Source organism: Acanthopagrus latus, chromosome 10 (assembly GCF_904848185.1).
Source record: "Acanthopagrus latus isolate v.2019 chromosome 10, fAcaLat1.1, whole genome shotgun sequence".
Taxonomy (NCBI): domain Eukaryota; kingdom Metazoa; phylum Chordata; class Actinopteri; order Spariformes; family Sparidae; genus Acanthopagrus; species Acanthopagrus latus.
This window is the reverse complement of record NC_051048.1, coordinates 2,888,183-2,950,611: the sequence shown is the minus strand read 5'-3', so window position 1 is coordinate 2,950,611 and position 62,429 is coordinate 2,888,183. Positions and strand designations below refer to the sequence as shown.

The 62,429-nt window shown below is 41.8% G+C and overlaps 6 protein-coding genes across 12 annotated transcripts in view; 2 read left to right on the top strand and 4 right to left on the bottom strand.

Annotated features, from left to right (window-relative positions):
• LOC119027007 (high affinity immunoglobulin gamma Fc receptor I-like) overlaps positions 1-200 on the bottom strand; it is a 10,628-nt gene extending 10,428 nt beyond the window's left edge. The window contains exon 1 of the mRNA XM_037111789.1: positions 1-200. This exon is cut by the window's left edge and continues 16 nt beyond it. Within this exon, the coding sequence (XP_036967684.1) occupies positions 1-21 (21 nt within the window). The 5' untranslated portion in view covers positions 22-200.
• A 1,695-nt stretch (positions 201-1,895) lies between these two features.
• LOC119027033 (butyrophilin subfamily 1 member A1-like) lies at positions 1,896-9,525 on the top strand. Of its 5 annotated transcripts, none has more exons than XM_037111848.1 (4): positions 1,896-3,814; positions 3,909-4,268; positions 5,544-5,618; positions 7,520-9,525. In XM_037111848.1, exons 1-4 carry the CDS (start codon positions 3,763-3,765, stop codon positions 7,525-7,527), a joined length of 495 nt encoding a protein of 164 aa, XP_036967743.1. In that variant the 5' UTR covers positions 1,896-3,762; the 3' UTR covers positions 7,528-9,525. The 5 variants fall into 5 exon arrangements, with proteins under 5 accessions (XP_036967743.1, XP_036967742.1, XP_036967741.1 ...); XM_037111847.1 differs by lacking the exon at positions 7,520-9,525 and having other exon boundaries at positions 1,899-2,072; positions 3,044-3,814; positions 5,544-7,382; XM_037111846.1 differs by lacking the exon at positions 7,520-9,525 and having other exon boundaries at positions 1,899-2,072; positions 2,273-3,814; positions 5,544-7,382.
• A 247-nt stretch (positions 9,526-9,772) lies between these two features.
• LOC119027739 (high affinity immunoglobulin gamma Fc receptor I-like) lies at positions 9,773-21,028 on the bottom strand. Its single transcript, XM_037113170.1, has 10 exons — positions 20,992-21,028; positions 19,039-19,317; positions 18,615-18,914; positions 16,206-16,475; positions 15,492-15,734; positions 15,284-15,406; positions 15,146-15,161; positions 14,961-15,052; positions 10,697-10,747; positions 9,773-10,445 (listed from the first exon to the last, which is right to left on the bottom strand). The coding sequence occupies exons 1-10, from the start codon at positions 21,026-21,028 to the stop codon at positions 10,438-10,440; spliced, it is 1,419 nt and encodes a 472-aa protein (XP_036969065.1). The 3' UTR covers positions 9,773-10,437.
• A 3,793-nt stretch (positions 21,029-24,821) lies between these two features.
• Positions 24,822-34,436, bottom strand: LOC119026995 (Fc receptor-like protein 4). The gene is made up of 18 exons (XM_037111775.1): positions 34,211-34,436; positions 33,497-33,739; positions 32,668-32,934; positions 32,251-32,529; positions 31,788-32,084; positions 31,158-31,430; positions 30,444-30,686; positions 30,236-30,349; positions 30,098-30,113; positions 29,952-30,004; positions 29,782-29,832; positions 29,599-29,614; positions 29,432-29,505; positions 29,263-29,310; positions 29,080-29,095; positions 28,913-28,986; positions 25,631-25,681; positions 24,822-25,367 (listed from the first exon to the last, which is right to left on the bottom strand). Exons 1-18 carry the CDS (start codon positions 34,317-34,319, stop codon positions 25,360-25,362), a joined length of 2,232 nt encoding a protein of 743 aa, XP_036967670.1. The 5' UTR covers positions 34,320-34,436; the 3' UTR covers positions 24,822-25,359.
• Positions 34,437-38,434: 3,998 nt separating this feature from the next.
• Positions 38,435-49,906, top strand: LOC119027003 (putative killer cell immunoglobulin-like receptor-like protein KIR3DX1). Of its 3 annotated transcripts, none has more exons than XM_037111784.1 (11): positions 38,435-39,030; positions 40,067-40,140; positions 44,600-44,866; positions 45,002-45,283; positions 45,452-45,751; positions 46,256-46,528; positions 46,636-46,749; positions 46,872-46,887; positions 46,981-47,054; positions 48,297-48,347; positions 48,633-49,906. In XM_037111784.1, exons 1-11 carry the CDS (start codon positions 39,026-39,028, stop codon positions 48,638-48,640), a joined length of 1,464 nt encoding a protein of 487 aa, XP_036967679.1. In that variant the 5' UTR covers positions 38,435-39,025; the 3' UTR covers positions 48,641-49,906. The 3 variants fall into 3 exon arrangements, with proteins under 3 accessions (XP_036967679.1, XP_036967678.1, XP_036967680.1); XM_037111783.1 differs by lacking the exon at positions 38,435-39,030 and adding an exon at positions 39,283-39,407; XM_037111785.1 differs by lacking the exon at positions 38,435-39,030 and adding an exon at positions 39,288-39,407 and having other exon boundaries at positions 45,005-45,283.
• Positions 49,907-51,690: 1,784 nt separating this feature from the next.
• On the bottom strand, positions 51,691-59,118 carry LOC119027040 (GTPase IMAP family member 4-like). Its single transcript, XM_037111856.1, has 5 exons — positions 58,904-59,118; positions 56,667-56,740; positions 56,421-56,476; positions 53,832-53,876; positions 51,691-53,200 (listed from the first exon to the last, which is right to left on the bottom strand). The coding sequence occupies exons 3-5, from the start codon at positions 56,437-56,439 to the stop codon at positions 52,122-52,124; spliced, it is 1,143 nt and encodes a 380-aa protein (XP_036967751.1). The 5' UTR covers positions 56,440-56,476; positions 56,667-56,740; positions 58,904-59,118; the 3' UTR covers positions 51,691-52,121.
• Between the last annotated feature and the right edge of the window lie 3,311 nt (positions 59,119-62,429).

The window sequence follows — 62,429 nt, the reverse complement described above, 5'->3', positions numbered from 1 at the left end:
ACCGAGCAGAGCGTGACCCATCTTCACATCCAGCACCGACACTGTCACTCTGGTTCTGATCAAACTTCTTATTTTGTATTGATCAATATTCAGCAGAGAGAAAAGAGAAGTTACATTTCTCAGAAATGTGAGAGCAGATTTTTTTTTATCAGCTTCTTCTTCAGAGTGTCTGTCTGACTCTGTTCTTACTTCCCCTTCACACAAAGCTCAAACTACTGCAGTGGTTCTGACCGCAGCACATCTTGACAAGATTACATTTCCTGTCAACTGTGAATAAATTATAAGCTTATCTCCCTGATAAAGTTTTGTTCCTCATCTTTATCTCATATACAACGAACATAAGATCATTGGATTCAATCAATTACATCACGATAACATTTTGTCAGCTAATCTGTACATGTTATGCTGTCCAACAGTTTTTCTAGTGAATGATGAGAGACAAAGAAACAGAGGGGAGCTGTGAGAGACGGTTTTCTGCTCTCTTCATGCTCACTTCTGTTCACAGGAACTGCTTTTCTCTCACCTCAGCAATTTCCTGTGGGTTAAGTTGTGACAAAACTACCTGAAGGTGAAGACATGAAAGGTTTCTAGCTGGTTGCTAAAATGTGAAATGCAAAAGTGGCATGAACAGTAATTATTGCATGTACATGAAACATGATATTAATTATATCAGACCATATACTAACATTGTATTACAGATATGTTCTTGCATCCACGCTGCCTGTGTTTTGTTGTGGGCCTGTGTTATGTGTATGCTATGTCACCCATACAATCTTCATTAAAATACCCACCAGAGTAAAACAGCTGTTTTGTGTTTGGCTTTAGAAAATCAAGAATTTCTTAAGTTTTCAAAATGGTGTTTTATTCACGTAAATAATTAAATTTGACAGACCAGAAAAGATTGTCAGTCGGGTGTCTTCAGATATTTATCTAAAAAGGCAGAGTTTTATATTAGCTATCAATATTTCACAACTTTTAATCTGTAAGACGTGACCTGTCCTGTGAGCTGCAGACTGATGAGATGGATATCTGTAAACTGAGATGCCTTCGTTTTTGCCTCACGTTACTACAATGACTCCAGATATCAAATAGAATCATCATGAGGGAAAATAAAATATCATGAACAAAATGCTAAAATAAACTGCAGTGTGTCTTAGGGTGAGAACAACATGTGAAGCCAGTTCTCATCAGCATGACTGAAATATGTTTCCCGTTAAGTTTCACACATAATGAAGTGATGCTGTGATAGACAGAATTAGACAGTGTCACTATTCACACTGAGAAGTGGTTGGGTTTTTTTCCTCTTGTGGAAGAAGTTAATCAAGTAAAGCAGGGTGACATTTTCAGCTGTAAAATAATCAAAGAACATGAAAAGTTTAAAATCAGATCACTACTACTTAGAGAGTACTACAACTTTATGAGAATGAGGCTCTCAGGTAACCTTGACCTGGCCAAGTGTTTCTTCCGGGTTCTGGGTATTTTCAGCAAGTCACATCAAGGATTTACATTTTATGACCTCATACGTATTATTATTCATATTCTGATATATGAGCATGTTGTTGTTACACAATAGTTAATGTTCATACTGTTCACTGTCAGTTGCAGCAGTTAGAGTACAGTGTGTTTGTGTTTTCTCATGTTTTATGATCAAAATACCAGTTTAACATCAACAGTAGTAGTTACCAGCGGGCTCCAGCAGGGGGAGCATACAGCTGTTATAATAAGGTCCTCAGCCAACATCTGTCTTCATCTGAGGCTCTGCACAACATTTAACTGTTTCTGTAAAAGCAAAGAAGAAATAATTCTAACCGTGTAAAAGCAGCCCAGGTTCACGTTAACATGTGTAACATCTGCCCACAGTGCATGTTATGGAACTGTGTACATTTTTACTTGCAGTTGCATTTTACGACCAGTAGACGGCGCAGTAGTTTCATTCATGTGTTTTTTTGCGTACATGGGTTTTACAGGAAGTGATACAGGCGAACCGGAGGTTGTTGTTTTTTTTACCGGCTCCGTAGCAAGAGATTCCTCCGTCCTCACGTTTGTTTTACCCCTTTGTAGTGGCAATATGAGTAAGTAAACATTATTTTCCATTAGTAGATTGCAAACGCTTCTGTAGTTTATCATAATTTGTTAATTAACGAGCGAGATGTGATCGCGGACTCTGCCCGTAGATCTGTGTGTGTTAGCTCCGCTACCTCCGTTAGCAGGCTACATGTAAACTTGTATTATTTACCTTGTGGTAATTGAACCTTTTGTGTATTTGTTTCAGTTTCACAATTTCGATCCTGTCACAACTCCAGCCTGTTCCTTGGATAAAATGTCAGAAAGAGTTTAGCTGGCTGTGAATCTCAGTCCAGGACACTAGTCAACGCTGGGTGTTTGCCGAATTAACAACTTGGCCTAGATAGTTAAGAGCGTGTTATAGACAGCGTTTCATGGCATGTTTACAATTACTTCTAACGCAACAAGTCTTAAATTGGGTTTTTTTTTCATGGAGTCTGGTGAGTCTTTTTTTCTCCAAAATCAGCCTGTTCGTGTTCACTGGATATGTTCAATGATCAGTGTTACATTCTTTAATGCATTTGTTGTAAATGTTTAAATCAGCTGAAACAGCTGCTGGGAGGTATGAACCACTTCAGACACAGAAGCAGAAAAGATGCACTTCAACCACAAACTGACACTTTTTGCAAAGAAAGAAACATCTGAATGGTTCCTATTTAATGCCGAATATACAGGAAGGCACCATTTATGTATAATTTGTTGTAGCCATTTCACAAAGTTTGAAAAGTTTCTCCTCAGGATGCGACAACTCTTAAAATGACGTGATTGTTAAGGGAGTCTGGTGACATTGCCGTTCCTAATAAATTTACTTCATTGCGTGGAACAAGTCCGTGAGTTTCACGCACGCACACACACGCAGCCGCTCACTTCCTGCAACAATTTGATAAAGTTTGTCAAAACAAGTTGAAAAGTTCAAGTTGGAGTCATATTGTTTGTATTGTTTGTCACGTGATCCTCTGTCTCCTCCACACATGTTCAGTCTTCCTGCCAAAGAGTGCGCAGTTACTGAGGAGTTCCATGTGAAGGAATGAAAGAGGACGTGTTGGTGTGTAAAGTTTAGTCTTTTGGACAAGAGATGAGGCGTAAAGAGGCTCCGCTTCATGTTTACAGTCCGATCACTGAGGAGCGACACTTAAAGTGAAACTAACAAGTTGGTGATGAGGTGAGTTTACCCTCGACTGACTCAGAGGAGATTTGCGGCCTCCAGATCAGTTCCAGCAGTGGTTTTAACCTGAAACGTGACCTCCACCTCCTCAGTGATGTTCCTCACACTGTCACGACTGGAAGCGTTTCAGTGACAGAGGACGTCCTGCAGGTGAACTTTACTGTGTAACACGTTTCTGCAAATAGAGGAATGAGGAACACAAAGAAGTGGAAGAGTCAGCTCATAAACACAGTGCTGTTGTCACTTTGAGGACTTTGGAGAGAATGTGTGCTGTTCAGAAGTTAAGCATGAAGAGGTGTTTAATAATTAAGGTTTTTCTCTCTCTCTCTCTCTCGACACTCTCCCTTCTGCATATTGAAAAACTAAAAAACTGAGTTCCTGTGTGAGGCCCTGGCCCTGATACCCTTTTAGTGATTGCTGTAAAAGCATTGTGGGTAATGTCTGAGGGGTCCTGTGACAGAGGCCTGCTGTGAATAACTTCAGTAATGACGCATTCATGTTCTGTTTTCCACTTCAGGTTGGCCTGATGAAAGATGTCAGTCAGGACGGCTCCCCTCTTGATGACCCTCTTCGGTCTCACAGTGGGTGAGTAGCTGGGGACAGAGAACGTGACTGCAGCTTTACTTGTTGTGTAAGTTTCTTTGCTCAGTGTTTGTGTCTCGTCCATTGACCCCTGCAGGTCAGAGGCCGTTCACTGTGAATGTGACCAGGGAGAACCACCAGGCAGTGGAGCACAGTAACACCACGCTGACATGGCTCTTCCCTGTCAGTACTGACACGCCTTCTGCCTCACTGCATATACATATTCGGAGCGTGAACCCACTAAGGACGGTTTTCCTCTATGACAGTCCATCTGAGGCTGAGCCATATCAAGATGAAGACTACAGAGGTCGGGCCTGGTGTGATCCAGAGCTCGCCAGGAAAGGACGGATCGAGTGTCTCCTGACTGATCTGAGGCTCAGCGACACAGGCTCCTATCAGTGCGTTGTTGCCGTTAATAGAGATTCCAGCCACAAGGCATGTCACCTCAGTGTTACAGGTAGGACAACATCATGAACATTGATATTCAACCTGTTAAACCAGGGCCACTGTTTTATTAGTGACACAAATTAGCGAGGCCCCACTGTTTTCCCATCATGCCAGGATCAGACCACACAACTTCAGGCAGATTTGAACACAGTGTGGTCGAGGGCCTGATTGTGGACGTTGGGAACAACAGACAGACTTGCAGTGTTACATAACTGAAGAACAGTGAAGTTACATCTGGGACGCTTCCCAACACCTTGATGACAAGTCCTCCTGCCTAGTCTGACACCTCCTACAGTGAGTTCGTTGATGTTGACCAATAGGATGACAGAGTGCTATGACAGAGGGACGCTGCTGTCAGTAATGTAAGGATTCTTGTCCCTCCACCAAGATGACCAATGAACTCACGTTGCCCGTCTTCCAACCAAGACATGTATGTCTCTGTGACTGCTTAATCTGACATGGTGACCATTGAGAACGACATCAGTATTGTGTGGTCTGATCCCGGCACTACCCACAGTACAACAGTGTTGATTTAACTGAACACCTGCGTCGTGTGTCAAGTTATCTCTTCACTCCACACTGATGGAAGGTCAGGTGAAGTTTCCACAAAACATTTCTGGAGCTTCACAGCAAAAAAAAAAAGTGTTGCAGCTTTCTGCTCAACAACTGAAGCAGCTGGAGACTTGTTTTAAATGTCAGAAGAGAAAAAGAAGAAACGGTTGGTTTCTAATCAGCTTTGTCGGCCACTCGTATAGTATTCCATCAGTATCACGTGGTGTCTGTGTGTCGTCAGTATCAGCAGTCTTGGTAGCTGCCAGTTTGTGGAGTGATGATTTTCCAAGTTAATAAAGTTTCAGTTTGTTGTAATTGTTGTGAAGTCAAACCTCATCTACATCATCTCATCAACACCAACATGGAGCCAACTGGGCTCAGAAAAGGTCGTGAACAAGATGAACATCACAAATCTGCTCATAGTAACAACTGAAGTTCAGGTTCTGGCTCAGTTCTGATATACATGGGCAGCTCTATAATGTTTGTCAGGAAACGACGTTACTACTGACACTGTGACTATATAATCAATTACCAAGTTATGATATATTATTCTTGATTAAACAACTCAGAAGTATATAAAGTTATTATTTATGTATTACCATCTTTATCAGCCACAACATTAAAGTCATGCTCACATATTAATGCTATAATAATATGTATTATTATAATCCTTCATTTCCTGTTAACAGAAATCTGTAGATGGTGGTTAATATTTTGTTGAATCTCGTCACAGCTGCCAGCATTCAAGCAGTGACTGAGCCATCGAAGCCAGCCGGCCAGGGAAGGATCGGACTCTACGCAGCTTTTGGTTTGTTCACAGCAGTAAATGCAGCACTTGCACTTTACTTGACTTACAAACACGTTATAATGAGAAGTACTCTAACACCGGCAAACACCGTGAAGTAATGTGATTCATATTTTGGTCAGGGATGCACAATATGAATTGCTTATACTGATAAAATAACCTATAATTTCACTTCTTCTCTGTTAATTGGCTGATCACAAAAACATTTCCAATTATTGCCTATATTTTCACAGATACGATTAATAGCTGATACATTGACACTATCAGGCCAGTATTTTATCAAGCATTCTTAATTTTGGTTTGTTAAATACCTCATGCATAGAAGATCCTGGTGCTATTGTTATACCTCACTCACTCTACTCAGTAGAGAAGAGGCCACAGCAGTTGGTCTGTGTTTTCGTTCAAGCCATCCTTTATTTTCATTATTATTAACAGGTTGTTTGCAGTCACGTGATTCCGATGGCATGAACTTCAGGTGTGGAGTGGAAGTGAAAAGTGAAACGTAAAGAAAAAATCTACAGTTCTTATGTGTTGTTGTTCATTTACAGCAAATAACTTTAACATTACAATGTAATGAAACAGTTAGCTCCTCAGTATTTGAGACATTGAAGGCAATGGATGGTAAAAATCCAGAGAGACATCAGGCAGTATTTCAACATAAAACAGCATATTTGATCAACATCAGCTTCTGTTAGACAACAGCTAATGATAGCACTTCAACTGCCAACATAATCTGTCTTCTAACGGAAGCTAATGTTCAATCAATCAATCAATTCAATCAAATATGCTGTTTTACCCATGAAATATGGCCCGACGTCCCACTAGATCTTCAGTCTCCATCACCTCATCAGTTGCTGGTCAGTTGCAAAGTGGTGAAATGGAAACTTTTTACAAGTTGCAAACTAGAGAACAGCAACACTCCAGCAGTCAAGCACCCTGAACCTGATGTCAGGGTGAAATGTGTGAAAATGGTCTGCTGAGTATTTGAAGAGGAACCGTGTGCATCACTTCACGTATTACTACGAATCATCAATCACTTCCTGCCCTCCATCTGCAGTTTGTGCCACTAGCTACAGAATGACTTGACATCCTATGCAAAGTATTTGGCCTTGCTGACTCCGTCTTACCTCTTCTTCTTAGGCCGCTGTTGTTGTTTTGTGTAATGTGTTTATAAGGAATACTTTAGATATTAGTATTTGGATAGTGAAGGGTAAAACAGATGTGCAACACAGCTACAAAGGTACAATGACTGCTTGTATGTTTGACTTTCTGACCATCTGTTTAATCAAAAGTCGGCAGCACTGTCGAAACAGTTTCACTGCCAATCAAGAGTGATCACTGGCGTGTCAGTAGATGCCAAAGTTGAACCTGTTTTGAATATTTTGTACCTCAGTTGTTTTCTGTCACTTCAGTGACAAGCATTTCTTCCCTTACCTCTCGCCAGACATGTGACTCAAGTCATGTGCTGCACTTTAATGTGAAATCTATGCACACACTGAGATAGTCGACAGAGACCTTTTAACTGACATTAAACTAACCTGATGAATCTCTGCCTCGACATCAAGTTCAAATCATGGATGTATTGTGTATGAATTTTTAATCCCAGTGTTGCACTATTATTCTTCTGTGCCCCCTCTCAGAGTAATAATGCTTCGGTGTGATGATTGATTGAAAGTGAATGAATGATCTTTGATTCTTTTATCCTGCTCTGTACTTCGAAGTACTGTACTGCTTTTTTGTAAGATAAAGTTTCATATACTGAATGTAGAGTGTGGTCTTTGGTTTCTAGTGTTTCTTTGTATCTTTGTATCAATCTTCTTATGCTGTCATACATAATAACTTGTGCAGATTAAAATCTTGAATCAGCTGTACAACTGACTGATTAATCTGTTTTCAATAAACAGATTACTGACACAGATGAACGCGTGGGTCATTTGCAGCTGACGCCACGTTGAGAGGACAGGAAACAGTGATCTGCAATACAGGTGTGTTCTGTCAGAGGAAGGTTCACCTGAGCTGACAGTGGAGACAGTCCTGACTGTTGGGTTTGGAACATGTCTAAGCCCTGAGAGCTTGTAAGATATAACCATCAACAAGAGAGAAATGATTTCAAGTACTGACAGTACAAACATTCCCACCTGCCGCTCTCAGTAATTTCGTTTAGATGACTCCTTTCTGTTGCACACCTCCTCATCAACGAGTCTTCAGCTTATCTTATTACACCGATGAGAGAAACATCCAGCTTGGAAATGTTCCACAAATGTCATCAGTGGTGACTTTGCACCCACACTGGTCCTGAGTTTGTTGTCGTGTAAAGTTTCCAGCGCAGGTTCAGAGTGAAACTACAGTTGCATTATAACAATATTCATCAGAAGACAAAGATTAACATTAAATACATGATGACATCACTTCCTGTGTGTCTGTAACATCATACAACACATGAGAACAAGCAGATCAGTTCAGCTGAAGCTTCATGACATCCTGCAGGAGTCCAGTACAGGAGAGATGAATCATGATGTCAGATTATGGATTAATACATCATGTAGAGAAATTTAAAGTATGAATGTAACTTGTATAACATACACCTGGTGTACAAGGTCGACATGTGACAGTAAGTCCTGACAGTGCAGCACTGAGCTGTACAGGGAGTCGTCTTCCTCTTAAAGGATGGTAACACAGTGTACCAGTGTGAGGTTACCAGGTAGCAATGATAAGGACGTGTGATTGAAGTTAATACAGAGACAGGTTAATGAAACGTCTTAAGCTTTATTATAAATTATCACTATCAGGCGGATGAGTCAGTCAGTCAGTGGACTTGATAGACCCCAGTCACTGTGCAGGTGAAGTAAAAGCTTCTTCCACAGATCACCACAGGGGGCGCCAACCCACACTACCTGATACGACACAGTGCATGTGCTCCTTCTGACCTCTGAGACGAGGGCGGCTGTAGTTGAGTCCCAGGACGCCAAGTCAAGTTACCTGAGAGCCTCATTCTCATAAAGTTGTAGTACTCTCTAAGTAGTAGTGATCTGATTTTAAACTGAAATGTGTTCTTAGGCTCTTTTGCAGCTGAAAATGTCACCCTGCTCTACTCGACTCAACTTCCAGCACAAGAGGAAAAAAACCCTTCTGAGGTGTGAATAGTGACACTGTCTAATTGTTGCTGTCACAGCATCACATCTATATTTGTGAAATTCAACTGGAAACATTTTTCAGTCATACTGATGAGAACTGGCTTCACGTGTTCTTCTCACTCTAAGACACGCCGCAGTTTATTTTAGCATTTGATATCTGGAGTCACTGTAGTAACATGAGGCAGAACAAAGTCATCTCAGTTTACAGATATCTTTACTGCATCTCATCAGGCTGCAGCTCACAGGACAGGTCACGTCTTACAGATTAAACGTTGTTTAATTATTTAACTGAATAAAAAATCAATGTTGTAATATGGTTGAATCCAATGATTTTATGTTTGTTGGATGTGAGATAATGACGAGGAACAAACATTTGGAAATGTAAACATGTCTAAGTGTGATGTGGTCAACACCTCCAGTGGTTGAAGTAAGAACAGAGTCACACAGACACTCTGAAGAAGAAGCTGATGAAAAACTTAAAAGAAAGTTTTAATCATTATTTTAGTGCTGAATACACTCCTGTACGGACATGCTGAAGGTGACTACTTATCTTTTCTATATTTACTGATCATGTTTGTCCTGTATGTCACCTGCTGTATCACTCTTGATCACTTGTTTTGTCGTAAATCGTTCATTAAATCATTTATTAAGAGTATTTTTGTAGTCCAAACATATCCGAGGTTGCACACCCTTCAACCACGCAGCAGCATGTTGAAAGTCTCACATCAGTCTGATCCTGTTCTGCAGAGATATTTGAGGCACACACACAGACAGACAGAGCTTTCTTGTTTTAATAGAATAATAGAATAGTTTTACTGTGTATTTTATGCAGAGAAAAAGTATTTACAGAAATTTAGTCTCCTGACTTTTATTTTGAAACTACCTCTGGCACCAGTTTAGTAAAACACATAAAGAAATGTAAATGAGATATAAAACAGTTCCACAGTATGAAGCATCATGTTGAGACATGAAGATATCTGACATGCAGGACATCATTTGTCTGAACGGGCTCGACCATAAACCACATGATGAAGAGTGAGTAGTGACACAAACAGGAAGAGACTTTTCAAACTAAAGTAACTCCAGTTATATTACCTTTGTTCCCTCTAAATCTATGAGGAACACTGCCGACAGCTTATTGATGGAACAAGTTTATTGATGCATAAAATGGTCAACCACCTTTTAAAAATACATTTATATTTATAAAAACATGGAATATAGAGAATATCAAGCATTTATAAAATGACAGAAGAAGCTTGTATGTTAACAGGATGTGTTTTTCACATAAAATACATTACATGTTCCAAATAGTTAACTCTTTTTATTCAGATGCTACAAAAGAAGCTGACTTTAAAGTGGCACTATCACCTCGTACCGAGTGTCCACACACAATATTTGTTCTCTGCAACAACAAACAACAACAAAGGTGTCAGAACGTACCGAATGTAAACATCCAAACATTTCAGTGGTTACATGTGATGTTCTAAACTCTTTATACCAAATACAACAGAAGATTAAAACCATATGATAGTTATTTTAAATGAGCTGCTGTTAAATTAACTTTACAAAATGCTGTGTGTTGTTTGTTCAGCACAGCTGCACACAGTGATCACAGAGAAGCTGTCAAAGTACAGATGGAGTTTTTCATGTTGTCGTCTGTTCTGTTGGTTTAGTTGCTACAGATTTCTTTATTGAGCTGAAAAAAGTAAAAGTCGACAAAAAAGATTCAGGATGACGTCACGATCAACATGTTTTATCATATTTTACTGTCGAATCTCTTTCATTCTCTCCCCTCCTTTCTCCCCCTCCCCAACAACCCAAGTTCCCAATAAAGAAGTCACTGTCAGTATTTTTACGGCCAATGAAAGAATATGAGAGATTATTGGATTGATCTTAAAGGATTGATCAGTGAATCATCGAAAGTTAATTGTCTTATATAAAACATACCATGTTCAGCTTCTTGAGGGCCTCTGATTGTGTCATAGAGACAAACATCACCTACAAAGAAATGAAAATAAAGACAAGGTGGGTTTAATCACTTTAACTGGAACAAATGATGAATCATGTGAGACTTCAGATTCTCTGGATCATTTCATGTGTTTATAGGCTCAAAAAGAGTGAGACAACCCAACAATTCTGTTCTGCAAATAATAAAATCAGCTTAACAGTTTGTGTTAAAAGCTGATTCTTTGAAGAATTCTGGGACACGGTCGAATGCCTTCTCCAAGTCCACAAAACACATGTGGACTGGTTGGGCAAACTCCCATGAACCCTCGAGCACCCTGCGGAGGGTATGAAGCTGGTCCAGTGTTCCGCAGCCCGGAGGAAAACCACATTGTTCCTCCTGGATCCGAGGTTCGACTATCAGCCGAATTCTCCTCTCCAGTACCCTGGAATAGACTTTCCCAGGGAGGCTGAGGAGTGTGATCCCCGATAGTTGGAGCACACCCTCCGGTCCCCCTTTTTAAACAGGGGGACCACCACCCCGGTCTGCCAGTCCAGAGGCACTGTCCCCGACTGCCATGTTGCAGAGATGTCCCAACCAAGGCAGCCCCACAACATCCAGAGACTTGAGGTACTCAGGGCGGATCTCATCCACCCCCAGTGCTTTGCCACCGAGGAGCTTCCAGACTACCTCAGTGACTTCGGCTTGGGTGATGAATGAGTCAACCTCTGAGTCCCCAGCCTCTGCTTCCTCTATGGAAGACATGTCAGTGGGATTGAGGAGATCCTTGAAGTATTCATTCCACCACCTGACAATTTTCCCAGTCGAGGTCAACAGCTCCCCACCTCCACTGTAAACAGTGTTGGTGGAGGACTGCTTCCCCCTCCTGAGGCACCAGATGGTTTGCCAGAATTTCCTCGAGGCCGACTGATATTCCTCCATAGCCTTCCCGAACTTTTCCCAGACCCAAGTTTTTGCTTCCACGACTGCGCGTGCTGCCGCTCGCTTGGCCTGCCGGTACCCCTCAGCTGCTTCAGGAGTCCCCCGGGCCAACCAGGCTTGATAGGACTCCTTCCTCAGCTTGACAGCATCCCTTACTTCCAGAGTCCACCACCGGGTTCAGGGATTGCCGCCACAGCAGGCACCGGAGACCTTACGGCCACAGCTCCAGACAGCCGCGTCAACAATAGAAGTGGAGAACATAGTCCATGGCCCAGACTGTGCATGGAGGTGAGCCCGAGTATCTCTAGCCGGTACCACTGAACCTCTCGCACCAGCTCAGGCTCTTTCCCCCCAGTGAGGTGACATTCCATGTCCCCATGGCTAGAGTCACCGTCCGGGGATTGAGTCGCCGGGGCCCCCACCCACGACCACCACCCAAATCACACTGCACCTGCCCCTTCTGGACCCTCCTGCAAGTGGTGAGCTCACTGGAGGGCGGGCCCACATCGCTCCTTCGGGCTGCGCCTGGCCGGGTCCTGGGGGCAAAAACCCGGCCATCAGGCGCTCACCTGCGAGCCCCAACCCCAGGCCTGGCTCCAGGGTGGGGCCCCGGAAACACCAATCCAGGCGACTTACGCGTCCTTGATTATTATCTCTGTCATTAGGGGTTTTTGAACCGATCTTAGTCTGACCTGTCACCTAGGACCTGTTTGCCTCGGGAGACCCTACCAGGGGCATTAAGCCCCGGACAACATAGCTCCTAGGATCATTAAGGTTCTCAAACCCCTCCACCATGATAAGGTGCCGGTTCAAGAAGGAGGCCACTTTCAGACATTTGATATATTCCCACTATCAATTCAAGTTGAAATTGCTCCGGAGAAATACTGAGAATTTCAGTTGAGCATTTGAATATCCCATATTCAATGCATTGTAGTCAAGCTGCCATACTGTGATGACAATTAAAGTGTTACTCGTGTTAATCACAGCATGCCACCGGCCCTGTTATACATAAAAGTTTATGTCTGGCTGTTGCTGCCTTGCATTTCAGCCTGAGTAAAAAGCAGAGCCGGAGATAGAGCCACAGCATGCTACCAGCCCTGTGACACAGAAGTTTAGTACTTTAGCTGTTACTAACACGTGTTTCAAGCAAGTCAACTTTAAGAGACAATCCTCTGATTGTTACTGCCCTGCATTCAGTTAGTGCATGTTTAAGGTTTGGTAAACAAAGTTACGCTTGTAAACTGTGTTCATGTTTATAGGCCCCAATCTATATGCCCAGAGCCACTAGATTGTGCCATAGCAACCCATTCTCCACAGGAAGCTACCCTCTATAGTGTAGGCCATGACATAGTTTGGTTAGGCCAGTGTGCTCCCCCCAAGTTACACCACAGAGTGTCTGCCAACGCAATGCCATAGCCAGAACTCCTTAGAGTGCATAGTTCTAGTCTCCTCCATGAATTTCAGATGGCTAATAAGAAAGCCATTTGCTAACTAGATGACCTGCATTCAGCAGAGTTAGGTCTTTGTTCACACAAGGAGGATTTGTTAAAGCTTAGGTCAGGACGTCTCTCCCCACCACTGTCCTTCAGCCAATGTGATTCTCGTTACTCTGATTCACAGTCCTCCCTTGATGGAAGGTTAACTCCCTCTCCATTCAGAAGATGTGAACAATTCTTAACTGACCCTAAGTCCTTGGAAATAAGTCAGTTCCTCAACCTCCACTGAGAGACAGAGATAACAGTAACAAGACTTCCCATTTTCTGAAAGAGACAGGGAGGTCACAGGTAGTTTATCCCCCAGAAGATATTCTACCCACAATTCCCAGTCTTTGATGCATGACACCTTTATCAGTGCCCATCCCTCTGAAAGGGGACCAGATCACTGCAGGAGTGCCCCGCCTCCTCTCTGCAACTCCATGAGAGTGATAACAGCTGTCCTGCCTCTGCCTCAGCCACACAGAACTGCAGCATGGGATGTCAATATCCATAGAAATGCTAGCTTAGAGTGCTCCTGCCTTGAAGAGCTTGAGTTTATAGCTAGGGACATTGAACATTTTGAGCGAAACAACTGTGATCACTATGTTGAGGAGTATATTTTTACTTGAACGTTGTCTAATTTACTTGCCCCATGAAACCCAGAGGGAGAAAGTTCAACTTGTGTGGAAGACCAGCTATAAAGCTGTACACAAGTGCATACAATCACAACCTCCCAGGGTCAGAAATGACTACAGAGAGCTTTGTCAGGCCTTGAAAGAAGACTTCACTTCTACTGCTGGTGAAGCCACAGCAATGGTTGCAGCCATCCAAGTTAAACATTCCCGTCATGAACATCCCAGAGATTATTACATGCGTTTGAGGCATGCTTACTTTCAAGGCAAGAATGCACCAGCCTTAGAAGAGCCCTACCTTCAAGTCTTTGTTTGTGAATAACCTTGACCCATATGTACACACTCACAGTGCAGTTAGGATGTGGCAAGAAAACATCCCACTGAATGAGATAAGGAAGATAAGACAAGTGATTTGGGAAACTGTTGTCACATCCAAATCCAGTGGTAAGACACCTGAGCCTGCCAGCTCAAACACAGCAGAGTCTCAGAAATCTCCTCCCTCAAAACGTCACATTCCCAGCAGACCAAAGGGGGGTGACAAAAGGATGCATAGGGACACCGAGAGTAAACATCATGTCCACCAACCGCGTTGAGATGGGCATGCAGACACAAGGAGTTGTAGAAGGCAACATGCAGAAATCGTGGTTCAGAAATATGACCAGCCAGCAAACTGCTCATATGATGACCACAGCTTCTCTGACCACAGTTCAGTGCACAGTCATAATCCCTTAGATAGTGACAGTGCTTCAGGATTATTTTCTGCAACCAGCTATTAAGAGCGTTGCAGCCACGAGCCACAGTTTAAGCAAAACTTAAACTCAAAGAGCTGCACAGTTGGTTAATAATTATCCCTGATAATCATGAATTATTATTGATTACTTCCTTTTAGTGTTGCATATACACCAGTTAATTGTGCTTCATGTAATGCAGGTCCAACAGAGTGAAGCTTGATATATCGATCTTATGATGGTGTGGTCACTTTCTGTCTTTGGATACAACTGATCCAGTTTCTGTCAAGTGTTTCACAGTTTATATTGTTACATTCACTGCCCCTTTAGAAACCTTGAGTCTAGAAATATTCTGATGCTCAGACTCACACTTTCTGATTATTTCCAGGTTCACGTGACAATATTAGACATTTTCAATTGTCTCAGACTTTTGGACCCCACTGTATAAGTATATAAGATTAGATTTATGATATTAGTTTAACTGCTTACCGTGGAGAAGAGCAGAGTAATGGCAAAGAGCGGAGTAATGATCATTCTCGTAGTCCACATGATCTGTGTTGGTGCTCTCAGACTGGACTGGTCTACAACATGTATCAGATACAGAACATTTAAATAGGAACATAAAAATGTGTTGATGTTACATTCAACATGAGATGAGAGAGAGTTGCAACTACCTGACGAAGCATGAATCTGTGAAAGAGACACTTGTTGTTAGATGGTTGTTACACTGCTTTTCTCTCTCATGAGGTCAAAGTATGTGTGTGTATTTGAATAATTAAAGAACATGTAATAACAGAAGAAGAAGTTCTCACCCTTGGACGCTCTGTAGCAAAACAAAACGAGCAGAGGAATAACAAGAACAATTCCACAAACCAGTCCAACAACCAACAGTACAGGAAATGAAGAGCTGTCAGGCCTGGACACCACTGGAATTACTAGGAAAATTATATTTGTCTGAATTTATTTATCAGTCAAAAACAGTTTACAAGAAAATGCAGCAATTGTTTTAATCCTACTCACCCTGAACTGACATCCAGCTCTGTGCTGACTCTCGTCCTGAGTGTCGACACTTGTAGAATCCTTCATCTGACTTTGACACTGCAGAGATATTTAACTCCCATCTGCTGTCACTTTGAATGACTTTCTCATTGTGATAGAAAAACACAATGGAGTCAGATGTTTGACTTCTGAATCTGCAGCTCAGACTAACAGAATGTCCTTCAGTCACAGGACGGGCAGGACTCAGCAGGATCATATCTCCATCTGTTAAACAGTCAAAGAATACCAGGTTTCACTCAGAGATCAGCTGGCTGAGGAACTTGAGAATGAGCTGATATAGAGACATGATCTTTGACATTGTTGTCACTGATTTAACAGTGATCATAAAATGTGACGTTTCATCTTCATACACCTTGTGTGTCTAATGTGTGTCTGTAAACTCACAGCTAAATATCACTAAATCCTTCACACTGTACTTTAAATGGTGATCATTGACCTAAAAACTGAAGAACACATCAGCCACAAATCTATATTCTATATTTATACATGGTTAAAATCACAGTGTGATTAAATACTCAACTATGATTATTAAGTGAAAACCATTAATTACTGGAGAGATGATGAAGCAGAGTGTTGGGCAGAACTCTTAACATGTCAGTGTGCTGTCCTCCTCAACACACAACGGGATGTTCGAAGTAATAAGTCAAAGAAAAACATAATGTAATGAAATCATACCCTGTACAGTGATGTTGACTGCATTGCTGAACTCTCCTGATCTAGACTCACACCAGTACACTGCATCACTGGTGCTGTCAGCCTTTATGTTGCATGTTGATCTAGTCATTGTCCCCCAGTCAGAGCAGTCTGACCGGTATCTGTCCTCAGGTGAAAACCTCCACACCCTCCACTTAGTAGAGGTTCCCTTACATCTCAGTGAGACAGAGTCAGAGGTGAAGTGTTGAGCGCTGTCAGGACTCACTGTGAGAGATGCTGATGAGTTAAAATCTGAAAAACAACATGTGATAAGAGGTCAAACAGAAAATGTCTCCATTCAAATAGTCCTTATCTCTGTTTTTGGTAATTTTTGGTAAAATCATGATTTCTACTTCGACCTCTTGCTACAATTTTGAGTACATTTTAAAATGATAGACAACCAAGTGACTCCAGCTGCTGTAAGCAGAAGAAAATCTTAATTATCCAGACTAAAATTACTGTTAGTTAGAGAGTTTTAGCCAAGATATCGTATCTGTCTTTTGTGTGTTACGTTTAAGAGTGAGGACAGAAGGAAAAAAGTAAATTCCACCCAGTAAGGTGGTGTCAGGTTGGGGTTTAAAAAGGGAAAACTATGAAAAAAGGAAGGTTACACGCAGTTACACAGGAGAGGCAAGGATAAAGGGAAACAAAAAGTGAGCTTTATTTTAACAAAAGCTGAAGGCAAAAAAAAACAAAAACAGGCAAACAAAAGGAGGGCAAGAAGCAGTGTCAAAGCCTGGAGGGTGGAGGGGGTCTGGAGGAGGGCCAGAGTCAAAGCCGGGAGGACTGGGACCCACTGGAGGCCAGGGACGTGGACTGGGACCCACTAGTGGCCGACAATGAACATGAAGGTGTTCTGGGGGCCGGCGACGAAGGCGAAGGCGCTCTGGAGGTATGTGACGAAGGCGTAGGTGCAGGCTGGAACCCGCTGGAGGCCAGCAATGAAAGCGTATGGAACTCGGCCGGGCCTCTGACCGAGGTGCAGGAACAGACCCCATCTGGACCGCCGACTGAGGGCCACTGGCAGGTGTTGACCAGGCCGCTGACTGAGGGCCACTGGCAGGTGTTGACCGGGCCGCCGACTGAGGGCCACTGGCAGGTGTCGACCGGGCCGCCGACTGAGGGCCACTGGCAGGTGTCGACCGGGCCGCCGACTGAGGGCCACTGGTAGGTGTCGACCGGGCCGCCGACTGAGGGCCACTGGCAGGTGTCGACCGGGCCGCCGACTGAGGGCCACTGGCAGGTGTCGACCGGGCCGCCGACTGAGGCCTGGGCTGGGAGCTCGGCTGTGGCTGAGGCCTGGGCTGGTAACTTGGCTGGGGCTGAGGTTAGCCAGCTCTGCTTTAAAAAGTGCGACACATGGGATTTCCTTCAACCAAGGCCTAATAAACAGTTCTTTATCAAAACTTGCTATGGCTCTTAGCTTATCCTCTGTGTCAGCCTCACCACTCAAAACCTCCAACAGTCTGTCCCCCAGCCTACAAAGCTGTAGGCTGTAGTCTGCTGGGTTCATTCTTGGTCTGGTCATTCTGTCAGGTTGGGGTTTAAAAAGAGAAAACTATGGAAAAAGGGAAGGTGGACCCAAACGCAGTTACACAGGAGAGGGAAGGATAAAGGGAAACAAAAAGCTTTATTTTAACAAAAGCTGAATGCAAAAAAAAAACAGGCAGACAAAAGGAGGACAAGAAGCAAAGTAGCAACAAAAACAGCAAGGCAAATTAGCAACTTAAAGGCAAGACAAAGTACAAATCAAAAATCAAAGTTCAACTAAAACATGGAAAATTCAAAACCAAAACATACCAAACAGGGGACAGGAACATGGACAGGAGCATGGACAGGAGCATGGACAGGCAAAGACAATCCAAGACAAACTGAAAAGAATGACCGGACAAGGAGTGAGGGAAACACAAAGACTAAATACACAGACACTGATTACAAGATGAGGAACAGGTGAGGAGAGAGAGGAGGAAGGAAGCCAGGTGTGATAACAAGGGGGAGGAGCACAGAGGAGCAGACCAGGAGGGAACAAGGCTGACAAACAGAGGGAGACAGAGGGCAGACCACAGGTAAAACTAAAAGGACAAGAGACACATGAGGGCATGGAGATACAAGAGACACAAGACATGGAAAAACAAAACATAGGACACAACAAGACATAGATATAAAGACATGAATCAAAAACCAAATACCAAATACAAGGACAAACACAAACAGGAGTCATGATAGGTGGAAAGTATGAAAGTAAGCTTGAAACTAGGAAGAGTGACAAGATCATAAGACCACAGTAAATGAATGTTCTTTTTCAAGATACTGTTCGTTTATCACCATTTACAAACAAGATGAACAGAGCTGATATAACATCTGTTTCTTAAGAGATAGAAATACACTGACCTGCAGACCAGACATACTTAGGGTAACTGGTATAAGAGGAATACTCTGGATCTCCTCTTCCAGCTCTGCACCTATATCCTACTGTTAGTGACTGTCCATGAACAATGTAGGAATCCTGTTCAGTCCCACTGCTGCTGCCAGGTAGCAGCTCAAGTCTGTAGTAGTTGTCTGATGGATCAGGAACCATCTTATACCAGTAGAACCTCCATCCTGCAGATGGATCTTCAACACTGCAGTTCAGAGTCACTGAGGCTCCAGCACTCAGCCATGATGGAGACACAGTGAGGACAGGAAGGAGTCCTGTTGGAAAATGATTGATTGAACGTGTATTGATAGTGGATCAGATACATTCTGCACCATCAGTACATACTGAAGATTTACTTTAAACATACACAGAAACAGAAACAGCCTTTTAATGACTTACTGTCTGATACTGTCAGGTTGATGGGATCACTCCAACCTGTTGAAGAATGCTGCGTATGGTTCTCTCTGCCCTTACACCTGTAGTCTCCACTGTGGGATTCAGTCACAGATGTAATACTGTGTTTATTTTGATCTGGAGGTTTTTCTGAGCTGGTTGTTCTCCATTCATACTCCCACTCAGTGTCTCCTCCATCTGTGATCTCACATCTGAGAGTGATCCTCTCTCCTCTGTATACTTCAGACCAGTTTGGCTGCAGAGTCACAACAGCCTTGTTTGAACCTGTTAATGTTCAAGAATTCATTCAGAAAGGAAACAAAAATGAAGAAAAGTTAAATTTACATCAAACATACAATGTTTTTCAATCAGTTAATACAACATATATCTTTATTCTGTTTCCATAACAAAAGTCAAACACTGATTTTGTTGACAGTGATTCAATTACTGTACTCTGTGTAGTTAACTGGCTCTTCCTCCTCCTTAATGTCACTGTGATTAAGTCCAGTTTATAGAGTGCAGCACACACAGGTCAGAAATACTTGAACAGTAAATGAATATTAACACTGAATTATTTTAGAAATACTGGAGACATATTAGTTTAAACTTGGTCAAGAACCTCTCTTACTGTATTTAATTTTTTTGTGAAGTCAAAACCGTGTTTAAGCATTGAAGAGCCAGGTTGAACACTTTAACTGTGGTTTTAATTAATGAAAGACAAATGTTAAATTATCAATTATCACCTCTGAGCCTTTGCAGCGCAAACAGAGGCGGGTTATTTCTGTGGTTGAGTTCTGTATTTGGCTTTCACAACTGATGTCTGATTGGCTGTTGTGAAAAAACAGCATTTATGTATTTATATGAATCTCTTGATGTGAACAGCTGAACTCTGCCCTTCTTTTCTCACGTTTCTTCTCTGATTGTTTTTCTGATCATTTCTCATTTGAAACAAATCACCTCAAATTACAATGTGTAGTGAGCTGTGAGCCAGTACTGTCTAAACCAGTGAAAGGGTTTAAGTTCACACATCATACATACAAAGTGCAAAACATGGTTTATACATAAGTTATACTGCTGCTGCTGAACTCTGTGACAGTAACAATAACTTTACAGAGCTGCTGGATACAGTTAAGTGATTTTATTACTCATACATAGAGAATAAAGAGAAATAAAGTATATAAGATGTACAGAAAATATGCCAAAGAGAGTTTAAACTGTTCTGGAGGTTTGTAGTTTATGAATACTTTGATTATATCAGACACTTTAGTTTGGTTAATAATTTGTCATCATCTGTTTGTGAAGCATTTGACAACTTGTGACTGTTGCAGCTCCCAGAGGTCATAACAAGAAACACAGCATGTGGCAGCAAACACACCACGACACCACCCACAATGACTGAGTGAGTGACAGACTGTTGTAAGTGACTCTATCACACAACTGTACACAGTGTTGTGACATAATGAAGACTAAAAACTCAAAACTAAAGTATCTTTACAGTGTCTAAACTTATTCCAGTGTGAAGTCAGTGGCATCATGCAGAGCTTCACTGTCCAAGTAGCTTCCCTGAACAACTGAGCACTAATCCAGTCATTTCATAATGTGCACTGAGTAAAATGACACATCGATGGAAAAACACAGCAGCTAAAACAAGTGATCAAGAGTGATACAGCAGGTGACATACAGGACAAACATGATCAGTAAATATAGAAAAGATAAGTAGTCACCTTCAGCATGTCCGTACAGGAGTGTATTCAGCACTAAAATCAAGATTAAAACTTCATTAGACCAATAAGGTAAATGGTAAATAAGCAACACATGTAATTCCACAGCTATATACAGAACACCTGTCATCATATACTGTACATGCATTGTCCAGGTACGTGTGCACAAACTAGTGCGTAAGTAACCAGTTGAGTAGTAAACTTAACATAATCCTCCAAAAGTCACAGATGTACTCACAGAACAACCCGAACACACCGAGCAGAGCGTGACCCATCTTCACATCCAGCACCGACACTGTAACTCTGGTTCTGATCCAACTTCTTATTTTGTATTGATTAATATGCAGCAGAGAGAAAAGAGAAGTTACATTTCTCAGAAATGTGAGAGCAGAGATTTTTATCAGTTTCTTCTTCAGAATGTTTGTGCGACTCTGTTCTTGCCTCACTTTAACATGAAGCTCAAACCACTCAGCTGATTGTGACAAGATTACATTTCCTGTCCACTATTAATAAATGACAAGCTCATCTCCCTCACTAAAGTGGCATTAACAGTAATTACTGCATGTAAAGGACTCTTTTTTAGCATCCTTTGTGCTGCCTTTGTATTTATCAGTCTTTCATATTTGTATGTATTTTGGACATTTTATTTTGAAATTGAAATTTTATTTTGAAACAAAGATCAGGAGTTACTGTGCTATGCACTCCATAGTGATACCAGGAGAAGATGGATGAACAGAGAAGCATCAAGAAGATTTTTTATCATTATCATATCATTAAGTTATAAGTTTTACATTTTTGCAGGGAAAAGCTTAGTGTTCACATTTACCTTTTCTTTTCCATATCATTCATCTGATGATAGACATCTCATGATTTTCATTTTAGTGCAAGTTGGCCATATTGTTGATTCCCGTGATTTTGCTTATAAATTCCGATTCAGCCATTAGCTTACCTTCGTGGTAGCACTAAGAGGTCTGCCGTGGTCTGTTCAGCATTTGCCTAGCAGCTAGCTCACTTCTTCTGATGAAAGTGGCCCCCCAGGACCACAACGTGTTTCACGTTCATGATCATATTAAGACTAAGAATATTACTAGAGTATTTAAGATTAAGCCATACACATATTATCAAAACTATTACAGAATAAAAACTAATTTACGCTTGCATGTTTGGGTCTGGGCGGCTGCAGCTCAGCAGGTAGAGCAGGTCGACTAGTCATTGGAAGGTCGCGGGTTCAAATCCCGGCTCCAGGCAGGGCTGAGCTGCATGTTGAAGATACTGAACCCCACATTGCTCATCAGTGAGGGCCCTGCGATGAGCTGACAACTTGTCCAGGGAGTACCCTGCCCTCGCCCTGAGACAAGGCTGGGATTGGCTCCAGCAGGCGGTAAAAAGCGCAGCCATTTTTTACAACTGAGGTCTACGGGAGTGTCGCCACTCTGTTTACTCTATCACTCTGCACTGCTGCAACTGTTAACGGACAAGAATGACAGAGAGAGTACAGACAAACTTCATTCATTCTTCATTAGCAGCTGTAGCTGCAGCAGCTTGTACTGACTAACAGAGCAAGAAAAGAAAGACGAGCTGGAGAAGCTACAGACAAAAAGACGTTAGTGGCTCGAGAGCTGAATCCAGAGTCAAGGTTGGAGTAACTGTTCAAAGATGGCGACTGATGGAGTCGAAGTCCTGAAGCCATGTTGGCTGTTTCTCTGATGGACAGGTAATGAACTGCGTTGTTTTGATGGGAAAATGCATTATTATTCTGCATTATGTAGTCACCATGGCTAATGTTAGCTCTTTATGTTGCTGTCATGTGTATCAACCCAACACTAACATGTTAGCACCGTCAGCTTGTAGCTAACATTAGCTAGCTAGCTATGATAGACTGCAGCCCTATGAAACGTATCTACATGTGAGGTCACTGTTTGCACGCAGACCAACGTTCACATGTACTGTGGATCTGATTCATACAGCAGAGTTCACACATGCACTGCTACTCTGGACTGTTTGTACATTATCCAGACAAGCTGTCTGTGAGAGGCCACTAATTCATGTGTGCTACACGTCAAAGTCTGCTGTTCAGAGGTCATGTGGAGATTACATACATCTGTGAATATGGTTGTATTGTATTTTAAGATGATGTCTTTGGATGGTATTTATGTGGCATTCACAACAACTTTGAACTGCCAAAAAAAACAAGTCTTGATGAAGCTAAGTAATGTTTCCTGTGTTAGATTCCGGTGTGTGTGCAGTAGCAGTAAAAAAGATAAATTGCCCCTCTGAATATTACAGCCCCTCAGTCACTTCATCCTGCCCTCAGGCCTGACCTCACATCTCTAGGATGAAACTGTTCAACACACAAGTCAAATGTGGACGTCCCTCTGGAGTGTTTAACAATATAAGAAACAAATTCTTCTTAAAGGATGGTAACACAGTGTACCAGTGTGAGGTTACCAGGTAGCAATGATAAGGACGTGTGATTTAAGTTAATACAGAGACAGGTTAATGAAACGTCTTAAGCTTTATTATAAATTATCACTATCAGGTGGATGAGTCAGTCAGTCAGTGGACTTGATAGACCCCAGTCACTGTGCAGGTGAAGTAAAAGCTTCTTCCACAGATCACCACAGGGGGCGCCGAACCTCACTACCTGATACGACACAGTGCATGTGCTCCTTCTGACCTCTGAGACGAGGGCGGCTGTAGTTGAGTCCCAGGACGCCAAGTCAAGTTACCTGAGAGCCTCATTCTCATAAAGTTGTAGTGCTCTCTAAGTAGTAGTGATCTGATTTTGAACTGAAATGTGTTCTTAGGCTCTTTTGCAGCTGAAAATGTCGCCCTGCTTTACTCGACTCAACTTCAACTGCAAGAGAGAAAAAACCCTTCTGAGGTGTGAATGGTGTCACTGTCTAATTGTTGCTGTCACAACATCACATCTAAATGTAAATATGTCAAAGTGTGCTGTGGTCAACACCTCCAGTGGTTTGAGCTTTGTGTCAGTGTGAAGTAAGAACAGAGTCACACAGACACTCTGAAGAAGAAGCTGATGAAAAACTCTGCTCTCACATTTCTAAGAAATGTAACTTCTCTTTTCTCTCTGCTGAATATTGATCAATACAAAATAAGAAGTTGGATCAGAACCAGAGTGACAGTGTCGGTGCTGGATGTGAAGATGGGTCACGCTCTGCTCGGTGTGTTTGGGTTGTTCTGTGAGTACATCTGTGACTTTCTATGTGATTGTCAGTATTTATATCAGTAGTTGTGTAGACGTGAACTGTGTTGCTGTTTGTCTTGGTTCAGATTGGACGATTATGTTAAGTTTATTACTCAACTGGTTACTTACGCACTAGTTTGTGCACACGTACCTGGACAATGCATGTACAGTATATGATGACAGGTGTTCTGTATATAGCTGTGGAATTACATGTGTTGCTTATTTACCATTTACCTTATTGGTCTAATGAAGTTTTAATCTTTATTTTAGTGCTGAATACACTCCTGTACGGACATGCTGAAGGTGACTACTTATCTTTTCTATATTTACTGATTATGTTTGTCCTGTATGTCACCTGCTGTATCACTCTTGATCACTTGTTTTATCGTAAATCGTTTATTAAATCATTTATTAAGAGTATTTTTGTAGTCCAAACAAATCCGAGGTTGCACACCCTTAAACCACGCAGCAGCATGTTGAAAGTCTCACATCAGTCTGATCCTGTTCTGCAGAGATATTTGAGGCACACACACAGACAGAGTTTTACTAGTGTTTTACTGTTTATTTTATGCAGAGAAAAACTATTTACAGAAATTTAGTTTCCTGACTTTTATTTTGAAACTTCCTCTGGCACCAGTTTAGTAAAACACATAAAGAAATGTAAATGAGATATAAAACAGTTCCACAGTATGAAGCATCATGTTGAGACATGGAGATATCTGACATGCAGGACATCATTTGTCTGAACGGGCTCGACTCTAAACCACATGATGAAGAGTGAGTAGTGACACAAACAGGAAGAGACTTTTCAAAATAAAGTAACTCCAGTTATATTCCCTTTGTTCCCTCTAAATCTATGAGGAACAAGTTTATTGATGCAGAAAATGGTCATCCACCTTTTAAAAGTCATTTATATATAAAAACATGAAATGCAGTGAATATCAAGCATTTTATAAAATGACAGAAGAAGCTTAACGGGAAGTGTTCTTCACATAAAATACATCAAAAGTTATAAATGTGTAACTCTTTTTATTCAGATGCTACAAAAGAAGCTGACTTTAAAGTGGCACTGTCACCTCGTTCCGAGTGTCCACACACAATATTTGTTCTCTGCAACAACAAACAACAACAAAGGTGTCAGAACATACCGGACGTGAACAACCAAACATTTCAATGATTATATGTGACGATCTAAACTCTTTATACCAAATACAACAGAAGATTAAAACCACATGATACAGTTATTTTAGATGAGCTGCTGTCAGATTAACTTTACAAAATGCTGTGTGTTGTTTGTTCAGCACAGCTGCACACAGTGATCACAGAGAAGCTGTCAAAGTACAGATGGAGTTTTTCATGTTGTCGTCTGTTCTGTTGGTTTAGTTGATACAGATTTCTTTATTGAGCTGAAAGAAACAGAAAGGAAACAAGAAAGATTCAGGATGACGTCACGATCAACATGTTTTATCATATTTCACCGTCCAATCTCTCTCATTCTCTCCCCTCCTTTCTCCCCCTCCCCCTCCCCAACCACCACCACCACTTTCCCAATAAAGAACTCACTGTCAGTATTTTTATATTCAATGAAAGAATATGTGAGATTATTGGATTGATCTTAAAGGATTGATCAGTGAATCATCGACAGTTAATTGTCTTATATAAACTCTACCATGTTCAGCTTCTTGATGGCCTCTGATTGTGTCATAGAGACAAACATCACCTACAAAGAAATGAAAATAAAGACAAGGTGAGTTTAATCACTTCAACTGTAACAAATGATGAATCATGTGAGACCTCAGATTCTCTGGACCATTTAATGTGTTTATAGGCTCAAAAAGAGTGAGACAACCCAACAATTCTACTCTGCAAATAATAAAATCAGCTCAACAGTTTGTGTTAAAAGCTGATTCTTTGAAGAATTCTGGTATTTCTTAATCCACCTCCATTATACATCCATCCTTTCGTCTTATTCACCAGCTAATAAGTGTTTTAGGTACGGCTGAAAGTCCTCGAGATGACTACAAGTCAGCTCTCCTTTGTCACACTTCACCTGACTGGACTGTTGTGTGTGTGTTTATCAAATTCTATATCTGTGATGAAGTCGCTTTTCTATCTTTCAGTGAGCTGTTGGGACCCATGGAGGAAGTCATTCATTGTGGATTTCAAAATGGACTCTGAACTGAACTCAGTGTCCCAGAATTCCCCATTCTTCACACCTGGGTGCGAAATTCAGCTTTGAGCTACAATTGGTCAGGGAGACAGACCCCCCTCTGATCAGACACTCGAAACAACAGTGAGAGACCACTACACACCACAACACATGGCGGCTGAGCTGAGGAGCTATAAGCAAGCCCACACCAGCTCGCCGCCTCTCACCGCGGGCAACTCCAGAATAGAAGAGAGTCCAGCCTCTCTCAAGGAGTTCAGTTCCAGAGCCCAGACTGTGCGTAGAGGAGAGCCCGACTATCTCTAGCCGGTAACGCTCAACCTCTCACACCAGCTCAGGCTCTTCCCCCCCCAGTGAGGTGACATTCCATGTCCCCATGGCCAGAGTCACCGTCCGGGGATTGGGTCGCCGGGGCCCCCGCCCATGACCGCCACCCAAATCACACCGCACCTGCCCCTCCTGGACCCTCCTGCAAGTAGTGAGCTCACTGGAGGGTGGGCCCACGTCGCTCCTTCGGGCTGCGCCCGGCCGGGTCCCATAGGCAAAAACCCGGCCACCAAGCGCTCGCCTGCGAGCCCCAACGCCAGGCCTGGCTCCAGGGTGGGGCCCCGGTAACGCCAATCCGGGCGACGTACGCATCCTTGATATTATCTTTGTCATTAGGGGTTTTTGAACCGATCTTAGTCTGACCTGTCATCTAGGACCTGTTTGCCTCGGGAGACCCTACCAGGGGCATTAAGCCCCGGACAACATAGCTCCTAGGATCATTAAGGTGCTCAAACTCCACCACAATAAGGTGCCGGTTCAAGGAGGAGGCCACTTTGAGACATTTGATATATTGCTGCTATCAATTCAAGTTGAAATTGCTCCGGAGAAATTCTGAGAATTTCAGTTGAGCATTTGAATATCCCATATTCAATGCATTGTAGTCAAGCTGTCATACTGTGATGCTACTCGTTACTCGTGTTAATCACAGCATGCCACCGGCCCTGTTATACATAAAAGTTATGTCTGTCTGTCGTTTAGCCAATGTGATTCTCGTTACTCTGATTCACGCTCCTCCCTTGATGGAAGGTTAACTCCCTCTCCATTCAGAAGATGTGAACAATTCTCAACTGACCCTAAGTCCTTGGAAATAAGTCAGTTCCTCAACCTCCACTGAGAGACAGAGATAACAGTAACATGACTTCCCATTTTCTGAAAGAGACAGGGAGGTCACAGGTAGTTTATCCCCCAGAAGATATTCTACCCACAATTCCCAGTCTTTGATGCATGACACCTTTATCAGTGCCCATCCCTCTGAAAGGGGACCAGATCACTGCAGGAGTGCCCCGCCTCCTCTCTGCAACTCCATGAGAGTGATAACAGCTGTCCTGCCTCTGCCTCTCAGCTAGACAGAACTGCAGCATGGGATGTCAATATCCATAGAAATGCTAGCTTAGAGTGCCCCCGCCTTGAAAAGCATTAGTTTATAGCTAGGGACATTGAACATTTTGAGCCAGACCACCGTGATTGCCATGTTGAGGATTACCTTAGTTTACTTGACCATAGTCTAATGGACTTGCCCCATGAAACCCAGAGGGAGAAAGTTAAACTTGTGTGGAAGACCAGCTCTAAAGCTGTACACAAGTGCATACAATCACAACCTCCCAGGGTCAGAAATGACTACAGAGAGCTTTGTCAGGCCTTGAAAGAAGACTTCACTTCTACTGCTGGTGAAGCCACAGCAATGGTAGCAGCCATCCAAGATAAACATTCCCCTCGTGAACATCCCAGAGATTATTACATGCGTTTGAGGCATGCTTACTTTGACGGCAAGAATGCACCACCCTTAGAAGAGAGCCCGACCTTCAAGTCTTTGTTTGTGAATAACATTCACCCATATGTACACACTCACAATGCAGTTAGGATGTGGCAAGAAAACCACCCACTGAATGAGATAAGGAAGATGACACAGGTGATTTGGGAAACTGTTGTCACTTACAAATCCAGTGGTAAGACACCTGAGCCTGCCAGCTCAAACACAGCAGAGTCTCAGAAATCTCCTCCCTCAAAACGTCACATTCCCAGCAGACCAAAGCGGGGTGACAAAAGGATGCATAGGGACACCGAGAGTAAACATCATGTCCACCAACCGCGTTGAGATGGGCATGCAGACACAAGGAGTTGTAGAAGGCAACATGCAGAAATCGTGGTTCAGAATTATGACCAGCCAGCAAACTGCTCAGATGATGACCACAGCTTCGCTGACCACAGTTCAGTGCACAGTCATAATCTCTTAGACATTGACAGCTACTTCGAATTCCTTTCTGCACCCAGCTACTCAGAGCGTTACAGCCCTGAGTCACAGTTTAAGCAAAACTTACACTCCAAGAGTCGCAGAGTTAGTTAATAATTATCCCTGATAATCATTAATTATCATTGATAGTAAAATTTAACCTAATACTTCCTTCTAATGTTGCATATACACTACTTAATTGTGCTTCATGTAATGCAGGCCCAACAGAGTGAAGCTTGATATATCGATCTTATGATGGTGTGGTCACATTGTGTCTTTGGATAAAACTGATCCAGTTTCTGTCAAGTGTTTCACAGTTTATATTGTTACATTAACTGCCCCTTTAGAAACCTTGAGTCTAGAAATATTCTGATGCTCAGACTCACACTTTCTGATTATTTCCAGGTTCACGTGACAATATTAGACATTTTCAATTGTCTCAGACTTTTGGACCCCACTGTATAAGTATATAAGATTAGATTTATGATATTAGTTTGACTGCTTACCATGGCAAAGAGCAGAGTAATGATCATTTTCATGGTCCACATGATCTGTGTTGGCGCTCTCAGACTGGACTGGTCTACAACACATATCAGATACAGAACATTTAAATAGGAACATAAAAATGTGTTGATGTTACGTTCAACATGAGATGAGAGAGAGTTGCACCTACCTGACGAAGCATGAATCTGTGAAGGAGACACTTGTTGTTAGATGTGTAACTCAGTCTAAAATATGTCATTTCAGACAAATAAATATGCTCAAGGATCATCAATAAGTCATTTACAGTTCAATTAAATTGTCTTACTCTAGTGTTTTTAACAGCTCATTGGTGATTAAGAGGTATAAACTGTACCATGTTCAGCTTGACGGTCTCTGATTGTGTCATAGAGACAAACATCACCTACAGTTGAATAAATATCGAGCCAAGGTTAGTTTACAATACTTATTACGCAAAATAAAATTTTATTAGATAACTTAAAATATAATATTAACAACAAATTAAGATTAGTTTAACTGCTTACCGTGGAGAAGAGCAGAGTAATGATCATTTTCATGGTCCACACGATGTGTGTTGGTGCTCTCAGACTGGACTGGTCTACAACACATATCAGATACAGAACATTTAAACAGGAAGATAAAAATGTGTTGATGTTACGTTCAACAAGAGATGAGAGAGAGTTGCACCTACCTGACGAAGCATGAATCTGTGAAAGAGACACTTGTTGTTAGATGTGTAACTCAGTCTAAAATATGTCATTTCAGACAAATAAATATGCTCAAGGATCATCAATAAGTCATTTATAGTTCAATTAAATTGTCTTACTCTAGTGTTTTTAACAGCTCATTGGTGAATAAGAGGTATAAACTGTACCATGTTCAGCTTCTTCATGGTCTCCGATTGTTTCATAGAGACAAACATCACCTACAGAGGAATACATATCAAGTCAAGATGAGTTTAAAATACTTATCAAACAAACCAAGAATTTATAAGATGACGTAAAATATAATACGTCACAAATAAAGATTAGTTTAACTACTTACCATCATTCTTGTGGTCCACATGATCTGTGTTGGTGCTCTCAGACTGGACTGGTCTACAACACATATCAGATACAGAACATTTAAACAGGAAGATAAAAATGTGTTGATGTTACGTTCAACATGAGATGAGAGAGTGTTGCACCTACCTGATGAAGCATGAATCTGTGAAAGAGACACTTGTTGTTAGATGGTTGTTATACTGCTTTTCTCTCTCATGAGGTCAGAGTATGTGTGTGTATTTGAATAATTAAAGAACATGTAATAACTGAAGAAGAAGTTCTCACCCTTGGACGCTCTGTAGCAAAACAAAACGATCAGAGGAATAAAAAGAACGATTCCACAAACCAGCCCAACAACCAACAGTACAGGAAATGAAGAGCTGTCAGGCCTGGACACCGCTGGAATAAATAGGAAAACAATATTCATCTGAATTTGTTTATCAGTCAAAAACAGTTTACAAGAAAATGCAGCAATTGTTTTAATCCTACTCACCCTGAACTGACATCCAGCTCTGTGCTGACTCTCGTCCTGAGTGTCGACACTTGTAGAATCCTTCATCTGACTTTGACACTGCAGAGATATTTAACTCCCATCTGCTGTCACTTTGAATGACTTTCTCATTGTGATAGAAAAACACAGTGGAGTCAGATGTTTGACTTCTGAATCTGCAGCTCAGACTAACAGAATGTCCTTCAGTCACAGGACGGGCAGGACTCAGCAGGATCATATCTCCATCTGTTAAACAGTCAAAGAATACCAGGTTTCACTCAGAGATCAGCTGGCTGAGGAACTTGAGAATGAGCTGATGTAGAGACATGATCTTTGACATTGTTGTCACTGATTTAACAATGATCATAAAATGTGACGTTTCATCTTCATACACCTTGTGTGTCTAATGTGTGTCTGTAAACTCACAGCTAAATATCACTAAATCCTTCACACTGGACTTTAAATGGTGATCATGGACCTAAAAACTGCAGAACACATCAGCCACAAATCTATATTCTATATTTATACATGGTTAAAATCACAGTGTGATTAAATACTCAACTATGTTTATTAAGTGAAAACCATTAATTACTGGAGAGATGATGAAGCAGAGTGTTGGGCAGAACTCTTAACATGTCAGTGTGCTGTCCTCCTCAACACACAACGGGATGTTCGAAGTAATAAGTCAAAGAAAAACATAATGTAATGAAATCATACCCTGTACAGTGATGTTGACTGCGTTGCTGATCTCTCCTGATCCAGACTCACACCAGTACACTGCATCACTGCTGCTGTCAGTGTTTATGTTGCATGTTGATCCAGTCATTGTCCCCCAGTAGGAGGAGCAGGCTGACGAGTATCTGTCCTCAGTTAATAACCTCTTCACTCTCCACTCAGTAGAGTTTCCCTCACAGCTCAGTGAGACAGAGTCAGAGGTGAAGTGTTGAGCTCTGTCAGGACTCACTGTGAGAGATGCTGATGAGTTAAAATCTGAAAAACAACATGTGATAAGAGGTCAAACAGAGCACAGAAGAAGCAGAAGAAGAGCTTAAGTATCCAGACTAAAAGTACTTTTTGTAAATGAGAGCAGAGTTTTAGCCAAGATATCACATCTGTCTTTGTGTGTGTTGTGTTGAAGAGTGAGGACAGAAGGAAACAAGTAAATTCCACCCAGTAAGGTGGAAAGTATGAAGTTTAGCTTGATGCTAGAGAGAGAGAGAGGCAAGGTCGTAAAATTAAGTAAATTAATTTACTTTTTTCAAGATACTGTTTGTTTATCGCTATTTAGTAACAAGATGAACAGAGCTGATATAACATCTGTTTCTTAAGAGAAAGAAACACACTGACCTGCAGACCAGACGTACTTAGGGTAACTGTAATAAGAGGAATACTCTGGATCTCCTCTTCCAGCTCTGCAACTATATCCTGCTGTGTGTGTCTGTCCATGAACAATGTAGGAATCCTGTTCAGTCCCACTGCTGCTGCCAGGTAGCTGATTATATCTGTAGTAGTCTGATGGATCAGGAACCCTCTTATACCAGTAGAACTTCCATCCTGCAGATGGATCGTCAACTCTGCAGTTCAGAGTCACTGAGGCTCCAGCACTCAGCCATGATGGAGACACAGTGAAGACAGGATCAGGTTCTGTTGGAAAATGATTTTATAAATGAAAACATGTATTGATAGTGGATCAGATACATTCTGCACCATCAGTACATACTGAAGATTACTTTAAATATATATATGAACAAAAACAACCTATTAATGAGCTGTATGATCTTCACTTTGAAAGAAATGTGATGTGACTTACCGCCTGATACTGTCAGTTTGATGGGATCACTCCAACCTGTTGAAGAATGCTGCGTATGTTTCTTTCTGCCCTTACACCTGTAGTCTCCACTGTGGGATTCAGTCACAAAACTAATACTGTGTTTATTTTGATCTGGAGGTTTTTCTGAGCTGGTTGTTCTCCATTCATACTCCCACTCAGTGTCTCCTCCATCTGTGATCTCACATCTGAGAGTGATCCTCTCTCCTCTGTATACTTCAGACCAGTTTGGCTGCAGAGTCACAACAGCCTTGTTTGGACCTGTTAATGTTCAAGAATTCATTCAGAAAGGAAACAAAAATGAAGAAAAGTTAAATCTACATCAAACATTCAATGTTTTTCAGTCAGTTAATACAACATATATCTTTATTCTGTTTCCATAACAAAAGTCAAACTCACTGATTTTGTAGATAGTGACTGGATCACTGAACTCTGTGTAGTAAACTGGCTCTCCTCTTCCTCCTCTGCACCAGTAGACTCCTCCCTCTGAGACTCTGATTGGTCCAGCTGAGAGTTGAGAGGTCAGAGGTTCAGAGGTTTTCTCTCCTCTGTACCAGAAGTATTTCCAACCAGATGATGATGGCTTCACAGAGCAGGTCAGGGTCACACTGCCCCCTACAGGAATGTCTCTGTCATCAGCCCTCAGTTCAGCCTTTGGTCTGTTTGCTGTTTGATTTAGAACAAAGACACAAACAAGGAAATTAATGTCACTGTGATTAAGTCCAGTTTATATAGTGCATCACACACAGGTCAGTAAATCAATATTAACACTGAATTATTTCATAAATACGGGAAACATTTTACTTTAAACTTGGTCAACAGCCTCTCTTACATATCATATCTCTCTCTTATAAGTTGCACTACTGAATGTTACATTTGTGAAGGCAAAACCTTGTTTAAGTGTTGAAAAGCCAAGTTGAACACTCTCACTGTGGTTATAATTGATCAAAGACAAATGTTAAATTATCAGTTATCAGCTGCCTCGTCTCTTTTGCAGGCTCACAGGGTGATTATCTAGCTCACATCTGATGAGAGTGAGGTCACATCCTGGACAAAGTGAACTCATAACACAGACTTCTGCCTCCCACAGTGTCGTCACTTTGGGTCTGTCTGATTGTGCTTTGAATACAACTTATCAACTAGGAAAACAATATTTGTCTAAATTTCTTTCCCAGAAAAAAATTAACAGTTTACAAGAAAATGCAGCAATTGTTTTAATCCTACTCACCCTGAACTGACATCCAGCTCTGTGCTGACTCTCGTCCTGAGTGTCGACACTTGTAGAATCCTTCATCTGACTTTGACACTGCAGAGATATTTAACTCCCATCTGCTGTCACTTTGAATGACTTTCTCATTGTGATAGAAAAACACAGTGGAGTCAAATTTTCTTCTTTTTAATCTGCAGCTCAGACTAACAGAATGTCCTTCAGTCACAGGACGGGCAGGACTCAGCAGGATCATATCTCCATCTGTTAAACAGTCAAAGAATACCAGGTTTCACTCAGAGATCAGCTGGCTGAGGAACTTGAGAATGAGCTGATGTAGAGACATGATCTTTTACAGTGTTGTCACTGATTTAACAGTGATCATAAAATGTGACGTTTCATCTTCATACACCTTGTGTGTCTAATGTGTGTCTGTAAACTCACAGCTAAATATCACTAAATCCTTCACACTGGACTTTAAATGGTGATCATTGACCTAAAAACTGCAGAACACATCAGCCACAGATCTATATTCTATATTTATACATGGTTAAAATCACTGTGTGATTAAATACTCAACTGTGGTCATTAAGTGAAAACCATTAATTACTGGAGAGATGATGAAGCAGAGTGTTGGGCAGAACTCTTAACATGTCAGTGTGCTGTCCTCCTCAACACACAACGGGATGTTTGAAGTAAGAAGTCAAAGAAAAACATAATGTGATGAAATCATACCCTGTACAGTGATGTTGACTGCGTTGCTGAACTCTCCTGATCCAGACTCACACCAGTACACTGCATCACTGCTGCTGTCAGTCTTTATGTTGCATGTTGATCCAGTCATTGTCCCCCAGTAGAAGCAGTCTGACGAGTATCTGTCCCCAGCTGAAAACCTCCACACTCTCCACCCAGTAGAGTTTCCCTCACAGCTCAGTGAGACAGAGTCAGAGGTGAAGTGTTGAGCTCTGTCAGGACTCACTGTGAGAGATGCTGATGAGTTAAAATCTGAAAAACAACATGTGATAAGAGGTCAAACAGAGCACAGAGACCTTCAGATAGAAAATGTCTCCATTCAAACAGTCTTTATCTCTGTTTTTATTGTAACAAAGTTCAGTATTTTGGTAAAATTATGATTTCTACTTCGACCTCTTGGTACAATTTTGAGTACATTGAGTTTTAGCCAAGATATCACATCTGTCTTTGTGTGTGTTGTGTTGAAGAGTGAGGACAGAAGGAAACAAGTAAATTCCACCCAGTAAGGTGGAAAGTATGAAGTTTAGCTTGATGCTAGAGAGAGAGAGAGACAAGATAATAAGACTACAGTAAATTCATTTTCTTCTTTCAAGATGCTGTTTGTTTCTCATCATTTAGAAACAAGATGAACAGAGCTGATATAACATCTGTTTCTTAAGAGAGAGAAACAAACTGACCTGCAGACCAGACAAACTTAGACTGACTGTAATAAGATCGATACTCTGGATCTCCTCTTCCAGCTCCACACCTATATCCTGCTGTGTGTGTCTGTCCATGAACAATGTAGGAATCCTGTTCAGTCCCACTGCTGCTGCCAGGTAGCTGCTCATATCTGTAGTAGAAGTTGCCCAATGGATCAGGAACCCTCTTATACCAGTAGAACTTCCATCCTGCAGACGGATCTTTAACTCTGCAGTTCAGAGTCACTGAGGCTCCAGCACTCAGCCATGATGGAGACACAGTGAGGACAGGAAGGAGTTCTGTTGGAAAATGATTTTATAAATGAAAACATGTATTAATAGTGGATCAGATACATTCTGCACCAACAGTACATACTGAATATTTTAATATATACTTGAAGAAAAACAGGCTAAAAACAGGCTATTAATGAGCTGTATAATCTTCACTTTGGTCCGAGATCTCTCCTGGTGTGGTTGGCTCCCCAAAGGTAGCTTCCTCCATGCACCAGGTCTCTCTGCCCGGCCGTGTCTCTTTAGTGACAGCTACTGTATGGGTGTGTATGAGTGTGTATGTCTGTGTGCATATGTGTGAGTGTGTGTATGAGAGTGTATGTCTCTGTCCATGTCTGAGGGGGTGGGAGGGTTGGGTTCTTTTAATTTTCTTCTCTTGACTCTATTTTGCTGTTTCTATTTTTCTTCTGTTGTTTTTTTATTTCTGTGAGGCACTTTGAGGTACTTTTTTCTGTATGAAAAGCGCCATATAAATAAAGATTGATTGATTGATTGATTTGAAAGAAATGTGATGTGACTTATTGTCTGATACTGTCAGTTTGATGGGATCACTCCAACCTGTTGAAGAATGCTGCGTATTTTTCTTTCTGCCCTTACACCTGTAGTCTCCACTGTGGGTATCTTTACAGTCTCTAAACTTATTCCAGTGTGAAGTCAGTGGCATCATGCAGAGCTACACTGTCCAAGTAGCTTCCCTGAACAACTGAGCACTAATCCAGTCATTTCATAATGTGCACTGAGTAAAATGACACATCAATAAAAACAAGTGATCAAGAGTGATACAGCAGGTGACATACAGGACAAACATGATGAGTAAATATAGAAAAGATAAGTAGTCACCTTCAGCATGTCCGTACAGGAGTGTATTCAGCACTAAAATAAAGATTAAAACTTCATTAGACCAATAAGGTAAATGGTAAATAAGCAACACATGTAATTCCACAGCTATATACAGAACACCTGTCATCATATACTGTACATGCATTGTCCAGGTACGTGTGCACAAACTAGTGCGTAAGTAACCAGTTGAGTAATAAACTTAACATAATCGTCCAATCTGAACCAAGACAAACAGCAACACAGTTCACGTCTACACAACTACCACACTGATATAAATACTGACAATCACATAGAAAGTCACAGATGTACTCACAGAACAACCCGAACACACCGAGCAGAGCGTGACCCATCTTCACATCCAGCACCGACACTGTCACTCTGGTTCTGATCCAACTTCCTACTTTGTATTGATTAATACGAAGCAGAGAGAAAAGAGAAGTTACATTTCTTAGAAATGTGAGAGCAGAGGTTTTTTTTATCAGCTTCTTCTTCAGAGTGTCTGTCTGACTCTGTTCTTACTTCCCCTTCACACAAAGCTCAAAATACTGCAGTGGTTCAGACCACAGCACACTTTGACATATTTACATTTCCTGTCCACTGTGAATAAATTAAGAGCTCATCTCCCTCATAAAGGTTTCTTCCTCGTCATTATCTCACATCCAACAAACATAAAATCATTGGATTCATCTTATTACAGTAGTGTTTTTTTATTCAATTACAGAATTAAACAACTTTTAATCTGTAAGACGTGACCTGTCCTGTGAGCTGCAGACTGATGAGATGCAGTAAAGATATCTGTAAACTGAGATGACTTTGTTTTTGCCTCATGTTACTACAGTGACTCCAGATATCAAATAGGATCATTATGAGGGAAAATAAAATATGATGAACAAAATGCTAAAATAAACTGCAGCGTGTATTAGAGTGAGAAGAACATTTGAAGCCAGCATGACTGAAATATGTTTCCAGTTAAGTTTCACACTTATAGATGTGACAGAATTAAACAGTGACATCATTCACACCTCATAAGTGTTTTTTCCTCTTGCAGTAGAAGTTGAGTCGAGTAGAGCAGGGCGACATTTTCAGCTGCAAAAGAGTCAAAGAACATGAAAAGTTTAAAATCAGATCACTACTACTTAGAGAGTACTACAACTTTATGAGAATGAGGCTCTCAGGTAACTTGACTTGGCGTCCTGGGACTCAACTACAGCCGCCCTCGTCTCAGAGGTCAGAAGGAGCACATGCACTGTGTCGTATCAGGTAGTGTGGGTTGGCGCCCCCTGTGGTGATCTGTGGAAGAAGCTTTTACTTCACCTGCACAGTGACTGGGGTCTATCAAGTCCACTGACTGACTGACTCATCCGCCTGATAGTGTTAATTTATAATAAAGCTTAAGACGTTTCATTAACCTGTCTCTGTATTAACTTCAATCACACGTCCTTATCATTGCTACCTGGTAACCTCACACTGGTACACTGTGTTACCATCCTTTAAGAAGAAGACGACTCCCTGTACAGCTCAGTGCTGCACTGTCAGGACTTACTGTCACAGTCAATGAACACTGGTCTGAAAAACTTAGATATTACTCTCCTGGATGATAATAGTTCTCCACTAGTCTGCACACCTCAACACACCGTCAGGCCAAGTGACAAGTGTTTCTTCTGGGTTCTGGGTATTATCAGCAAGTCACATCAAGGATTTACATTTTATGACCTCATACGTATTATTATTCATATTCTGATATATGAGCATTTTGTTGCTACACAATAGTTAATGGTCATGGTGATCAGTGTCAGTTGCAGCAGTTAGAGTACAGTGTGTTTGTGTTTTCTCAAGTTTTATGATCAAAATACCAGTTTAACATCAACAGTAGTAGTTACCAGCGGGCTCCAGCAGGGGGAGCATACAGCTGTTATAATAAGGTCCTCAGCCAACATCTGTCTTCACCTGAGGCTCTGCACAACATTTAACTGTTTCTGTAAAAGCAAAGAAGAAATAATTCTAACCGTGTAAAAGCAGCCCAGGTTCACGTGAACATGTGTAACATCTGCCCACAGTGCAGGAAGTAGTTCACAATGACGTCATTTCACCAGAATAATCAAATAAGTTTTCTACACAGAGAAAGGAAAGTCTTCATGTATAATGTTTGCCGAATTAACAACTTGGCCTAGATAGTTAAGAGCGTGTTATAGACAGCGCTTCATGGCATGTTTACAGTTACTTCTAACTCAACAAGTCTTAAATTGGGTGTTTTTTTAATGGAGTCTGGTGAGTCTTTTTTCTCCAAAATCAGCCTGTTCGTGTTTACTGGATATGTTCAGTGATCAGTGTTACATTCTTTAATGCATTTGGTGTTAATGTTGAAATCAGCTGAAACAGCTGCTGGGAGGTATGAACCACTTCAGACACAGAAGCAGAAAAGATGCACTTCAACCACAAAGAACTGACACTTTTTCCAAAGATCGAAACATCTGAATGGTTCCTATTTAATGCCGAATTTACAGGAAGGCACCATTTATTTATAATTTGTTGTAGCCATTTCACAAAGTTTGAAAAGTTTCTCCTCAGGATGCGACAACTCTTAAAATGACGCGATTGTTAAGGGAGTCTGGTGACGTTTCCGTTACTAATAAATTTACTTCATTGCGTGGAACAAGTCCGTGAGTTTCACGCACGCACACACACGCAGCCGCTCACTTCCTGCAACAATTTGATAAAGTTTGTCAAAACAAGTTGAAAAGTTAAAGTTGGAGTCATGTTGCTTGTATTGTTTGTCACGTGATCCTCCGTCTCCTCCCACATGTTCAGTCTTCCTGCCAAAGAGTGCGCAGTGACTGAGGAGTTCCATGTGAAGGAATGAAAGAGGGCGTGTTGGTGTGTAAAGTTTAGTCTTTTGGACAAGAGATGAGGCGTAAAGAGGCTCCGCTTCATGTTTACAGTCCGATCACTGAGGAGCGACACTTAAAGTGAAACTAACAAGTCGGTGATGTGGTGAGTTTACCCTCGACTGACTCAGAGGAGATTTGCAGCTTCCAGATCAGTTCCAGTAGAGTTTTTTTTCCTCTGTGTTATTTAAATGTACATTTTGTACTATAACTTTGGGTTAACTGACCTGAGTGTAGCAGTGGACCTCAGACTGGCAGTGCAGACACATGGTTTTCCTACCGTGTCCTGTCCTGTATTGTTTTTGTTTTTTTTTTTACGAGAAGGGCAGTTTTATGGATAACTGAGTAACACCTGTGGAATAAAGGTTGTTTTTTTTTTCAACATTACGTGGACCAGCTCATCAACATCTGCAGATACACACAGTGTTGTTGTCACTCTGAGGACTTTGGAGAGATCGTGCATCTGTTCAGAAGCATGAGGAGGTGTTTTATATTTCAGGTTGAATTCTTGACACTTTCCCTTCTGCATGTTGAAAGTCTCTCAGGGGCAGAATTTGATTTGGGGCCCCCCTCCCACCACCGTGGAGTCACCTGTGCTTGACAATTATTGACTCAAATGTCACACTATGATAAATTGTATGAATACAGTGACGGGTTATGAACTACTGTCCCCCCTGGGCACAGATGTGTAAGGACCCCCCCCTACCTCATTTGTAAGAAAGTGGGTTCAAATGGGGGAAGGGGGGTCCTCCCCCAGAAAATTCTGAATTTGGTAGATGTGATTTCCTGTATTCTGGTGCCTTTTTGGGATGGCCAGCTGGAGAAGGGCAGTACCCAAATCTATAGCCTTTTGCTTTTTTTACTTCTTGAGGTAGTGAGTTAATGCAACAACTTGGGCTTCACTTGGGCCCTTTGACCTCTTGGCTGATTCAGGCTCATTCAGTAATCCATCCTTGCTTTGCCTATGCATGCGAGGTGTCTACTTTATATGCATGACTCAAATGCTGCCATTTATTTTTCTTGTGAACTAAGCGGCCAAGCTTGGGGCCCCAAGCAGCCGCTTAGTTCGCTTACGCCTCGGGCCGGCTGTGCCTGTGAATAACTTAAGTAATGATGCATTCATGTTCTGTTTTCCACTTCAGGTTGGCCCAGGGAAAGATGTCAGTCAGGACGGCTCCCCTCTTGATAACTGTGACCCTCTTCTGTCTCACAGTGGGTGAGTAGCCATTCATTGTATCGTGTTGTGTGCTGTTGCTTCTCCAAACAGCCTTCCCACTGTGCAAACTGCAGGGATTCTGACCCTTCACCACAGTGTGCAGGGCATCAGACTCTGGGGAGACACTGACCTGTCTCGAGGCAGCAGAAAGAGACTTAGACCAACAAAATACTGGTCTGAATCAAAGTGCAGTCTGTTTTCTGCTATTTGAGGACGCATGGTCTGTGCCTACACAGGCGGATTCACACTGTTCATACACTCTGATTTTATGATCAGTTCTGATATACATGGGCAGCTCTAGAATGTTTGTTAGGAGACGACGTCACTACTGACACTGTGTCGTCTTTATAATGACGTATTTTCACCATCTGATGTTTCATTAGATTGATGATAAGCTGACCAACATCATCTGTATGATTAATGACACAGTTTAAACAGATCAATAAGTAATTTGTCTCTCTTTATTCATTAAGATACAAAGTTTTTATGAAATAAGGTCCCATTGGGTCCACCGGAAGGGGCGTGGCTTCAGGACTCTATAATCAATTACCAAGTTATGATATATTATTCTTCATTAAACAACTCAGAAGTATATAAAGTTATTATTTATGTATTACCATCTTTATCAGCCACAACATTAAAGTCATTCTCATTCTCGTTCAGTCACGTTCTTTTTAGTAAACTCTTTGTACACAAACAATGTTCTCAACGCTGGTGTTCATGTGTAGAGACCCTGGTGATACTACGAGCAAAGTTTCATGTTGTGTCAAGCCTTCTTACTGTTTTAAAAATTGCGATTTTGATGCTATTTTAAAAGTGCCTGTAGCACTGCCATTGAAAATGAGTTTGATCATAAAACAACGGTAAATCCTAAAAGTGCCTCTTTCATCGTAATTATGCTTTTACACGCAGATTTGACTCATGTACATTCACAAAACATCTTTGGTTGCATTTTGGCAAAAGTTTCGCCTTAAACAAAGTTTTGCATTCACAAATGGAGCATTCAGTAGTGAAACTTAAAAATTAAATGAAGAAAACCAGAAAAGAGAGACATGACATGTAAGAAAGGTTCTTGACCAAGTTTAAACTAATATGTCTGCAGTACTCCTCCACTGAACCGCCACCTTATCGTGGTGGAGGGATTTGAGTACCTGAATGATCCTAGGAGCTATGTTGTCTGGGGCTTAATGCCCCTGGTAGGGTCTCCCAAGGCAAACAAGTCCTAGGTGACGGGTCAGACTAAGAGCGGTTCCAACGCCCCCCGATGATAAGTGGAATAACAAGGACGTTCACGTCGCCCGGAATGGCGTTACCGGGGCCCCACCCGGGAGCCAGGCCTGGGGTTGGGGCTCGCAGGCGAGAGCCTGGTGGCCGGGTCTTAGCCCGCGGGACCCGCCCGGGTTCAGCCCGAAAGAGCGACGTGGGCCCGCCCTCCAGTAGGTTCACCACCCCCAGGAGGGTTCAGAAGGGGCCGGGGCTAAGTGATTTGGGTGGCGGCCGTGGGCCTGGGCCCCGACGACCCGATCCCTGGACGGTGACTCTGGCCATGGGGACATGGAATGTCACCTCACTGGGGGGGAAAGAGCCTGAGCTAGTGCGGGAGGTTGAGCGGTACGAGCTAGAGATAGTCAGGCTCACCTCCACGCACAGTCTGGGCTCTGGAACCCAACTCCTTGAGAGAGGCTGGACTCTCTTCCACTCTGGAGTTGCCTGCGGTGAGAGGCGGCGAGCTGGTGTGGGCTTGCTTATAGCTCCTCAGCTCAGCCGCCATGTGTTGGAGTTTTCCCCGGTGAACGAGAGGATCGTTTCCCTGCACCTTCGGGCCGGGGGTAGGTCTCTCACTGTTGTTTCGGCTTATGGGCTGAACAGCAGTGTAGAGTACCCGGTCTTCTTGGAGGCCCTGGGAGGGGTACTGGAGAGTGATCCAACGGGGGACTCTGTCGTTCTATTGGGGGACTTCAATGCTCACATAGGCAGCGACAGTTTTACCTGGAGGGGTGTGATTGGGAGGAACGGCCTCCCCGATCTGAACCCGAGTAGTGTTTTGTTATTGGACTTCTGTGCTAGTCACAGTTTGTCCATAACGAACACCATGTTCAAGCATAAGGGTGTCCATCAGTGCACGTGGCACCAGGACGCCCCAGGCTGGAGGTCAATGATAGACTTTGTGGTCGTGTCATCTGACCTCCGGCCGTATGTCTTGGACACTCGGGTGAAGAGAGGGGCTGAGCTGTCAACTGATCACCACCTGGTGGTGAGTTGGATCCGCTGGCAGGGGAGGAAGCTGGACAGACTCGGCAGACCCAAACGTATTGTGAGGGTCTGCTGGGAACGTCTGGCGGAACCCTCCGTCAGGGAGGTCTTCAACTCCCACCTCCGGGAGAGCTTTGACCAGTCCGAATGTTCTCCACATCCATTGTTGACGCGGCTGTTCGGAGCTGTGGCCGTAAGGTGTCCGGTGCCTGTCGTGGTGGCAATCCCCGAACCGGATATGATGGGTGATGGGTACCGGCAGGCCAAACGTGCTGTGGCACAGGCGGTCGCGGAAGCAAAAACTCGGGTCTGGGAAAAGTTCGGGGAGGCCATGGAGGAGAACTACCGGTCAGCCTCGAGGAAATTCTGGCAAACCATCCGGCGCCTCAGGAGGGGGAAGCTGGTCACCACCAACAATGTTTATGGTGGGGGTGGGGAGCTGTTGACCTCGACTGGGGATATCGTTGGGCGGTGGAAGGAATACTTCAAGGATCTCCTCAATGCCACCGACACACCTTCCATAGAGGAGGCAGGGGCTGGGGACTCAGAGGTGGATTCATCCATCACCCAAGCCGAAGTCACTGAGGTAGTTGGGACGCTCCTCGGTGGCAAAGCACCGAGGGTGGATGAAATCCGCCCTGAGTGCCTCAAGTCTCTGGATGTTGTGGGGCTGTCTTGGCTGACACGTCTCTGCAGCATTGCGTGGCAGTCAGGGACAGTGCCTCTGGACTGGCAGACCGGGGTGGTGGTCCCTCTATTTAAAAAGGGGGACCGGAGGGTGTGTTCCAACTATCGGGGGATCACACTCCTCAGCCTCCCTGGGAAAGTCTACTCCAGGGTACTGGAGAGGAGAATTCAGCCGATAGTCGAACCTCAGATTCAGGAGGAACAATGCGGTTTTCGCCCTGGCTGTGGAACACTGGACCAGCTCTATACCCTCCGCAGGGTGCTCGAGGGTTCATGGGTGTTTGCCCAACCAGTCCACATGTGTTTTGTGGACATGGAGAGGGCATTCGACCGTGTCCCTCGCGGCATTCTGTGGGAGGTGCTCCGGGAGTACGGGGTCGGAGGTCCTCTGCTAAGGGCTGTACGGTCCCTGTAATACCGGAGCAGGAGTCTGGTTCGCATTGCTGGCAGTAAGTCAGACCTGTTCCCGGTGCATGTTGGACTCCAGCAGGGCTGCCCTTTGTCACCAGTTCTGTTCATCATTTTTATGGACAGAATTTCTAGGCGCAGTCAGGGGCCGGAGGGGGTCTGGTTCGGGAGCCACTGGATTTCATCTCTGCTTTTTGCGGGCGATGTTGTCTTGTTGGCTCCCTCGGGCCAGGACCTCCAGCATGTTCTGGGGTGGCTTGCAGCCGAGTGCGAAGTAGCTGGGATGAGAATCAGCACCTCCCAGTCTGAGGCCATGGTTCTCAACCGGAAAAAGGTGGCTTGCTCCCTCCAGGTTGGGGGAGAGTTCTTGCCTCAAGTGGAGGAGTTCAAGTATCTTGGGGTCTTGTTCACGAGTGAGGGAAGAATGGAGCGTGAGATTGACAGGCGGATCGGTGCAGTAGCTGCAGTAATGCGGTCGTTGTATCGGTCTGTCTCTCAATTTACCGGTCAATCTACGTTCCTACCCTCACCTATGGTCATGAACTTTGGGTCATGACCGAAAGAATAAGATCCCAGATACAAGCGGCCGAAATGAGTTTCCTCCGCAGGGTGGTGGGGCGCTCCCTTAGAGATAGGGTGAGGAGCTCTGTCACCCGGTAGGAGCTCGGAGTAGAGCCGCTGCTCCTCCACATCGAGAGGAGGCAGCTGAGGTGGCTCGGGGATCTATATCGGATGCCCCCTGGACGCCTTCCTCGGGAGGTGTTCCCGGCATGCCCCACTGGGAGGAGACCCCGAGGAAGACCCAGGACACGCTGGAGTGACTATGTCGCTCGGCTGGCCTTGGAACGCCTTGGGATCCTCCCGGAGGAGCTAGGGGAAGTGTCCGGGGTGAGGGAAGTCTGGGTGTCGCTGCTCAGGCAGCTGCCCCCGCGACCCAGCCCCAGATAAGCAGAAGAAAATGGATGGATGGATGGATGGATGTCTGCAGTATTTATGAAATAGTTCAGTGTTAATATTGATTTACTGACCTGTGTGTGATGCACTATATAAACTGGACTTAATCACAGTGACATTAATTTCCTTGTTTGTGTCTTTGTTCTAAATCAAACAGCAAACAGACCAAAGGCTGAACTGAGGGCTGATGACAGAGACATTCCTGTAGGGGGCAGTGTGACCCTGACCTGCTCTGTGAAGCCATCATCATCTGATTGGAAATACTTCTGGTACAGAGGAGAGAAAACCTCTGAACCTCTGACCTCTCAACTCTCAGCTGGACCAATCAGAGTCTCAGAGGGAGGAGTCTACTGGTGCAGAGGAGGAAGAGGAGAGCCAGTTTACTACACAGAGTTCAGTGATCCAGTCACTATCTACAAAATCAGTGAGTTTGACTTTTCTTATGGAAACAGAATAAAGATATATGTTGTATTAACTGACTGAAAAACATTGAATGTTTGATGTAGATTTAACTTTTCTTCATTTTTGTTTCCTTTCTGAATGAATTCTTGAACATTAACAGGTCCAAACAAGGCTGTTGTGACTCTGCAGCCAAACTGGTCTGAAGTATACAGAGGAGAGAGGATCACTCTCAGATGTGAGATCACAGATGGAGGAGACACTGATTGGGAGTATGAATGGAGAACAACCAGCTCAGAAAAACCTCCACGTCAGAATGAACACAGTATTACATCTGTGACTGAATCCCACAGTGGAGACTACAGGTGTAAGGGCAGAAAGAAACATACGCAGCATTCTTCAACAGGTTGGAGTGATCCCATCAAACTGACAGTATCAGACGGTAAGTCACATCACATTTCTTTCAAAGTGAAGATCATACAGCTCATTAATAGGTTGTTTTTTGTTCATATATATGTTTAAAGTACATCTTCAGTATGTACTGATGGTGCAGAATGTTTCTGATCCACTATCAATACATGTTTTCATTTATAAAATCATTTTCCAACAGGACTCCTTCCTGTCCTCACTGTGTCTCCATCATGGCTGAGTGCTGGAGCCTCAGTGACTCTGAACTGCAGAGTTAAAGATCCATCTGCAGGATGGAAGTTCTACTGGTATAAGGTTGTTCCTCATCCATCAAATATCTACTACAGCTATGAGCAGCTACCTGGCAGCAGCAGTGGGACTGAACAGGATTCCTACATTGTTCATGGACAGACACACACAGCAGGATATAGGTGTGGAGCTGGAAGAGGAGATCCAGTGTTTTCCACTTATTACAGTGGCATTAAGTATGCCTGGTCTGCAGGTCAGTTTGTTTCTCTCTCTTAAGAAACAGATGTTATATCAGCTCTGTTCATCTTGTTTCTAAATGGCGACAAACAAACAGTATCTTGGAAAAAGTGAATTAATTCACTGTGGTCTTATTATCTTGTCTCTGTCGCTAGCGTCAAGCTAAACATCATACTTTCCATTCGACTGGGTGGAAATTACTTGTTTCCTTCTGTCCTCACTTTTCAACATAACAAAAAAAAAGACAGATGTGATATCTTGGCTAACACTCTGCTCTCATTTACAAAAAATACTTTTAGTCTGGATACTTCAGCTCTGTAGTCACTTGGCTGTCCGTCACTTTAAAATGTGCTCCAAATTGTAGCAAGAGGTCAAAGTAGAAATCAGAATTTGACCAAAACACTGAACTTTTTTTTTTTTTTTAGAATTAAAACAAAGCTAAGGACTATTTGAATGGAGGTATTTTCTATCTAAAGATCTCTGTGCTCTGTTTGACCTCTTATCACATGGTGTTTTTCAGATTTTAACTCATCAGCATCTCTCACAGTGAGTCCTGACAGAGCTCAACACTTCACCTCTGACTCTGTCTCACTGAGCTGTGAGGGAAACTCTACTGAGTGGAGAGTGAAGAGGTTTTCAACTGAGGACAGAGACTCGTCAGCCTGCTCCTCCTGGTGGGGAATAATGACTGGATCAACATGCAACATAAAGACTGACTGGACCAGTGATGCAGTGTACTGGTGTGAGTCTGAATCAGGAGAGTTCAGCAACGCAGTCAACATCACTGTACAGGGTATGATTTCATCACATTTACTCTTTCTTTGAGTTATTATTATTTCAAACATCCTGTTGTGTATTGAGGAGAAATTTGGTTGTATAAGGTTTTCCTATTTATTCCAGCGGTGTCCAGGCCTGACAGCTCTTCATTTCCTGTACTGTTGGTTGTTGGGCTGGTTTGTGGAATCGTTCTTTTTATTCCTCTGATCGTTTTGTTTTGCTACCGAGCGTCCAAGGGTGAGAACTTCTTCTTCAGTTATTACATGTTCTTTAATTATTCAAATACACACACATACTCTGACCTCATGAGAGAGAAAAGCAGTATAACAACCATCTAACAACAAGTGTCTCTTTCACAGATTCATGCTTCGTCAGGTAGGTGCAACACTCTCTCATCTCATGTTGAACGTAACATCAACACATTTTTATGTTCCTGTTTAAATGTTCTGTATCTGATATGTGTTGTAGACCAGTCCAGTCTGAGAGCGCCAACACAGATCGTGTGGACCACAAGAATGATCATTACTCTGCTCTTCACCACGGTAAGCAGTTAAACTAATGTTATAAATCTAATCTTATGTACTTGTACAGTGGGGTCCAAAAGTCTGAGATCCTTGAAAATGTCTAACATCCAAATTCAAGGTTTCTAAAGGGGCAGTACATGTAACAATATAAACTGTGAAACACTTGACAGAAACTGGATTCGACACAAAGTGACCACACCATCAGAAGATCAAAAAATCACGCTTCACGCTGTTGGGCCTGCATTACACGAGGCACAATTAAGTAGTGTTTATGCAAGTGCAGTGCATGGCTTTGTTATTAGCCATTTCAACTTCATGGCGGAGACTAGAGTTATGCGCTCTAAGGAGTTCTAACTCCTGTTCTAGGGTTGTTTTGCTCCGAACAGCAAGGCAGGTTTGCCTGTTGAAGATCAGAAGCAAACATCTTAACAACTGGCCTGTGGTGCATCACACCTGTCCTTAAGTACGGACTATCTCTTCATTAAACTCCCTGAGATTTAACCTGCTAGTGACTTCAGGGCAGCCAGGTTTTACACTCTGCACCAGGGAAAAAATAAATGGCTCCTCACAGAGGCACAACGATCAGTGTGGCTGACTGTGGCTTTGGCAGACACTTCTGTTTCACAGGGCTGGTAGCTCACTGTGGCTCTATCTCTGCTTCTACTTCCTACTCAGGCTGAAATCCAAGGCAGTAACACCCAGATATAAACTTCTGTGTATCACAGGGCCAGTGATGCCATGATTAACACAAGGAACACTTAAATTGTCATCAAATTCTGACAGCTTGATTACAATGCATTCAATACGAGATGATTAAATGCTGAACTGAAATTCTCACAATTTCTACAGAGCACTTTCAACTGGAATCATTAGTGGCAATATCAAATGTCTCAAAGTGGCAGTTAACCCCCCCCTAAATGATTTAGGTTAATCAAATGGGTTATAAATTTGATTGATAAATCGATTCTCATCACACTGCAATTGTTTGTAAGTACAAATCAACGTCTACTCCTGTAGAAGACTTCTGGGGTTACATGTAAAGTTACTGGCCAAATAATCCTGAAATAATATTGCACATTTATGAATGATTGCCAAAAGTACACTGCCTCACACGGGGGGTTTAGGTTAAATTTAGCTCAGTCTTATTGAGCTTATAACACATTTTAAATGAGCCAACAAATCTGAGGTCTCACATGATTCATTAGTTGTTACAGTTGAAGTGATTAAACTCACCTTGTCTTTATTTTCATTTCTCTGTAGATGATGTTTGTCTCTATGACACAGTCAAAGGCCGTCAAGAAGCTGAACATGGTAAAGTTTATATCTTTCATTCACCATGAAGCTGTTAGAAATACTGGAATAAGACTATTAACCATCAACGATTCAGTGATCAATCCTTCAAGATTAATCCAATAATCTCACATATTCTTTTATTGATCATAAGAACAGAGAGAGTGAAGGAGGAGAGAAAGAGAGAGGGGGAGGGAAAGAAGGAAGGAAAGAGAGGGGAGGGGAGAGAGGACAGGGAAATATGATGAAACATGTTGATCGTGACGTCGTCCTGAATCTTTCTTGTTTCCTTTCTGTTTCTTTCAGCTCAATAAAGAAATCTGTATCAACTAAACCAACAGAACAGACGACAACATGAAAAACTCCATCTGTACTTTGACAGCTTCTCTGTGATCACTGTGTGCAGCTGTGCTGAACAGACAACACACAGCATTTTGTAAAGTTAATCTGACAGCAGCTCATCTAAAATAACTGTATCATGTGGTTTTAATCTTCTGTTGTATTTGTTGTTGTTTGTTGTTGCAGAGAACAAATATTGTGTGTGGACACTCGGTACGAGGTGATAGTGCCACTTTAAAGTCAGCTTCTTTTGTAGCTTCTGATTAAAAAGAGTTAAACATTTATAACTTTTGATGTATTTTATGTGAAAAACACTGTTAACATACAAGCTTCTTGTATGTAGCTGTCATTTTATAAATGCTTGATATTCTCTATATTTCATGTTTTTATAAATATGAATGTATTTTTAAAAGGTAGTTGACCATTTTCTGCATCAGTAAACTTCATCAATAAGTCAATAAGCTGTCGGCAGTGTTCCTCATAGATTTAGAGGGAACAAAGGGAATATAACTGGAGTTACTTTAGTTTGAAAAGTCTCTTCCTGTTTGTGTCACTACTCACTCTTCATCATGTGGTTTAGAGTCGAGCCCGTTCAGACAAATGATGTCCTGCATGTCAGATATCTTCATGTCTCAACATGATGCTTCATACTGTGGAACTGTTTTATATCTCATTTACATTTCTTTATGTGTTTTACTGAACTGGTGCCAGAGGAAGTTTCAAAATAAAAGTCAGGAGACTAAACTAAACCATTTAGGGGGTTTGAACATTGTTTGGAACACTTAGCTCAAAACTCAACAAAGTCCATTTCACTGCACTCGTCCTACAAACTATTGATTCCGACACTCTGGGAAACACATGGACTCAAGTTAAATCACTTAGTGTCAACATCACAGCCTCCCTTCACAAATAATGTGATTTTAAGAGTTGTTGTATCATCAGGAGAAACTTAAACACTGTATAAAATGGCTACAACAAATTCTAAATCCTTGCTGCCTTCCTGTTAATTCGGCATTGAATACAAAACTTTAAGATGTTTCTTTCTTTGTAAAAAGTGTCTGATTCTCGAGTATAAATTTCTATGTCTGACGTGTTTCTTATCTCCCAGCAGCTGTTTGAACACACTGCTGTCAGTGATTCAAGTATTTACACCTCATTTAATTTAAGAATACAACAAATTGACTGTAAACCTGTCCAATATTTAAAATACAGTAACTCAGATAGGCTGCTTTTTTGGAGAAGACTCCCTTACAAAAACACTAAATTTTCAGACTTGTTTTAGAAGGAACTGTATACACTTTGTGAAACGCTGTCTACAACACTTTCTTACTTACTATTTGAGCCTTCCTGGCCTCTCATTTTCTAAAAACAACTTATCATAAAGGACACACTGAACTCACACAATATCTGCTGTGTAAAGAAAAGGAAATGAAATAATAGTACATATTAATAAAAAAAAATTGCAATTGCACAAGTCTGGAGGAAGATGAGGAATAACATGCATCATGGAACCAGAGGTCAGCAGATACACAAACAAAAATAAGCATGTGGTTCCCCTTCAGCAAGAGATTTCAGTCTAAATATATAGTTCTTACCATTTTATTTAACAAGGCAGAGGAAAAAATGATTTTGTTGAAATCTAAAACAATGAATCAGTTATTAACTCATGAGAAAATTTCTTACGCATAAACTTGAAATATTACAAGCCAGAAAGGATGCTCCTGGTAAGACTTCACTTGATGCCTGATGCCAGATGTTGAATAAATGTTAATTCTTTCACTTTTCTGTCTTGTGTGACTCGAGCAAGTTTGAACCTGTTGATCACATCTGATCCAGCTGCCCTCATCTGGCCCCACCACTGGCTTCAGTTGTAAAATCTTTTCAACTGAATTAAAACAGTTAGTTAAACTTAAGTACAAATTTTGTTGCCATCGACATGATCACAGTCTGGTACAAAAACTGTGTGAGTGTTTTAACAAATCTGACATTCAAAAAAAGTAAAATGATTCTTCACTGCAAACAGAGCCTGAAGCATCAGTTCTGTTGCTATGGTTACCTGCAGGTTAACATTGTATAGAATCACAAAGCTCGTTTACAAAAACTTAATGGTAGAAAACTCACAAGGTCGGACGAAGTTACACTAAATGTTACTGTGACGGCTGAAAATGACACATTTAAACAAGTTTACACTGATTTCACTTTTTTCGACAATGAAAATCAACAGACAGAAGAAGTGTTCGTATTTTCTGTGTCACTGGTAAACAAAACAGTGTAATCCACAGCAAAGTATTACCATCAAAAGTTTCAGTTACTGAAACCGAATGAAAGGAGATAAAAGGAAACTGAACCTGCTGAGTTGTCGTGATGTTCACATGGAAACAAATCTCCTCATAAAATCGAACACTGCCATGAGCTGGTTTGACGCTCAGCTTCCTTTCTCTTTTCATTTTCATGTATTTGATTCAAAAGTTTCTGTAGTAAGACACTTATGTCATTTTCATGTTTTTGCAGCAGATTTTTCTTTTCCTCCTCATTTCCCTCCTTGCTCATTTCCTCTTGTTGTTTATTCAGTAAAACCCTGATTTCATCCAGATTCCCTCTCTTCTCAGCCACACATTTCACCAGGGCAGAAATTTGATCGAAATGTTTTTTCCTCATTCGTTCTTCATTGTGGGCTGAAAGTGCCTTTAAGATGTCGTATTGTTCCTCATGCCGTTTCTCCTTGTCTGCAATATCCTTGATGTACTTCTTTTGGAATTCATTCAACTCTTCAGCTTTCTTTCTGGCTTCTTCTTCATACTTCAGATTATCCAGTTCCTTCTTGTGGGTCTCCACAATGTGTTTCTTCTCTTTTTCCTTTTGTTCTCTTCTGATTTGATCCTCTTCCTTTCTCTTCTTTTCATCATCTTTTCTCTCTCGTTCATATTCTTGAAGCTTTTTCAGTCTTTCTTTTTCCTCTTGTCGTCTCTGTTCATCTTCTTCATTTCGTTTTTTCCACCATTCTTTTTGTTTTCTCTCCCAGTTCTCTCGCTCTTTTCTCATCTCTTCTCTGCTCTCCTCCAGTTTTTTGTAAATGTTTTCCTTTGATTCTGCCTCTGATTTTATTTTTTGCTCCAAAGCTTCAACTCTCTGTTTCCACTCCTGTCTCTGAGTTTTTTCCTCTTGTTTTCTCTTCCTGTCTGCTGCATCCCTCATTGATTGTTCTTTCTTTCTCTCCTCACGCTCCCTCTCAATATTTTCCTTTATTTCCTCAAGTTGTTTTTCTCTCACTTTTCTCTCCTCTTCAATTCTTGATCGCTCTTTTTCCACAATCTCTTTCTTCTCTTTTTCCTCTTGTTCTCTTCTGATTTGATCCTCTTCTTTTCTCCTCTTTTCATCACTTTCTCTTATTTGTTCATATTCTTCTTGAAGCTTTCTCAGTCTTTCTTGTTCCTTCTGTCGTCTCTGTTCATCTTCTCAATCTCGTTTTTCCCACAATTGTATTTGTTTTCTCTCCCAGTTCTCTCGTTCTTTTCTCATCTCTTCTCTGCTCTCCTCCAGTTTTTTGTAAATATTTTCCTTTGATTCTGTCTCTGATTTTATTTTTTGCTCCAAAGCTTCAACTCTCTGTTCCCACTTCTGTTTCTGACTTTCTTCCTCTTGTTTTCTCTTCCTCTTCTCTTCTTCTCTGATTTCCTGTTCTTTCTTTCTCTCCTCACGTTCTTCCTTGATGCTTTTCTCCTTCTCTTCAAGTTGTTTTTCTCTCACCTTTCTCTCCTGTTCAATTTGTGCTCTCTGTTCTTCTAGTCTTCTTTTCATTTCATTCATTTCCTCCTCATGTTTTCTTTGAAGCTCCTCCTTCTCTCTCTTCATCTCTTCTTCTTTCTCCTTCAGGATCCTCTCCATTTCTTTCTGTATCATATTAGTGTAGCAGCTGCCTCCATTTGTCTTCACCATGGTGTTAATCTTGGTTATCAGCTCATCGACCTGCTTGCGGTTGTGTTTATCCCGGTTATTGAACACGTGATATCTTCCTCCACAGTCACGGATCAGATTCTTAAATGAATCATCACATTTCTTTTCAATGTACTCTTCAATGGACAGCTCCTCACGTTGTAGTAGATCTCCTCCAGTAAGCAGAATGATGGTGAACCTTTCAGAATTCTTCCCAAAGGCTCCCTGGATACGTTTTAATGTTTCCTTCTCCTCTTGTGTAAATCTGCCAATTGACATGACCAACAGGAACACATGAGGTCCTGGAGCAAGAAGACTGATGCATTTCACCATCTCCTTATTGATCTCTTCATGGCTCAGAGTTGTGTCGAACAGACCGGGAGTGTCGACCACAAACACAGGCTGACCGTTCACTTCACCAAGTTCTTTCTGACAGTGTTTGGTAACTGAATGTTGGTTTAATTCAGCTTTAAACACCTTTCTTCCTATGATGGTGTTTCCTGAAGAGCTTTTTCCACTGCCATCCTTCCCAACCAGCACGATCCTGAGACACGCTGGACTCTGTTCCTCAGCAGCTGCATGTGGTTGATGTTCACCTGTAACTACAGGATACAGAAATATACACATTAATTCATCCGTTCTCCTTTGACTGAGGCACTAACAATGGCATCATTCAAATGTGTAATTGTTCTAAAAACTGCCATTTACCATCTCTCTCAGAATAATTACACCATGACCTTACTGGTGTTAAGTTGCACAGTTTTCTATCTTAGTTTGATTTGAGATTTTTAATTGTGATCCAAGAAGTTATTACATTTGCATTTTGGTATATTTACCCTCAAAAAGGCAAAAATCCATCTCTGTCATGATTTTCAAACCAGTCAGGAAAAACTGCAACAACATTACAGTCTATCATACAAAATATCCAAAATAAAAAAACTGTTTAAACTATTCAATTAAAAGAATATTTACTTATTTTCCTTTGTATTTTTGGTATTTTTATCTTATCTGCAGATGACAGTGATCATCGCTGGGTAATGCATGTTGTTCTGAGATACAACAGCCTAGGTAACCCATTCGACTGTCAAATCCAACACACGTTGGTAAATTATAGATATACTCAATAGTGCTTCTTTACTACCTTACACTCCTGTCAAGCAGGTGTTTCCCTTCACAAAGTTCCTGACAACTGCATTTGATGTTTTAATAATATGTTCTCACAACTTGACTCACAGTTGGGACGGACACGTTCAGGGCTCCTGCTGCGCCTCTGGGCACCTGAATCACAAAACACAAAACACAAAACACAGATGAAGCCTACTTTTCCCTTTAGACCGAAAAGGAATATCATGTTAACACGCATGGCACAAACAGTGGTGTGGTGCTTTACTTTGCCATGGCAGCAGCCAGTAGCGCCACAACACTTTGTTTTAATGTGTTTTGTGGCTTTTTAATCTTGATTACTGAAGCAGGCACAACAAATACATCCAGAACTCTAAGAGAGTAATTTTTACTCCTCCCACACTGTAACTTACTGCAACTATGTCAGTGAGACGTCTGAGGGAAAACACAAACAGCTTCTATCTGCTGTAAGAGAGAAATGTGGCTCCACAGATTTCAAAGCATATGATTAAATAAAAGTCGTAAAGATCTTATCAGATCCCTGATCAGTGTAACCACTGAATGATCTGTGTGAGTGAGAGACTTCTACGATGTTCAAACTTGTACCTTGCTAGCTCATTAATTTCAGCCAGCTGTTTGTCTCTCTTACTCCACTTTTTGAGTAAAGTTGGCCCATATTAGCAGGAAAGGTGTGAAAATTAAGTGTTTGTTTTTACAGTGTAACATTCAAGACTATCCATCCATTTTCTTCCGCTTATCCGGGGCTGCAACATCCAGAGACTTGAGGCACTCAGGACGGATCTCATCCACCCCCGGTGCTTTGCCACTGAGGATCTTCCTGACTACCTCAGTGACTTCAGCTTGGGTGATGAATGAATCCACCTCTGAGTCCCCAGCCCCTGCCTCCTCTATGGAAGACATGTCAGTGGGATTGAGGAGATCCTTGAAGTATTCCTTCCACCACTCGACGATATCCCCAGTCGAGGTCAACAGCTCCCCACCCCCACCGTAAACAGTGTTGGTGGAGACCTGCTTCCTCCTCCTGAGGCGCCGGATGGTTTGCCAGAATTTCCTCGAGGCTGACCGATAGTCCTCCTCCAGGGCCTCCCGAACTTTTCCCAGACCCGAGTTTTTGCTTCCGCGACCGCCCGTGCCACAGCACGCTTGGCCTGCCGGTACCCATCAGCTGCTTCAGGAGTCCCCCGGGCCAACCAGGCTCGATAGGACTCCTTCTTCAGCTTGACAGCATCCCTTACTTCCGGAGTCCGCCACCGTGTTCGGGGATTGCCGCCACGACAGGCGCCGGAGATCTTATGGCCACAGCTCCGAACAGCCACATCAACAATGGAAGTGGAGAACATGGTCCATTCGGACTCACCGTCCCCAGCCTCCCTCGGGATCTGGTCAAAGCTCTCCCGGAGGTGGGAGCTGAAGACCCTGACAGAGGGTTCCACCAGACGTTCCCAGCAGACCCTCACAATACATTTGGGTCTGCCGAGTCTGTCCAGCTTCCTCCCCTGCCAGCGGATCCAACTCACCACCAGGTGGTGATCAGTTGACAGCTCAGCCCCTCTCTTCACCCGAGTGTCCAAGACATTAGCCGGAGGTCAGGTGACACGACCATAAAGTCGATCATTGACCTCCGGCCTAGGGTGTCCTGGTGCCACGTGCACTGATGGACACCCTTATTCTTGAACATGGTGTTCGTTATGGACAAACTGTGACCCTACCAGGGGCATTAAGCCCCCAACAACATAGCTCCTAGGATCATTCGGGTACTCAAACCCCTCCACCATGATAAGGTGGCTTAGCACGTACAGTTAAGACTAACAACTGCAAAAGTCGAAAGCAATGTCTATTCAGATTATGATATACTCACAGCATTTATTTCTAAATCGAACGGCAACTAAGGAATCAACTGCCACGCTTGGGAGCAAAATTAAGCTTTTTGTAGTAGAAAAGATAAAAGATGACCGCAATTCACAGCGCACACCACACTGTGTTGACAAGCCACAGAACTTTAACCATGTTTAAGTTCTGATTGATTGACTCTGATTAAAAAATGTTGAATGTCATTGAACGTCATCGCTGCAGCTGCAAAGCACAAAGTTCAACCAATTAAGGACAGTACATCATCAATCAGTGTGACTGTCAGTTCAGTGTTTCATGATGAGGCTGTCCGATCAGATCACTTTGATTCAAGACTCACAGATCTGACTTGACCTGTTCAGCCAATTGGAGCCCAATTTGGCTTCTTCATGAGCACCTATGGTAACATATAAGTGAAATACATAGTTTGGTAGCTGAGAAACTTTAAATGGCCCAGACTGAGGCCAAAATCTGCCAAACTGTTAAAATGGCACATTTGGAGATTGTTCCTGAGTACTCTGCACTAAAACCTCTTTAATTTTGTTCTGATCCACTTTATAAACATCAAAGTTGTCAGAGGTAATGCTCAGATGGTTTACTAGAGATCTGGAGCAGCAGCTGCATCATCCCTCAAAGAAATCAAATTTAAAACTGTAATAAATAAAAAGAATCTTTCATTCATGCTGTGTGCCAACTTAATTCACTCAGACCCAGTGACAAATACACTTATACTGACACATATTGACAACAAATCAGAGGATAGTTCTTAACAGGTTACAGTCTGAGGACAGAGAAAGTGTAGAAAGTGAGAGAAAAAGTGTTTCTACTCACCAGATCCTGCAGCCGCCATGATGTCACTGTGCTGCAGAGATCAGAGACTCGTTCTGCTGAAGGAGAATAAAGAGAATTTAGGTTCCTTTACAATAAATTAGACATAATTAACTAATGACTCGCCAACATTAATGTAGTGTCGGATCACAAGACAGGTTATCTCATGAGCTTTTCCAGACCATAGACCTCTTGACTTTAGTGGCTTTGGCTGATGAACTTGTTGAGTTAATATCTTTGAACACTTACTTGTGTCAGTGCTGCTGCTTTGTGTCCTCTGAACTCTGAGGGTGAAGTCAAAGAGCTCTGAGTCACCGACTGTCCTGTAATATGTTAACATCATCAAAATCATTATCAGACATGGATAAAAACATACTGTTCATTTATTCATTATTGGTTAAGCTTGGGTCAAAGTCTGACAATCCAGCGAGTGAAATGTTAAACATTAGAAGAAGGAAAATTCAACAAATCTAACTTCGGGGTCAGACTGTGGTGACAGCTGTACATGAAAACCAAACACATCTACCTCGTGTGACTGATGGTTGATGGTAAACTTGCTCTCTGAAGTGTTCTTATTATTCTCTGGAGTCATTTACTCATCAGAAGTTGTTATTAAGTGCTCCTCCATACATCATCCACAGACTTCAGCACAGCTGACACCACATTCAGTTACGTAATGATCCTTCCTTCTTTTAGCTTCCTGGAGAGCTGCCACACTCTGATTCATCATCATGTTCATTTTGGGAGAGGCTGAGTGTTGTGAGACATCTAGTGGCTGTATTTAGTATTACAGGTCCAGTCTGAGGCCTGATATCAAACCAGTTTGAAGATGTAAATAAGCCCAACTCAACCCTCCTTAGGTGAACAGTTCTCTTCATCAGCAACCATAAACGTCATCATTTACTTTAATGACACACACAATAAAAAGTCATGCCTGAGTAACACAGCTGCAAACTTGTACAGCTTGGAAATGTAACAACAGATATTTGCAGTTGTCTGCTTTATTATATGTACATTTTTTAATACAAATAGAAAAAAAAAAGTTGGACAGCTTTGGGACAGATTCTGTCCAGACCGTCCACGTCAGGGCAGTCGATCCAGTGCAGGAGCTGAGCTGTGGCAGTCGAAGTTTGAAATTAAAGGATGCGCACCAGATTTCCTGGTGTCCCTGGTTTGTTATTAAGGAATGTATTGTTGACTCATTAGTAAATTGTCATAATCGGGGAGTAACTACTCAGTATAGAAACTTTTACTTAAGGGTAAGGGATGAGAAGCAAGAATAAATAAGCAATAAGAAATGCGCTCTTGAAATGTCACACGAGAGGTTGATGAATATATATTTTTTGTGAAATGTATCAGTTGTAATCATACAAAAGAAACATTTTGTTATTATTTTAACAGACTAACAAACAGTGTTGGGCTTAACGTGTACAGTTAAATATTTCTGTAAGAGGTCACGTAGTATTTTAATGTGCTACAGTTAATATTTCAGTATGTTCTAACTGGTTATGTCACATGACACGTTACAATCAGAGTTACAGACAGAAGAGAAGCTTCTATTGCTGTTTATTAAATATACAGGCACAGAAAAGGAGATTTTAGTTTCATTCTATATGTTACAGAGGGTTTAGATCTGTTGTGTTTCATATGACGAGAATGAAATTAAAAATATTTATTCCTCCCTCATAACATATCAGACTGTGATCCTGTCTGACAGTCCTTCATCTAGAAACATCTGTTTAACTGCTCTATAGAGGTTAATGGGACATTAAGTGAAAGTAACTAAATGTGGTGTAAGGCAGACATTAATACTGTATCGTAATAGGCTATATTGCTTTAATATGAAAGTATCTAGTAATATATAATACATTATATTTAGGAAGTAAGTTGCCCAACACGGACAAAAAGAGGAAGTGAAGATAAAGTAAGTGATGAGTTGTTGTTCAGTTCCTCATGAAGAAAAGTGATCAGCATGTTGATTGACAGATTTCTATGGATTCATTATTACTGATTAAATTATTATCTCACAGTCTGTAAAGTGTTACAGTGTTAGAATCATTATGTTTCTGTGCTGTTTGGTTTATATTCTGGGAAACAGAGTAACTGTCGAGTATATTGTTTAACTTAAATACTTATAAAATACATCAACCACTGTCAGTTTTAAATGTACCGTCAGTGACAGCAGATCAGAGGTGGAAATCTCTTTATTAATATTTCACATCAATAACTTTTCAGGCTCTATTCAACAGAAGATAAACGACTTTTATAGATTTTGACTCTGACTCTTCTTCCTGCTTCTTCTGAGGCGCAGATCGTCTAAAATGGCGGAATCATCGAACAAAACTCTGTCTGCTGCTCGCTGCGTGAAGTTACTGACAGCAACCACCTGAACCGAACCTGCACTGGTACCGACACGCTGCATATATTCAGGTCCACTTCACTGACTAGATGGGTTCTGTTAGATTCTGTTAGAGGTGTTTACTCACCGGCGGAACTTTCTGCTGCGCCATCACCGTGAGAGAAAATCAGAGATGAAAGTGAAAGTAAAGTCAACTTCATGACACGTGACAGACTAAACTATTTGAAAATAATTAAGTATATTCAAGTTTCGTCTGATTAAATGTTTATTTAAAGTATGAAGGATAATTCACTCAAAGTACACTTAAAGCTGCACAATAATATATCTCTGAGACTCAACGTGACACAATTTGGATCTGATCAGGTTATGACGCACAGATAGAGAGCTGCGCATGCGCGTGTAGGGCGTAAGGTGTCCTCAGAGCCCTTTTGTCAAGGTGTATTTCATTATTTATTTATTAATTAATTTGTTTATTTATTTAGCAATTTTGGAGATCAGAAAAACATTATTTGTACTTAAATGTGTTCCATAGTTTTTTCATCCATTCCCTTTTAATGAGTGTGTTAAAGGTAGAAAGCATCACATATATTGTATTTGAGAAAGATAATAGATCAATAAAAGTGTTTAAACAGCTGCTGCCACATCTAGAATTGTTAATATAAATCGGTCATTGTGCCATCAGAAGTGCAGAGATGAGAGGACTGAAACAGAAAGAAATGAAGCCGGAGCCAACAAATGTTTCATATTTTTGTTTATAAAGCTGATAATCTGTTATCCAGCTGGTTCTCAATTAATTTTTCTTTTGATTGGCTGATCACTTCATTCTTCATTTCCGGGTCCACGTGCCACCTCCTGTCACTCTGAAGGTCTCTGGACGGAGTTCTGTGTCCAGTAATCCTGATCGAAATGTTCATATTTCATTCATCAATCATGAGAAATACTTGTTATTTCACTGCAAACAAGAAATACATTTACAGTATCTGATTTTATTTTTTGGAGGCGCATATGATGGATCGGTATTTATTCTAAGACACTTGAGGTCAGTGAGTCTTTTTCAACAATTATACTCACTGAGTCTCTTGTTATTGCTTCATTAACACACTTTACTGTTGGACAGTGACCGTCAGCATGAACCTGTACATCCATCAGTCCTGCAACATGCAGGAGGAACTGCACATTTAAAGAGCAGAGCTGAGGAAAATTCACATTTCCATTTTAAGTTAAAGGTTATTTTTTCATTTTAATGAACGGATTCTAGAGCTGCTGTTCCCATCACTAGTTGCAATGTTTACATTCCAGATGTACCCATGCATTGTTTACAGCCACAGATCTGACTCACAGCGAGATCTGTGATCTGATTCACATAGTTCTGGACTTCATGCAACAACAAATACAAGTCCTGACTAGAGTTGATGTTATCGTATGTGTATGCACATAAAAGACATGCCTCCGCGTACAGACCTGGTATGTGTCCCTGTATGTATAAAGGACACAGCAGGCTTTTTTTGTTGTTGTTTTTTTTACCTGATTCACTTCACAGTTGTTCTGCTGTGACTCTCTGACTCTGTTCTGTTTCATAGTTTCATAGTTTCATAGTTTCATAAAGAAGCTGCACATGTTTCTCTTCTCTCCACAGAACACAGTGCATGATGGGAAACACTCCACTTTTCCCCTGATGGAAACAAGTTTGATCTTAAGTTTTATTTGTGTTTAAATGTATCCGACAGAGATGAGTCGCACGAGGAGGCCACAAACTGACTCTTTTTACGAAGAAACAAACATCTGAATGTTTGTTTTTAATGTTGAATTTACAAGAAAGCATCAACTATTCACGTGTGTCATAGTCTGCTTCCGGAGAAAGTGGTCAGTTTTGAGAGTGTATAAACACTACAGCATATTGTTAACTCTTTACTCGTTGCAGTAAATTGAATACAAAACATTCATGTGTTTGTTTTCATGTAAAAAGTGTCAGTTCCTCATGTTTAAATTCAGCCTTACCTCCCCCAGCTGTTTCCACCTCAACATTTCCACCACAAGTATTAAGGAATAAAACATACTGAAGGTAAACATGTCTTTTTAAAAACATACAGTCAAATAACTACAGTAAAGTGCTTCTCGTCAAGTCACCAGACTGCATAAAAAAACCAAAAACACTCAGTCTTGAGACTTAATGCATTAACAGGAAATGTCTAAACTGTGAGAAACACTTTCTACAACACATTATTAACTGTTTGGGTTTTCGTGTTAATTCAGCTCATAATATAGTGTTAAAGATGAATACTGTCACACAAAAGCATGTAGTTAAATTTGAACATGAATCAAACTTCAGATCAAACTAGAAGTGGTCAGACGAGATGTCAACACGCTCCTCCTCTTATCTCCACAATCTAACAGGTAACAAGAGAGTGATAGTTCCACAGTGAAGTTCCTACTCAACCGGTTTTGACGCATTTCATGTGTCTGAGACGTGTCACCTGAGGACTCTGAAAGGTAAAACATTTTGTACTAAGTCTATAGCTGAGAATGTTGTTCTAATATACATCTTTTCGAACTTCACGGATCAATAACTCGTAAGCGAAACATTGTTGAAACACAAACGACGACTCTTTCCCACCGTAGTAAGAGAGACAATGAGTTATTGATCCGAACTCTGATCTGCTGTCACTGACGGTACATTTAAAACTGACAGTGGTTGATGTATTTTATAAGTATTTAAGTTAAACAATATACTCGACAGTTACTCTGTTTCCCAGAATATAAACCAAACAGCACAGAAACATAATGATTCTAACACTGTAACACTTTACAGACTGTGAGATAATAATTTAATCAGTAATAATGAATCCATAGAAATCTGTCAATCAACATGCCGATCACTTTTCTTCATGAGGAACTGTGAAAAACAGCTCATCACTTACTTTATCATCACTTCCTCTTTTTGTCCGTGTTGGGCAACTTACATAGCCTATTATGATACAGTATCAATGTCTGCGTAGAGTAATGCATTACACATTACACTACTTTTTAGTTACTTTGAAGATCTCCAAACTAGCAAAATAAATAAATAAATAAATAAAATTAATAACCAAACAAATTTTGTCCCCCTCCCCCCCTTTGACTTTCCTTTCACTTTCAACTGATTTTCTCTCTGGCTGATGGCACAGCAGAAAATTCCGGCGGTGAGTAAACACCTCTAACAGAATCTAACAGAACGTATGGTTACATTGTAACCATGATTCTCTGAATGAAGAGACTATCTCTCCACACCGTTACATATTCCATATGTTTGGGATATGACCCCCGCTGCTTGTCAGGGTACTTGGATATTTCTTTAAGACACACCAGCTTGCCCGGTCATGCCTCACTGTGCAGCTATAAAGCACCTGTGCCAGCGTGTAATCACTGATAGTTTGAGCGAAATGTGTCTCCGAGCGGCCCAAGGACTGGAGAGATAGTCTCCTCACTCAGAGAACCAAGGTTACAATGTAACCATACGTTCTCTATCGTCGTCTCTTCTTCTCTTCACTCCATTACATATTCCATATGTACGGGGTAGATCTTTAAGACACCCCGTGAGGAGACGGTGCAACATACAATCCCATATGCAACAAACGAACTATTTACAAATGCACACTATACACAACTCCCCGGAG

Excerpts from the sequence above, each read along its gene's own strand:
- LOC119027033 (XM_037111847.1), top strand. The coding sequence starts at position 3,763 with ATGTCAGTCAGGACGGCTCCCCTCTTGATGACCCTCTTCGGTCTCACA. Across the intron at positions 3,815-3,908 it reads CCTCTTCGGTCTCACAGTGG|GTCAGAGGCCGTTCACTGTG; the intron begins GTGAGTAGCTGG and ends TGACCCCTGCAG. Across the intron at positions 4,269-5,543 it reads ATGTCACCTCAGTGTTACAG|CTGCCAGCATTCAAGCAGTG; the intron begins GTAGGACAACAT and ends ATCTCGTCACAG.
- LOC119027003 (XM_037111783.1), top strand. Across the intron at positions 44,867-45,001 it reads AGTCACTATCTACAAAATCA|CAGGTCCAAACAAGGCTGTT; the intron begins GTGAGTTTGACT and ends CTTGAACATTAA. Across the intron at positions 47,055-48,296 it reads TTACTCTGCTCTTCACCACG|ATGATGTTTGTCTCTATGAC; the intron begins GTAAGCAGTTAA and ends ATTTCTCTGTAG.
- LOC119027739 (XM_037113170.1), bottom strand. The coding sequence starts at position 21,028 with ATGGGTCACGCTCTGCTCGGTGTGTTCGGGTTGTTCT. Across the intron at positions 15,407-15,491 it reads GAGCTGGATGTCAGTTCAGG|TAATTCCAGTGGTGTCCAGG; the intron begins GTGAGTAGGATT and ends TAATTTTCCTAG. Across the intron at positions 10,748-14,960 it reads TTACTCTGCTCTTCTCCACG|GTGATGTTTGTCTCTATGAC; the intron begins GTAAGCAGTTAA and ends ATTTCTTTGTAG.
- LOC119026995 (XM_037111775.1), bottom strand. The coding sequence starts at position 34,319 with ATGACTGGATCAACATGCAACATAAAGACTGACAGCAGCAGTGATGCA. Across the intron at positions 32,530-32,667 it reads AGTCACTATCTACAAAATCA|GTCCAAACAAGGCTGTTGTG; the intron begins GTGAGTTTGACT and ends GAACATTAACAG. Across the intron at positions 31,431-31,787 it reads TAAGTACGTCTGGTCTGCAG|ATTTTAACTCATCAGCATCT; the intron begins GTCAGTGTGTTT and ends GTTGTTTTTCAG.
- LOC119027040 (XM_037111856.1), bottom strand. Across the intron at positions 53,201-53,831 it reads TGAACGTGTCCGTCCCAACT|TTACAGGTGAACATCAACCA; the intron begins GTGAGTCAAGTT and ends TGTATCCTGTAG.